The sequence below is a fragment of the Rhinatrema bivittatum genome, chromosome 2 (assembly GCF_901001135.1).
Source record: "Rhinatrema bivittatum chromosome 2, aRhiBiv1.1, whole genome shotgun sequence".
NCBI classification, from domain to species: Eukaryota; Metazoa; Chordata; class Amphibia; order Gymnophiona; family Rhinatrematidae; genus Rhinatrema; species Rhinatrema bivittatum.
This window is the reverse complement of record NC_042616.1, coordinates 341,823,018-341,895,106: the sequence shown is the minus strand read 5'-3', so window position 1 is coordinate 341,895,106 and position 72,089 is coordinate 341,823,018. Positions and strand designations below refer to the sequence as shown.

Here is a 72,089-nt window from a genome sequence, read left to right as displayed (position 1 = left end):
TTGCTTTAGTCAAAAAACTGACTGACAAATCATGTAATACCAGTCCTGATTTTTCTGGTTGTGATGCTCTGGCACATTTATTCAAGCAGAAAATAATTACAATTTGATCTAATCTTCCTGTCATTCCCACAGTCATGGAATCTGATAGTGAGATGGACATAGCATCTGGAAAATGATCAGAATTTAGCCATTTCTGTCAATGAATTGGGCCTATTGATAGCCCAGCTTAAGAGTATATACTCTTCTTTGGATCCTTCTCCATTCGTGAGAGTAAAAATCAAAAAGATTCTTCTGTAGATGTGCTTAATGTATTGATTAATAAATATTTGGATGAAGGAATAGTACTCCAATGACTCAAGATGGCTACAGTTAAACCTATTAGAAAAGGATCTTAGTGTTCCTGCAGCTGAGCTCTCTAATTTTCATCCAATATCAAATTTGCCCACCCCTAGCTAAAATTCTTGAAAACGTGTCTTGTTGCAACTGTCCAATGTTCTTTGTGATCACTGTGTGTACTGGATATCCAGCAGTTTGGTTTCCAAAAGGGCCATAGGACAGAGTTGCTGTTTCTCTCTCTATTAGATTCCCTTTACTGTAATTTAGAGAAGAGTGGCGGCAGTATCCTAGTTCATCTGGATATGATAGCCATATTTGATATGGTACAAGATCATTTCTTGATTCAATTTGGAATATTGGGTGTCGAAGGAAAGTTTTATCTTGGTTTGCATAGTTCTTATGGGAAAGAAAGCAACAAGTATTGTGATGAGTGTGACAAGTCACACTGTTTTCTCAGCAGGGAAAGCCTGCACTGGATTACTCCAGGTAGAGCCAGAAGCAGATCCAGACAGCAAAAGCCCAGGAGTAGTAAGGAAACTATATTTCCCATCTTCTTAGAGTCTCTTAAGAACCAATGGGAATGGGGTGAGAGGGCTGGCCACTCACCGAGGGGCGTGACTCTGGGTAATGGACACACACACAACTAAGATCCTGAAGATGAAGGAGGGAATACACAAAGATGTGGGGGAGATTAAATTGCCAACCAGTCCACTGGGAGAGACAGAAAGAGGATTACCTGGAAACAGAGATGGAACTGGACTAAGGATATAGTACTTTGATTGTAATTACAGGTATCTTGTGGGGTGGCTGGCCCACAGCTTGCTGACTAGCCAGAGATAGCCAAAGACAACCTGTTACTAAGTTTTTTGTTTTTTTTGAGGATGTTACCTAAAAGCACAATGGTGGGGAGTTGGGGTGAGTTATATTACAGCCCAAGAGGCCTTCTAAGGTGTTTAGGCGCAGAGACTCCTTGTTCTGAGGGTTTTTTCTCTTTCGTTCCCCCCTCCTCCCCCTTTTTTGCGTGTGGTAAATTTGAGTGGGAATAAATGCAAGATTGTGAGCACAGCTGCTGGCCTGTGGGCAAGGGGTCATTACCACAATGATGTGGCCGTTGCAATCTAGGAGAAACGTTGTTCTCCAATGAATGCTTGAAAAGCAGAAAATAATCAAACCTTTCTCGTGTTTCTGTTGTTTGTGTTCTTTTGCTCCTGTGAGCTGATCCTCAGGAGGACTGCTACAAGGGGAACTTTATCTGCGTAGACTACTTACTAATCAGCCTGGTTCTCCCCCCTCCTCCCCCCCCCCCTTGAACCCAAGGAACATTGCTTCTAACTCCCTGGTTGGGGAGTACTGCAGAGTGTCACCGCTTTCAAAAGTGTGGGATGCCTAGAGCTACGGCCTGGCTCTAGGGGACTACCCCCGGGACAGTATGTTATGGGGAAACATCCTCTTCATGGTACGATATCAGTTGTGGGGTCCCCCAGGCGTAAGCCCTTTCTTCAGTGCTTTTTAATGTTTACATGGCTCCTTTGGGTAGAGTTCATAGAGAAATGGGTTTATTAGATTGTTTTTTTATGCGGATCATATTCAGATTTTATTCCTTACATGCCTTCTGGCACCTTCCTTAATATTTTATTTATCAATGTTGAAACTTAAAATTTGGTTAGAAAAATATGGTTTGGCTTTGAAAATCCATAAAATATTTTTTTTTTTTTTTTGGAAGGACCTGTCGAAAGGCATATTTATTTTTACCTATTCAGATCTTAGAATTGCCTATATTAACTGAAACAAAAATACTTGATTCAGGTCTATCAATAGAACCGCATATTCAACAGCTTGCTAACATTGCCTTCTCTAAGCTAAAGCTTTTAAAGTCATTGCATTGTTTGCTGACCAGAGATTTGTTTTGTACTGTTATTTGCGAACCCTAGTGTTAGGCCACCTTGATTATTATAATGGTTTATGGGTGGGATTGCTTAACAACTTTCTTTCCATGTTGCAGTTAGAACATAAGAAATTGCCATGCTGGGTCAGACCAAGGTTCCATCAAGCCCAGCATCCTGTTTCCAACAGAGACCAAACCAGGCCACAAGAACCTGGCAATTACCCAAACACTAAGAAGATCCCATGTTACTGATACAATTAATAGCAGTGGCTATTCCCTAAGTAAACTTGATTAATAGCAGTTAATAGACTTCTTCTCCAAAAAACGTATCCAAACCTTTTTTTAACCCAGCTACACTAACTGCACTAACCACATCCTCTGGCAACAAATTCCAGAGCATGCAGCAGCTAGAATATTGCTAGGAGTGGGTCTCTCCAACCATAATGCACCAGTATTAGAACATTTGCATTGGCTCCCCATCAAGTGAGCAGCAAAATGTAAACTATTGGTTCTCACCCATAAGCTACTGTATGGAGAGCATTTGTTTTCTGTAGCTTGTAAATTGCACTTGTATACCTCGTCATGGTCGCTGCGATCAGTAGATTCATAGCTGCTGCTGCTGCTGATTCCTTTATTACGTGACTACAAAACCCAGCAACCTAGACACGGCATTTTCATTTGCTGCACCCTCTTTGTGGAATAGTCTTCCTGCTGATGTGTGGGAGCAAGTCGATTAGAAAGATTTCAGGAAGAGGGTGAAAGCTTCATTGTTTAAGGATGCTTTTAAGTACAAGGCTGGGCGGCCCTGTCCACCCTGCTGTCACTAACATGGTGGCGGGATGAGCATTACGGGGTCCCTCTCTTCCTTCTTTGTTTTTGCACGGGTCGGGGTTGCCAGGAGCCATGTGCTTTGGTGGTCATTGCCGAGTGGCAGAATTTTGAATCTGTTTTGGCACAGCTGATTGGACCTGGCAAGCGCTGTTGGGTGGAGGAGGGGGAGGCTGGTTTGGTGCATGCTTTGTTTTGGCACGGACATTGGTGCCGTCAGTCCTGTGTCGGTGGCTTTCAGGGTGGTTGTTTTCCCTCCCTCCCTTTTATTTTGGGTTTTGCCTTCATGTTTTGCTTCTTCTAGTATTATGTCACAGTGGTAAACCCGAGCACAAGTTATGGGATTAAACAAAGAGTAAAGCTGATGAACTAGGGGTAACAAGGCGGTGGGGGGGAGGGGGGGGCTCCTGCAGCTGGGGGTTCATGCTGCAGGTACTCCCCTGCTGGGATGAGGCAGGGTGAGCACCGGTAGGCGAATGAGTGCCACGAGGGGAGGGTGAGAGTGGTCATTTCGGTATGGGGGAAGGGCGTATCAGCGTGCCACTGGGAGTGTGGTGGGAAGCTGCATGAGGCGAGGGTGGATAAAGGGGGGAGTTGGTGTTTGTGTTTGCTGGGCTCAGGTTACATTTGTAGCTGTGAATAAACTGTGGCCTTTTGTAAATCCAAAAGTTGTGTGTTGTATTTTGTGGGAAGGGGAGAGGGGAGAATGCACAAAGTCCCACCATGCCCATGTTATTAAGAATGCTTTACTTATCATGTACATTTTTCTCTTTTAATGTTTGCGTAATGTGTATTTGAATTTATTTATGTCTTTTACTGTTATCTGCTCTGGACAAACTGTTTTAGAGGTGGTGGAATATAAGATTGTTAAATAAATATATAATACATTTTCCAGTGCCCACAGAATTGCAGGAGCCTATGTGCACTGCTTATAGTAAAGTCTCAAAAGCTCCACAACAGGACTTTTGTGTGTATGGCCTTCTACACCCACTATTGGACTCTGGCGAAAATGGGCTGAGCAGGAAGTCTTTCCTCCTCCCCTAAACTCCAAACTCCTGCAGAGAGATAGCAGACTGGACTTCTTTCTCTTTCAGCTCGAGACCCCCTCACAAGAATATTCTCGGACTTCTTTGACCGACATCCTGGGCTATACCATTGTGGCCACTCCTGGAGGGAAGTGCCATTATATATGTTCAGTCCATTCAGTATACAGACAACCACAATATCTTCTCTGCTAGGAATCGCATAGGCCTTAGTGAAGGGACCATAGGCCCCTTTACATGCACAAAACGTCTGTACCTTGCTTTGCATGAAAAAAGTATTGCACAAAAAGGAAGTGCAAGTATGTGCAGGTACTTTTTCCTTCAGCAATTTTCAAAGTAAAAGTACAAGCATACTTTTACTTAGAAAATGTGTGCAAATTCCGTGGGTAAAAACTACCCTCAGACTTTTCAAAAATGTGGGCAGTGGGAAAATTGCCCTTACGGAGGTACTTTTTACATATAGACTTTACATCACTTTTGAAAGCAAAACTTTGCTCTTTGAAAATTGCCTAATTTTCCTGTACAACTTTGCACCCCCTTTATGTGCAGATACTTTCTTTTTTTGAGTTAAACAAAGTGCATGACTTTGAAAATTCAGAAATGCATACATTGTGTCGATAGCCACCCCAACTCCGGTCATGGCAACCCCTCCCCTAATATAGGTAAAATCTCACACCTAGTGGCTCTACAGGCATACTTTCACCTGAACACAGGGTGGACAATTTTCTAGAGCCCATTTCCTCAGGTAATGAACTGCTTAAACCTGCAGAAAGGGATTTGAAAATTGCCCCTCCCATAATAATGGTGATGAAATAGAAGACAAAGAAACTCAGTGAGTTATCAAAATCATGTCTGCCCAATCTCATAGCAATCGTTCACACTTTTCATACCCTGTATGAGGGAGTTAATGGTACAACTTGAATTTTAGCTAAAACCTAGTCTTCAAAGAAGGATAGAACTGTTTTGTATTACTTTTTTTCATCTTGAACTTAAAGGACCGGGCAATTATTTCTGTTGAATTGTTGCCTGTTGATAAAGCATGCTTCATTTATCATCAGTGTACCATTTCCTATATTACACCGCAAGTACTGTGGCCAGTGTATCACAGGTTAGCATTGCACTATTCTTTCCTTAGCACCTGGATCATGCTGACACAAGTTGAAATTGAGTTCAAGAACTTCCTAAGTGGTAAAAATCTTTCAGGATGACATCTGGTATTAGGGGACTGCTACTTCCAGAATTATGTGAAAATCAATAGCTTTATCTTTAGAAAAATATCCCCATTGATTTAGAGTTATCATAGTACTGTACTTGCTTTAAAACAAGGCAAAATTCATTTCCCTAAAACGGAATGGTTTGATCCTGTTCAGTTCCATGATGCTACAAGAAAAGTTTTTATATATTTATTTTTATTTGTACTTTTTAAATATATGTTTAATTATATATTATTTTTTATTCTTTATATATTTTTGATGATTTAGAATGGTTCATATATTTTTTTTTCTTTAACTTAACTACAGAACCTTGGGTTCCTAATCTTGTGGCACTTTTGTGCCCCTTGTGAGGGGTTCAAGTGTTGTCTCCTTAGTAAGGTCCCTTGGCCTCACTTATAGGATTAATCATCGAATTGCATTAGGGCCCTATCGCACAATAAATGGGGTTTAACTCATGATAAATGTGAAATATTTATAGCGCCATGTATTAGTATGCTAATATGATAATGAGTATGCAAAACTAGAAAATTATACTAATTATGGTCTTTTACTGTATTTCGCTGTGAAATAACTAACAATAAAGTGGGTTTTAGCATTGGAAATAACACCTTTTTTTGCGGTAGAGGGGGAAAAAGTTTTCAGCGTGTGACTGAGCTGTATCACAGATTGCAGCTATTATTGTGGCTATTATGGCACAGAGATAAAATGAGGCCTTCTCTCAGACACACCTACAAAGCCCTCCTGGGCCAATAAAAACACCTTTTCTTACCTGCCCTGTCTTCCTAGAGCTGCAATGTTAGGGGGAAGTTTACTTGTAATGGGATATTGGCTGCTTCAGGCTGCTCTGCAACGACAACAACAAGAATAACAAGAACCACAATAACAGGCAAGGGAAGTTCAACCCCCTCCTAGGGAAGTCCCTGCACCGAAGCCAGAGCCTATAGCCCTGTCAGAAGAGCTTCCTGGCCTACAGTAGGGCTTGCCATCTAGGAGGGCATGGCAGAGATACAGGGAGCACATCTTTCATCCACGAACCACATTGCTAGTCATGACAGGGGAACATGTGGTTACCAAGTATTACGTCAGCTCTCAGGCTAACATGAATTATATAGGATGTGCATCATTTTTATGATGAAAGGAAATATTGTATGATATTTCCTATTTCGTCATATATCGGGGGTCCCCGAAAATGATAGGAAAACCCCACAAAATTTCATGTGGTTTTCTTATTGTTTTTTTTTTTTGGGGGGGGGGGGGGAGAAGGGGAGAAAGGGCAGCCCGAAAACAAAACAAAACATTTTTTAAGATGGTGCCGGCCGTCCATTGCTCCTACCATGTGACAGGGACCAGCCAATGGCACCGATGGCCCCTGTCACATGGTAAGGGCAAAAGGCCACCAGTGCCATTTTGTTTACTGGCAGCCGACGGCCCTAGAGCGGGAGATTGCTCCCGGGACCCCCGCTGGACCACCGAGTTTTGGGGGGGTCAGGAGGGTGGGGGATTGTAAATAATTAAATGTGAAGGATCGGGGTACGTGCTAACGGGTTTGTGCCCACGAAAACGATTCTATCCGAAAACAAAATGCAGATCCGCGGGAATACAAACTTTTCCCATGGCTACATGACACCGAAAGCGGAAACGATTGGGCACCCGATGCACATCTCTATGAAATTATATCAAGAACTCAGAGGGGATCTGGATCCGGTCTCAGAAAGGTCCCACACTATACTGGGCCTCACTAAACTTGTGCACTCTGCATTTCCTAGCATCTGGCTCTTTCCAGACAACAGGTTTCTCAGGGGAGTGTCACAAACCTCTTTTTTTCCCAATGTCTGGGCCAGGTCATAACAGCTGTATGTGGCCACATTAATTAATACATAACATTCCTTCATGAAGGCAGGACTTGATGGAATTGAAGAGAGGGTTTTATGCCATTGCCAATTTTCCCAATGTTCTGGGAGCGATTGACTGCACTCACATAGCCATCATCCCACCCTATTGCAGGAAGGAGTTCTACCACAACAGAAGGCTCTTCTACTCCATCAACGTTCAAGTGGTCTGTGACGCTTGAATGCACATCCTTGACTTAGTCGCCAGATACCTGGGAGCTATACACAATCCCTTTCTATTTAGGCAATCGGTCCTGTTTGAAAAGTTTGAAGATGGCCTCTATGATGACGGTTGGCTCAAAGGTAAGAGCCATGCTTCTTTCTCTAGTCTCTCTCTGGCTATGTGTTTCCAGCAAACAGCACTGACTTGGGGGGCTGTTGAGGATGTGACAGCATCAGTTACATGACAAGTGGTTTGTACAGTTAGGTCTACAAGTCTTTGAGCCAGGGCTCATCTTTCTCTCCCCATGCCAGAGAGGCCTGCTAATGTTGCTTGTCCAAACTATGCACTTGCCACAAAGCTCTGTGTGTGACCAGGCTCTACACACTTTCTACTGGTTTAATTTAGGCAAGTGGCTTTTCAAATTCTCTCATTTGGAGCTGTTGAAATGTCACTTGTTAATCAAAACCTTTTTGTGTGCACAGTGCAGGGACTCTCAGGTCAGGTGTGCCCTGTTAGTGATCTGTCAGCAAGAAATGTCAGCCACAGTTTGTCTTGACCATCACCTATGTTAAAGAGACACTGGGGCCTGTGCATTTTGGCCCTATGATAGTTGCTGTGTCATATCTGGAGGACATACTGCAGAACAGCTAGGGACAAGCACATTCCTACCAGGAGGTTGCTGTATTTCTGCAATGACATGTGTGCCAGATGTGATGTATAGCTTCAGTGTTAGAGGAGTGCCAGAAACAGGTAGCAATAGCTTGGTTGTGAATGACCTGAACACATGTGTTGGAACCCCAGAAGCGTTTCTCATTCAGGAAGATCTGACACAGCATAAACAAGCAGTATTGTGTTCATATTGTGTCACAGTAAAAGGCGGCATGGAGTTTGAGCTTGGCAATAGCCTTTTAAAGCTCATGTCAGGCTAGAGCCTAGCTTCTAGTGTGTTATAGCATGCTGGGTGTTGGCAGCAAGATCACAAAGTCATGGTGGAGTGAATGACACAGCCATTCTCTCTTTGCCACAGGAGATTCCAGATATTGCTGTAGGACGTGGCTTCTCATACCAGTCACTATTCCCAACATGCTAGTGGGGAAGAGGCACAAAGAGTCCTTATATTCTACCCACTGTGTTAAAGAAAGTACCTTCGGAGTTCTCAAAAGTAGATTTCACTGTTTGAACAAAATAGGGAGAGCTTTAATGTATGCCCCATCCAGAGTTGCTGAGATAGTTCTGCTCTGCTGTGTCTTCCATAATCTGGCTCTACGGCATGGTATCCAATGGACTGGCAGCCAGCCTGTTAGTCCTCATTTTCAGGGCCGGTGCAAGGGGATTAGGTGCCCTAGGCACCTCTGCCTTGTGCCCGCCCCCCCTCATCACGGGCCACCCCCTGGTCACATCGCCACACCCATTAGGGGGTGTGAGCCATGTGGGGGCTCGAACATCAGTGCTGCAGTGGCAAAGAGGATTGGAGATTGCCTAGTTGGCCCAGTAGTTCCGCCAGCCCTTTTTACTCCTTCCCTTTCCATGGAACAAAGCCCAGCAAAGTATTTTGAGCTGGTCTCATTTCTATCTTTATTTTACTCACAGATCTTCTGACTAGATCAGTTTGTCACAGAAAACACTTATGCCTAGTTAGGCCACATAGACATAAGGTACAATACACTATAATAGACAGAAGACAATGTGGGATGGTAAACGGAACTTTCTCTGAAGAGAGAGCGGTTTTAATTGGTGTACCGCAAGGATCGGTTTTGGGACCGGTCCTGTTCAATATCTTTGTGAGCGACATTGCGGACGGGATAGAAGGTAAGGTTTGTCTTTTTGCGGATGACACTAAGATCTGCAACAGAGTGGACACGCCGAAAGGAGTGGAGAGAATGAGACGGGATTTAAGGAAACTGGAAGAGTGGTCGAAGATATGGCAGCTGAGATTCAATGCCAAGAAGTGCAAAGTCATGCATATGGGGAGTGGAAATCCAAATGAACTGTATTCGATGGGGGGGGGGGGGGGGTGGGGGGGGGTAAAGGCTGATGTGCACGGAGCAGGAGAGGGACCTTGGGGTGAAAGTGTCTAATGATATGAAGTCTGCGAAACAATGCGACAAGGCGATAGCAAAAGCCAGAAGAATGCTGGGCTGCATAGAGAGAGGAATATCGAGTAAGAAAAGGGAAGTGATTAATCCCTTGTACAGGTCCTTGGTGAGGCCTCACCTGGAGTACTGTGTTCAGTTCTGGAGACCGTATCTACAAAGAGAGAAAGACAAGATGGAAGCGGTACAGAGAAGGGCGACCAAGAAGGTGGAGGATCTTCATCGATGACATACGAGGAGAGATTGAAGAATCTAAATATGTACCCCCTGGAGGAAAGGAGGAGCAGGGGTGATATGATTCAGACTTTCAGATACTTGAAAAACTTAATGATCCAAAGACAACGACAAACCTTTTCCGTCGGAAAAAAATCAGCAGAACCAGAGGTCACGAGCTGAGGCTTCAGGGAGGAAGACTAAGAACCAATGTCAGGAAGTATTTCTTCACGGTAAGGGTGGTGGATGCCTGGAATGCCCTTCCAGAGGAAATGGTGAAGTCTAAAACTGTGAAAGACTTCAAAGGGGCGTGGGATAAACACTGTGGATCCATCAAGTCTAGTGGGCGTAAATATAGAGGAGGCGGTAAAACACTGCACGGAGCGGCAGTAGCCACAGAGGCATTCATGGAGCAGGATGCCAGTGGCCAGTAGTTCGTGTTCCACCTTCAGGCAGCAAAACACTGCACGGAGCGGCAGTAGCCACAGAGGCATTCACGGAACGGGATGCCAGTGGCCAGTGGTTTGTGTTCCACCTTCACGGAGCGGAAGGATGGAGGGCTGCCATCTCCAAAAAAAATCCAAAAAAAAAAAACCAAATAAACAAAACAACAACAAAAAAAAACCCAAAAACCAAACAAACAAACAAACAAACAAAACAGAGGTGGGTAAGAGTATGGGGCAGGGGAGTGGCCGCTTGTTGCGGCGGTTGCTACCCCTGTTTGAGGTGCGGTCTCCAGAATTGTACACAGTATTCCAAATAAGGTCTTACGAGAGACCTATACAGCATTGCATTTCACGCTTGCAGAGGTCTCCTGTGAGCCATACTACTCACCCCGACATGACCAGACCTTTCCCGCTGATGCAGCAGCATGCCACCATCCACACTGGCATGGCAGAAAGTCACTGGCCCCCTATAGTGGCGCTCTTAGATTATGTCAACCAGTTGATCTTATTTAAGGGCTGTCCAGATGCCCTTCAAACACCTCAGCAACAGGTCTAGCTATGTTTGTAGTGCATGTTGCTTCCTGACTTCGCCTGCCCAAACTGTTCCTGCCTTTGTCTGCCCAGCCTGCTCCTGCCTTGCCTGCCTCCGCCCTATCTGTCCCTCCTCCTCTCCCTCGAATGGATATCTGGTTTTGATCACTGACTGTACTCTTTTGACTCACTTTAACGCTGCCTGTCTCGCCCCTTACCTGGACTCTCAACTTGCCTGAATGCTGCCTGCCTCTCTACCCCTGCCTGGATTCTCAGTACATCTAACCATAGCCTGCCCTTGAACCATGTCCTTATCTTCAGTGGAGACCTTCGCCTAGGTCCTTCTGGCATTGGCTGATAAAGATGAAGCTCCTGATTGGTCACTGCTTTGCCTGGGTCTGCCTCCTGGCAGAGAGAACCTATAGGGTTCCTCCCTGCAGGTAGAGCCAACTTCACCCCAGCCCAAGTATCCAAAGATACAACATAAAGGGGCAATATCAACTCCCTTTTCTGCTGACCATTTCTCTCCCTAAGCAGCCAAACATCTTTATGACTGTTGCCATCACTTTATTTACATGTTTGGCCACCTTAAGCTCATCAGATACAATCACCCCCAGATTCTGCTTTTCCTTTCTGCTTAGAAGAATTTCACCTCCAATACTGCTTTCTCTTGAGTTTTGCATCCTAAATGTATTACTCTTCATTCTTTAGCATTAAATTTTAGCTTCCAGACCTCACACCATTCCTTGAGGTTCGCTAGAGCCCTCCTCTTGTTTTCCACACCTTTCTGGTTATCCACCCTGTTACAAAAGTTTGCTGTTGGAATATATTGTCAGAGTGAGCCCCAATTTCCTGGAGTGATGAGATTTGAGCAAGGGAGATAGCAGTCAGAAGGGGTCATAGAGATGTTAAGCTTGAGATTCCTATCCAGCTCACACCTTCTGCACATCTCTTTACCTCTGGGCCCAGATCCACTACAACATCTGCTTGATCCCCTCTTCCTTTATGAATCCTCCTGAGAGACTTGAACGATCAATTAGGTGCCGGACCCTCTAGTATTTTATGTAGAGAGGTTAACAGTGGTAACAGGGAGGAGCTTGGTAACAGGGAGGAGCTTGAAAATTACAGGCTGGTTAGATTCACCATTGTGGTGGGAAAATTGATGGAATCTCTACTAAATGAAAGAAAAGTAAACTATTTACAATCCAATAGATTGCAGGATCAGAGGCATCATGGATTTACCAGGGTCTGATAATGTTAAAAGAATCTGAATGATTTCTTCAATTGAGTGACTAGAATATTTGATCATGGATGTGAGTTGGATATGGTTTGTTTCAGTTTCAGCAAAGTTTTTGATATCGTCCTATATATGTGGCTCATTAACAAACTGAGCAGAATGGGGGTAGATCCAAAGGTTGTGCACTGGATTAGAAACTGGTTTAGAGACAGAAAACTGAGAGTAGAAATAAATGGAATTCATAATGAGGAGAGAAAGTTGTAGTGAAATACCTCAAAGATTGGTTCTGGGACCAGTTTTGTTCAATATCTTTGTGAGTGATATAGCAGAGGAGTTAGAGGCAAAAGTTTGCCTTTTTGTGGATGACACAAAGATCTACAATAGAGTGGACAACCTTGAAGGAGCAGACAGAATGAGAAATGATCTAAGAAAGCTTGAAGAGTGATTGAATGCTTGGCAATATTAAATGCCTAAAAGTGCAGAGTCATGCATTTGAGATACATAAATCTATGGGAGCAGTGTGGTGAAGACTTAATGTGAACTAACCAAGAGAGAGATCTTGGATAATAATATCTGATGATCTCAAGCTAGCAAACCAATGTGATAAGGCGGTTGCCAGAAGCAGAGGGATACTGAGTTGCATAGTGAGAGCATAACCAGTAGAAAAAAGGAAGTGATAACACCTCTTACAGGTCATTGGTGAGACCTCACCAAGAGTATTGTGTTCAGTTTTGGAGTTCTTACCTAAGAAAGGATGTAGAAAGGCTAGAGATGGCCCAATGAAAAGCAGCCATAATTGTATGGGGTCTGCATCAGAAGTCATATGAGATGAGACTTGAGCATCTAAATGCTTATACTCTAGTGGAGACAAGAGATGGAAGGAATTGATACAGACATTTTAATACCTGAAATAACTTAATAATGCACAAGAAGTAAACCTTTTTCAATGGAAAAGAAGTTCTAAAACTAATGGAATTCAAATCAGTATTGGATAAGCACAAAGGATCCCTAGTGGCAAGAGGGTGGAACTGAAGCACTGAGGAACCTACACAGAATAGCAATGATAGCCCAAATCAGCAGTTGCTGACTAGATTGTGCTTTCTAGAAAGCATGAGGTAACCTGCATTGGCGTAGCAGTTAAAACCCAAAACAGCAGTGGTATGAACCCATTAAATCTTTGAGAAAGCATTGGGGGTAACCTGCACAGACCATCAAATAGAACCCTAAAAGGCAAGATATGCTCTTTGAATGGTTGGGTGAGGGCAATACCAGGAAGGGGGATTGGATGTTGGGTTCCATATGGGAATTTATATACAGTATACATTTACCCAAATTAGACAGATTGCTGCTGGTAGACTGAGTGGGCCATATTGTTCTATATCTGCCATTAGGGATGTGCAGCAGGGACGGATACGTTCGATTCGGTATTCATATTCATTGGGACCCAAATCTGTTTCATCCGTTTTTGGGGGACCCCAATTCGTCCATTAGTTACATATGGTATTCGTTTCCCATTAAAGTTAAAAAAACCCTCATCCAAACCCTTTAAATTTAATTAACTACAACCCCCCACCCTCCTGAGCCCCCCAAGACTTGCCAAAAGTTCCTGGTGGTCCAGCGGGGGTCCTGGAGCGATCTCTTGCACTCGGGCCATCGGCTGCCAGTATTCAAAATGGTGCCGACAGCCTTTGCCCTTACTATGACACAGGGCCCCTGTCACCTGGTAGCACAAGATGGCACCGGCCATCCATTGCTCCTACCATGTGACAGGGGCCGACCAATGGCACTGGTAGCCCCTGTGACAAAGTAAGATCAAAGGCTATCGGCGCCATTTTGAATACCGGCAGCCGATGGCCCGAGTGCAGGAGATCGCTCCAGGACCCCCGCTGGTTCACCAGGGACTTTTGGCAAGTCTTGGGGGGGTCAGGAGGGTGGGAGTTTTATTCATTAGTGATACGTTGCATTCGTGGGAGTTCGCCATACGTTTCGGAACCCCTCGAATGCAACAAATAGGGACCTATATGTTGCGGATTGCGCATTCATTCAAAACAAATGCACATCACTATCTGCCATCATGCCAGTATAATTTTCTTGTAACAAGGGTGGACTATTGCTGCTGTGGTGTGCTTGATGCAGCCAATGGGGTGATTCCCATAGGCCCACACCGACAGCTGGCAGAGGTTCTCTGGAGGGAGACTGGTCTAGGGCTTCACCTTTACCAGCCCCTTTCCCCACAGAATGAGCCCTTGAGTTCTGGGGGTTGGCAGGACTTAAGCGAGGGTCTCTCAGAGAAACAGTGACAGCAACAGTTTAGGGCCAGGCAAGCATCTGAGGCAGGCGGCAAGCAAGAAGTGTCCAGCTAAGGGGTCAGATCCAGAGGTCAGTTTGTAATGAAAACAGGGAAGAGGCAAGAGGGACTGACATAGCAGGGCGGGATGGAAGGCAGGCAGGGGTGGATCTGATAAGGAATGACAGGCTAGAGAGACAAGGCAGTGCTGGGCAAGCTGAGGAAGAGCAGGCTGAAGAGATGAGGCAAGGCAAGCTGGACTGATGAGGCAAAGAGGAACTAGCAACACGCACTACCAGGGGGTAGGAAGACTTGTTGTGAGACATCATTTGTTGTGCAGTTGAGGTTTAAATATCCAGACACATGATATCATCAGGCAATGATGCCCTCAGAGGTGCATGCGGTACACACGCCTATGGGGGAACCAGAGTCATCATGTTCCTGCCACTGCAAGGAGCAGCAACATGCTGGCGGGTCCCAGGGCTGATTGTGGCCGGTTGCAGAGCTGTCCCGTGACTAGCCAAACATAACATTGCTGTATTCCACATTTGGCGAAGTCCCTTTCAAAAAGGCGATTGATTCATCATAATACTAAATAATGAATAAGTAAATATTTAGACACAGTCGGGATAGCAAAGTTAGGGGGTCATACATGAAAGTGCATTATGGCATTATCGCATGTGAAAAAAGCTGTACCACACAGTGCGAATGCAAATGTTTGGGGTGGGCGGGATTGGGGAGGAGTAATGGCGGGAATTAATAAAATTGTACCATGTTCTCTCACCCATGATGGTACCTTGTTATTGAGTCCATCAAGCTAGGGTGAGAGAACATAGTAGAAATTTCATCTTTTTGAGCCTTTCCTCACTCCAAATGACGCCAAATCTTCACCAAGGTGTACTTTGCTGTTTGTATGTCTCACACCTCATGCGAACCTAGCCCCTAAACCCTATACCACCACTAATACCTCACCTCGACCTATCAGATGGCCCTCCTATAATATAAATACTTAACTAGTATGAGGGCCTTGTAGATAGGTTCTCTCTCTTCTGAGTTAGCTGGCTAAGACGGTAATTTTAAAAATGGCACCAGGATGCCCATAAACATGTGTACTTGGGCACATGGCCACGTGCACTGCTATTTTACATCTTTCGAGTAAAGCGCACAATTTATAAAAAAGGCCAGGTATGTGTATGTGTGCTCCCAGTTTTAAAACTGTATGTGCACAGTAGGGAAATGTTGGCTTTGAGATGCACAAGTGAGGGAATTTTATAACAGGTGCACATCCAGGGCATGACCAGTTTCACCAGTTTGTCCACCAGTTTGCCCAATCTATAGCTAGGTCCTCAAGACCCCCTGGTTCTTTAACCTGCACCCCCCCCCCCCCAGTTAACCAAGACCCTTCAAGCACTTCATAGATTCCTCGAAATACAGTAGTTTTATTCAGACTTACACCGCATCCATAGAAGAAGCAACTATCAGGCCGATACAGAAAAACGCTCGGGAGAGCCGGCGAGCACCCGTTCTCCCGGCGCGCGCACAGACCACTCTCTTGGGCACACAATTCAGGAGGGTGGCCTATGCAAATTAGGGCCTGCGGTAAAAAGAGGCGCTAGGGACAATAGGTCTCCCCTAGCGCCTCCTTTTTGACAGGAGCGGCAGCTGTCAGCAGGTTTGACAGCCAACGCTCAATTTTGCCGGCTTTGGTTCTGAAACCCGCTGACAGCCACGGGTTCAGAAAATGGACGCCGGCATAATTGAGCTTCCGTCTTCCGACCCGCAGGCTGATTTTACATTTTTTATTTTTTATTTATTTTTTTTTTTATTTTGGGGGCCTCCGACTTAATATCGCTATGATATTAAGTCAGAGGGTGTACAGAAAAGCAGTTTTTTCTGCTTTTCTGTACACTTCCCCGGCGCCGGCAGAAATTAACACCAGCCTTTGGGCAGGCGTTAGGGATGTGAATCGTTTTTTGACGATTTAAAATATTGTCCGATATATTTTCAATCATCAAAAACCGTTAGGGCCACGATACAATACCAATTCCCCCGATTTATCGTCAAAAAATTGTAAATCAGGGGAAGGGGGAGGGCAGGAAAACCGGCACACTAAAACCCCCTAAAACCCACCCCCGACCCTTTAAATTAAATCCCCCACCCTCCCGAAAACCCCCCCCAAATGCCTTAAATTACCCTGGGGTCCAGCGGCGGTCCATAGCTAAATCGGGGGAAGGGGGAGGGCAGGAAAACCGGCACACTAAAACCCCCTAAAACCCACCCCCGACCCTTTAAATTAAATACCCCACCCCTCCCGAACCCCCCCCCCCCATGCCTTAAATTACCCTGGGTAGAGCGGCGGTCCGAAACGGCCTCCTACTATTGAATCGTGTTGTCTTCAGCCGGCGCCATTTTGCAAAATGGCCGCCGCAAAATGGCGGCGGCCATAGACCAACACGATTCGACTGCAGGAGGTCGTTCCAGACCCCCGCTGGACTTTTGGCAAGTCTTGTGGGGGTCAGGAGGCCCCCCCAAGCTGGCCAAAAGTTCCTGGGGGTCCAGCGGGGGTCTGGGAGCGATTTCCTGCCGCAAATCGTTTTCCATACGGAAAATGGCGCCGGCAGATCGACTGCAGGAGGTCGTTCAGCGGGGGTCCCGAACCCTCGCTGAACGACCTCCTGCAGTCGATCTCCTGCCGGCGCCATTTTCCGTATGGCGATATGTGAGATATGTGAGATATGCACGCATCAGTACTTGTGCATGTATTTGGGCGGTTTATAAAATTGGTTGGACACACGCATGTGTTAGATGCGCGTCCATCACCCAGTTTTGCACGTCTTGCTTTTAAAATTCACCTTTTATTGCATTTGAATATGGACCTCAAAATGACTTGCCCAAGGTCACAAGTAGTGGTAGTAATTGAAAGTAGGATTTGAACCTGCTCTCACCTCTTATAAGAACATAATACATTACCAAACTGGGTCACGCCAAAGGTCCATCAAGCCTAGCATCCTGTTTCCAACAGTGACCAGTACCTGACAAGTACCCAACAAGTGCTCAAATACTAAGCAGATCCCATGTTATTGATGCCAGTAATAGCAATGGCTATTCTCTAAGTCAACTTGATTAATAACAGTTAATGGACATCTCCTCCAAGAATTTAACCAAACCTTTCTTAAACTCAACTACACTAACTGCACTAACCACATTCTCTGGCAACAAATTCCAGAGCTTAATTGTGCATTGAGTGAAAAAGAATTTTCTCCGATTAGTATTAAATGTGCTACTTGCTAACTTCATGGAGTGCCCCCTAGTCCTTCTATTATCTGAAAGACAAAATAACCAATTCACATTTACCCATCCTAGACCTCTCATAATTTTAAAGACCTCTATCATATTCCCCCTCAGCCGTCTCTTCTCCAAGCTGAATAGCCCTAACCTCTTTAGCTTTTCCTCATAGGGGAGCTGTTCTATACCCTTTATCATTTTGGTCACCCTTCTCTGTACCTTCTCCATTGCAAACAAATCTTTTTTGAGATGAGCTGACCACAATTGTGCACAGTACTGAAGTTGTGCTCTTATCATGGAGTGATACAGAGGCATTATGACATTTTATGTTTATTTACCATTCCCTTCCTAATAATTCCTGTTTGCTTTTTTGACTACCACGATACACTGAGCCAAAGATTTCAATGTATTATCCATTATGACACCTAGATCTTTTTCCTGGGTGGTAGCTCCTAATATGGAACCTAAGATCATGTAACTATAGCATGGGTTATTGTTTCCTTAATTTATCACCTTGCACTTGTCCACATTAAATTTCATCTGCCATTTGGATGCCCAATCTTCCAGTTTTGCAAGGTCCTCCTGCAATTTATCACAATCTGCTTGTGATTTAACTAATCTGAATAATTTAGTATCATCTGCAAATTTGATTACCTCACTCTTCGTATTCCTTTCCAGATCATTTATAAATATATTGAAAAGCACCGGTCCAAGTACAGATCCCTGAGGCACTCCACTGTTTACCCTTTTCCACTGAGAAAATTGACCATTTAATCCTACCCTCTGTTTCCTGTCTTTTAGCCAGTTTATAATCCATGAAAGGACATCGCCTCCTATCCCATGACTTTTTAGTTTTCTTAGAAGCCTCTCATACAGATAAATATTTATTTATATTCATCTTGTATTGTTAATAGGAAAAACAAGATATCTGTGTCATAGTGCAACTTTTCTCTCGTCTATTATCAAGGAGAAATTGAGTTTCTTGAAAAATATGTTCAATTTCATAAAATACAGTCCCTTAGGGCAGGGGTTCTCAATCCATTCCTTGGGAAGTACCTTGCCAGTCTGGTTTTTAAGATATCTGCAATGAATATGCCTGAGAGATTATTGCATAAAATGGAGCCAGTGCATGCAGATCTACCTCATTCATATTCATCGTGGATATCCTAAACAATCTGGCTGGTTAGGTGCGCATCATGAGGACTGGATTGAGAACCACTACCTTAAATGTAGATTTTAAGAGTCGCGCGCAAGTTTGCCAGTGCACACACATGGACATGCCGATTTTATAAACTGCGTGCATATATGCTCGTATTTTATAAAATCCACTATCTGTGAGCACATGCTTACACAATTTTATATCAACACACACTTGCGAGTGAATGCCATCTCACGTGCGTATGTGGGAGGGGATTTTAGTAGATGCGTGCAGCAACACATTAGGGCCTAAAAAAGTGCATTCATTTGCGACGAAATAGGAAATAGAGATGATATTTTCTATTTCATCGTGTTTCGAGGGGTGACAAAATGATAAAAAAACCCCACGAAATTTTGTGTGGTTTTTTTATCGTTTTTGGGGGGGGGGGGGGAGAAAGGGCACATTAAAAAACAAACAAACTCCAAACCCACCCCAACCCTTCAAATTTAATTAATTGCACCCCCCACCCTCCCGACCCCCCAAGACTTGTCCGACCCTCCCCAAGACTTACCGAAAGTCCCTGGTGGTCCAGTGGGGTCCCGGGAGCGATCTCCCCCTCTTGGGCCATCAGCTGCCACCAATCAAAATGGCGCCGATGACCCTTTGCCCTTACGGTGTGACAGGGGCTATCAGTGCCATTGGTCGGCCCCTGTCACATGGTAGGAGCCATGGATGGCCCGCGCCGGGTAGCGCGCGCACATGGACATGCTCACGCTGGTTTGAAAATATACCCCTTACTGTGTACTCTGATGCCTTGCCCACTTCCTGTGGCCTAGGCTACTGCCTACCCCGCTTAATGCTTCCACAGGCACTGTAAGTAAACTAAACTAATAAACTAAAAAGAAAGTAATTTTTCATGTGAAAAATGCAGAATACAAAATTCAGTGTTTATAAAATTTCAAATTCTACACTCAGTTGATTTCTGGATTTCTCCTCACTTATTCACAACTAAGGATCCTCTATGCTTATCCTGTCAATTCTGTTGCTTTGTCTCTACCACCTCCACTGGGAGGCTTTTCCATACATCAACCACCCTTATATGAAAAAATATTTTTGGATTTGGTTTCTGTGTCTACCACACCTTCTGGATCTTCACACCATATTCTACAGCATCATATTCCATAGGAAAGGTTTGCTTCCTGTGCATGATTTATACCTTTGAGGTATTTGTCTCTGTCTCTATCATAACCCTTCATCTCCCTTCTTTCGGGTATACAGTAGATAGATAGATAGATAGGTCCTTAAGTCTCATATGAATTTGATGTTGCACTATTTTGGTAGCTTTTTCCTGGATCACCTCTGGCCTGTCTATGTGGTCAATGTACTAAAATGCACTAATGATTTCACAAGCGTTATTGCAAGTTAAAAGTGTTGTTAGCACACACAATCTATTTTATGTCAGTTTATTTATACATTTATTTTTCACTATCCAAATTAGCTCAAGGTGAAATATAAGTTGTTATAATGATAAACAAAGCATAAAATATAGTAAAAACCAAACTAATACAACACAAAAATACATAATAACCAAATAATAATAAACAGATGATAAAAAACTGTTATGAAAAATCACTCAACCTACTCTACCTATACAGATATAGTAATAGCAAATCATCCAACTTATAAACAAATATTGATATACAAGCTCCTCACAAAATAGACAATGACCAATCCAATACAAAATATAAAATCAAAACTTAAACCACAATGCCAAGCAAGAAACTAAATCAAATCATGAACTGTCCTACCTTAGCCAAAAGCTTTCATAAAAAAAAATGTACTGCCCCTCCAGAACATCAATTAACTATATTTGCCCACATTAATAGATATTTTAATATGTAACAATTAGCTTGTGAGTGCATTAAAATGAAATCATATACTAATAAGATGCATATCAGGTCAATGTTTATGTAAATTTATATTCTGCTTTTAGAGGTATATTCCTGACACCAATGGGCTCACAATGTAAAGAGGTTATTTAATAAAGATTTTCTCCATTTTGTTTCTATGGGGAAAATGCTTGGTAAATAGAGCCCTAAATTTGTACCTGAAGCAATGGAGGGTGAAGTGATTTGCCCAAGGTCACAATGAATGTCAGTGGGTTTTGAATCCTGGCTTCCTGGTTTGCAGCTCACTACTCTATTTATTTATTTATTTAAGGGTTTCTTATATACCGAGGCACGTTTGCAAAACATCACCTCGGTTCACAATGTAACATAACTTAGCAACAAGCTTTACAATAATAATAATAATAATAATAATAACTTAGAACAAGCTTTACAATAATAACATTAACAGGTAGCGGTTTATAGGGCAGGGGATGATAATACGAGATATATATACAAATGTACATGTTAGTTTTAACAATAACGTTATATAAAGCAATCAGGAAAATCAGTAGGGTGAATTGAACGATGGGGGGGGGGAAGATGAGGAGAAGACCTAAAGAGGTTGGGAGGAGGGGGGAGAGGATAGCGAGGGTGAGGGTCAATTGGGTAGGGAGAGAAAAAGAAAGGGCGAGGGTCAGGTGGGCGGTCGGTTGGGCAGTCAAGTTGGGCAGTCAAGTCATATCTTACTCTAACTACTAGGCTACTCCTCTCCTCCAATGGGAATTACTTATTAGCACATAGAACAATATTAAAATTCACAAACGTGAACAATGACCCATTAGCAAAAAAACTTGAGGGGATGTAATGACTAATGAAGATTTTTGCAATAATGTCTACATTAATGTGCTATCTTTAATATTTAGTAAATTAACCTAAAACTCATTGGCATGCTATTAACACTGGCTATTAATGCAAGTTGATTAAAGCGTGCTAATGGCTGATGGAACATGCTTTAGTACACTGACCTCTGAATCTTTTCAGAGATATGACCTCCATTTCTAATAAGGATATGTCCAGTTGTCATTTACTCTTTTCAGTTCCATAGCCTAGTTTCTTACATTGTGAAAATTGTTTTGGTCGTAAACAGATTTAGTATTTATTTAGTCATAAATGTTTTCATGTCTTCTCCATGTAGCTCATCCTATGCATCTGGTTTTAATAGTTACTGCTGTCCTGAGCAGTCTTTCTTTTAAATATTTGTAAGTCCGCTTCAAATACAGTGTTATCCTAGCCTATGCTTTCTATTTCAAGAAAATATCAGACAGGTCTCTCATTAAAACTGCATCTGCATAATCAGCTCTCCTCATTAAAGTTCATCATAGATCTGTAGGCACGAGAACATACATTTTTTTCATAAATTATATATTTATCTGGAAACACCTAAGCTAATTTTGATCCATGCTTAAGTTTTCAGAAGGCTATAAGAAAGGTTGAACAAAAGCTGTGCCAGCTATTTTTAGATTTTCTGGAACAGGTAAACGTGAAAAACATCTCCTTTGTGTGCAGTGACTTAAATCAGACTTTACATTAAAATTAGCATAAAATGTTAATCTTTGGATTGATTCAGGGGAGCAGAACTTTTACCATGGAATTCAAACAATTCTATCACTTTATTTGGAATCAGTGCTATGGTTTTGCATATTAGATTTATTCTGAAAAAGTCATAATTTTTGCATGACTCCCTAAATAGCACAAGAGAGCTTCTTAATGTGCACGTTAAGGCCTTATTGCAGAGTGCACTATTTTTAGCACATGCATATTGAACTTTTTGGCATGCAGTTGACTTAGCAACTTCCAGCAGAAGCAGCAAACAGAGAGTACCCTGACACATTTCACATAAAAATATGCTTTCTGAAGATTTTACTTGTTACGCGTCCCGGCCGTGGTCGGCCCACACCCGGGCCTACTCACCCCAGCTCCGGTTCACCTTCACTTGCAGCGGTGGGCAGCCGCCTCCGTCCCCGAGTGCCTGCAGTCACTCCTGCTGCTTCTGACTCCTGTGCGGTTCCTTCCTGCGCCTGGCAGGTCGTGGAGTGAAGCCTCCACCCTGCTTCCTCTGGGCCCTGGCTTAGGAACGCGCGCGTGACTCACTCACTCTTAAAAGGGCCACAGCGGGAAAGAATCCCACGGCCCCGGATGATGACATAGCTGGGTCTCTGTATTTTAGGCAGGGCCCAGTCACTTGTTTCCTGCCTTGGCAACAGGTCTCCACGATTGCTTGTGTGCTTGTTGCTCGTTCCTGGTTCCTATTCCTGTCATTGTTCCTGTTTGTTCCTTCATCTGCTCCTTGGACTGATTCCCTGGTATTGACCCCTGCTTTGTCTGGACTACACTTGGAATGATTCTCTGGTATTGACCCCTGCTTTGTCTGGACTACACTTGATCTCCTGGCTCTGACCTCAGCTCTACTTCCGGTACTGGGCCTTCCAGCTGCCTGTCCTGGCTCCAGCTTGCCTTGGACTCTTCTTTGGTATTCCACAGACCTTTACCTGGACGCCACCTGCTCTCTCTGTTCCTGTTGGCATCTGAGTCTCTGGAATCCTGCCTCATCCAGCCCGTCCTCAGCCCTCCAATACCTCTGCTGGTTCCTGGAGTACCCTTGTCTACACCAACTGGGAGTCATCACACAGAGGCCCACCTAAGTCCAGCCGGCCTCGGCACCCAAGAGCTTAACCTAAGGGAAATGTGGGCTGGTATTGGCAAAGCTCCAGTTGGCCTCCGTCTCCTAGCCTTCTCCTTCTCCTGACGGTGGGGACCCATAGGGCTTGCCCTGCGGGGAGTGCCCATTGTGAGAAGGTGTAGTTCCGGAGATCCCGGGTCTGGGACCAGACCTCCTCTCCTGGAACCGGCGTTGGATCCCGCGGTCCACATGGCCCGCCAGATCAATGAGGTCATTCAAGTCGTCTGGGAAGTCTCTGGCTGCCAACTCATCCTGAAGTCTTGGGAAGAGACTTTCCAAGAAGATGCTGTGCAGGCTGTCACTTCCCCAGTTCAACTCGGCGGCAAGAGTCTGGAAATCTATGGCTGGACTTAGGTGGGCCTCTGTGTGATGACTCCCAGTTGGTGTAGACAAGGGTACTCCAGGAACCAGCAGAGGTATTGGAGGGCTGAGGACGGGCTGGATGAGGCAGGATTCCAGAGACTCAGATGCCAACAGGAACAGAGAGAGCAGGTGGCGTCCATGTAAAGGTCCGTGGAATACCAAAGAAGAGTCCAAGGCAAGCTGGAGCCAGGACAGGCAGCCGGAAGGCCCAGTACCGGAAGTAGAGCTGAGGTCAGAGCAAGGAGATCAAGTGAGGTCCAGACAAAGCAGGGGTCAATACCAGAGAATCATTCCAAGTGTAGTCCAGACAAAGCAGGGGTCAATACCAGGGAATCAGTCCAAGGAGCAGATGAAGGAACAAGCAGGAACAGGAACAATGACAGGAATAGGAAAGGTGGAAAGGAAAGGAAAGGTGGAAAGGATCAATGTGTGGAGAGAGACGAAGAAATGGCAGAAATATTAAACGAATACTTCTGTTCTGTGTTCACTAAAGAGGACCCTGGAGAAGGACCGTCCCTAGTTAACAAGATACTGGAGGGGAGGGGAGTAGATGTAACTCCATTTACAGAAGAAAATGTATGGGAAGAGCTGGGGAAACTGAAAGTAGACAAAGCCATGGGACCTGATGAGGTTCATCCCAGGATACTGAGGGAGCTCAGAGATGTGCTGGCGGGTCCGCTGTGTGACCTGTTCAATAGATCCCTTGAAACGGGAGTGGTGCCGAGTGATTGGAGAATAGCTGTGGTGGTTCCGCTTCACAAGAGTGGGAACAGAGAGGAGGCTGGTAACTACAGACCGGTTAGCCTCACCTCGGTGGTGGGAAAAGTAATGGAGTCACTGTTGAAAGAGAGAATAGTGAACTATCTACAGTCGGGAGAATTGCTGGACCAGAGGCAGCATGGATTCACCAGGGGAAGATCTTGTCAGACAAATCTGATTGACTATTTTGACTGGGTAACCAAGGAATTGGATCGAGGAAGAGCACTCGATGTCATCTACTTGGATTTCAGCAAAGCTTTTGATACGGTCCCGCACAGGAGACTGGTGAATAAAATGAGAAGCTTAGGAGTGAGTGCTGAGGTGGTGACCTGGATTGCAAACTGGTTGACGGACAGAAGACAATGTGTGATGGTAAATGGAGCTCTCTCTGAAGAGAGGGAGGTTTTAAGTGGTGTACCACAAGGATCGGTGTTGGGACCGGTCCTGTTCAATATATTTGTGAGCGACATTGCAGACGGGATAGAAGGTAAAGTTTGTCTTTTTGCGGATGACACTAAGATCTGCAACAGAGTGGACACGCTGGAAGGAGTGGAGAGAATGAGACGGGATTTAAGGAAGCTGGAAGAGTGGTCGAAGATATGGCAGCTGAGATTCAATGCCAAGAAGTGCAGAGTCATGCATATGGGGAGTGGAAATCCGAATGAACTGTATTCGATGGGGGGAGAAGGGCTGATGTGCACAGAGCAGGAGAGAGACCTTGGGGTGATAGTGTCTAACGATATGAAGTCTGCGAAACAATGCGACAAGGCGATAGCAAAAGCCAGAAGAATGTTGGGCTGCATAGAGAGAGGAATATCGAGTAAGAAAAGGGAAGTGATTATCCCCTTGTACAGGTCCTTGGTGAGGCCTCACCTGGAGTACTGTGTTCAGTTCTGGAGACCGTATCTACAAAGAGACAAGGACAAGATGGAGGCGGTACAGAGAAGGGCGACCAGGAAGGTGGAGGGTCTTCATCGGATGACATGCGAGGAGAGATTGAAGAATCTAAATATGTACTCCCTGGAGGAAAGGAGGAGCAGGGGTGATATGATTCAGACTTTCAGATACTTGAAAAACTTTAATGATCCAAAGACAACGACAAACCTTTTCCGTCAGAAAAAAATCAGCAGAACCAGAGGTCACGAGCTGAGGCTCCAGGGAGGAAGACTAAGAACCAATGTCAGGAAGTATTTCTTCACGGAAAGGGTGGTGGATGCCTGGAATGCCCTTCCGGAGGAAGTGGTAAAGTCTAAAACTGTGAACGACTTCAAAGGGGCGTGGGATAAACACTGTGGATCCATCAAGTCTAGAGGGCGTGAATAAAGAGGAGGCAGCAAAACACTGCACGGAGCGGCAGTAGCCACAGAGGCATTCAAACACTGCACGGAGCGGCAGTAGCCACAGAGGCATTCAAACACTGCACCGAGCGGCAGTTGCCACAGAGGCATTCAAACACTGCATGGAGCGGCAGTAGCCACAGAGGCATTCACAGAGCGGGATGCCAGTGGCCAGTAGTTGGTGTTCCACTTTCACGGAGCAGAAGGATGGAGGGCTGCTATCTCCAAAAAAACCCCAAAAAACAAAAAAAACAAACCAAAAAAATAAAAACAGGGGTGGGTAAGAGTATGGGGTAAGTGTGTGGCCTGCTTGTTGCAGCAGTTGCTACCCCTAATTGAGCTGGACGTTCACTTGGATGCAGATACGGCGCTGCTCTCTAAATTGGTGGTGGGGTGGAGGGGAATTAGGGCTGGAGGGTACTGGAAGCCAATAGTAACAGGTGGGAGAGAAAAAAAGGGGAAAAAAGTGGATAAAGTGCGTAGCTTGCTGGGCAGACTGGATGGGCCATTTGGTCTTCTTCTGCCGTCATTTCTATGTTTCTATGTTTCTATGGAATGTTCAGCCAAAGGCCGGTTACCCTGGTGCAGCTGGAGCAGTTCAGATGTGGCAGTGGGTCTGCGGGAGGCTTCATCGAAGACCCGCCGAAAGGCGGTGACAAACTGTACTAGATTGCCAGGCGGGAGTCTTGACGCTCCCACAGGTTGGAGGCCCACGCCAGGGGTCTCCCTTCCAGCAGGGAGATAATGTAACTCATCTTGACCCGGTCCATCGGGAACTGAGCTGGAAGGAGATCGAATCAAATATAGTACTGGTTCAGGAACCCTCGGCAAAGCTTCGTGTCCCCTGAAAACCGCGAGGGTGCTGGCATCTGTATGGGTGCCATTGATCCAGTCTTGGTTTCAGCTCCAGGTACCGGGGAACTGGAAGCAGTGGCTCTGCCAACGCGAGCAGCTAGTCCCTGCACCATTGCCATCAGGGAGAGTCGAGGCAAGTTTGCTGCTGTTGCAGCCTCTGTGCAATACCCGGGATGGCCTTCAAGCCTGCAAGATCCGCTGGTACCATGGCCTTGCAAACTGTTATGGTCGTGGACCCTTGGGCCGGCTGAGACAGTAGATGTTATACTGTGGGAACCCACAGGAGGCGTCACAGCCAGGAGGCGGCGCTGAAGAGACTCTGGAGGAGACTTCACCACTGGAAGCCCGAGGTCCCCCCAGGAGGAGCCCGTAGGTACCCGGGCCTCTTGGACTTAGGCGGGACCCTATTTGACCAAGGATCCGAACAGTGGCTGAAGAGGTGGATGGTGAGGACGGCTGGACCCAGGAAGCCGGAAGAGTCTTCATCCTCGGAAGCCCGTGGCTCCCCCGGGAGGAGCCCATGAGAGCCCGAGCCGCTGGGACTTAGGAGAATCCTCTGGGCCAGCGAGTACCGGATACCTGAGGCGGTGGAAGAAGCCGAATTCGGAGTCCAGGAATGAAGCCGGGTCAGAAGGCAGAAGTCGGAGATCCAAACCAAAGCCAGGGGTGGAAGCAGAAGACAGAGTCATGGGACGGAGCAGGGTCGGAAGCCAGGAATCAGAAGACCGAGTCAAAAGCCAAGGGTCAAGCTGAAATGGAGTCATGAATGGAGCCGGGGTCAGAAGCCAGGAATCAGAAGAGTGAAGATGCAGGTCAAGCAGAAACTTGAGACTCTAAGGCAGAGGAACCTCGTTGCAAGGTAGGGACTTGTCCCAGCTGCAGGGTTTAATTACCTTGCAGCATCTGGCGTCATCCGGAGGCCGTCCTCTAGATTTCCTGCGCTGGCCCCTTTAAGAGCTGAGCCCCCGTGCGCACGCGTGCCTAGGGGGCGGGGCCCAGCGCATCAGGTTGGCGGCGTCTCCCTCGCGAAGGGAGAGCCGCGGCGGCAGCCATGTCGGGCCTGGATGGCCGAAGATGAGTCCGCGCGGGCCGGGCCGGCCCTGAGGTAGGAGGAGGGACCGGGGCATGGCCCGGTCCCGTAACAGGTGATGTCCACATTGTAGCAATTTTAACAAATCCATTAAAGCCTCTACTAAAACTCAGTTGTGGGGATATTCCAACTATATTCTTCAAAACAATTACTATCTCTTCAAATACCCCAATACTGCTTTAAAATGATGTTGGTGGTTAAATCTTGTTACAAACTGAAGCCTCTTAGTCTTATTTCCCTTAGGTTTTTTTTGTGATAACTAGCTGTTGCTTTATCCAATTACATTCTAAGCTGTAAGGCAGAAACTCTCTCTCTCATGCACACTGCACAGTTGAAGCATCAGATTACTTCTGCAAAAATCAAACTCATAGTTGCTCGATTTGTTCCTGACATTTATTCTCACAATTGCATATCTTTCTAGGGAACAATTTTCAAACTGTCCACATGGGGACAAAATCTTCTGCTTTCTTTTAACCTGCAAACTTTGCAACAAATTTCAAAGCAAAAGTGCATAAGTATATTTTCATTTTGAAATGTACAATGGATATGATGCATCTGCAAATATTTGCATCGGCTTTTTATGCAGGTGAAATTTTGCTAAAATATGAGTTCAGAGTTGAAAATTCAACCTACATGTGTACTTACTTGCCCTCACTGATCTAATGTGGCTAAAAGTACATGAAGTAGATTGAGAGAGGGCAAATTTTAGATGGTTGATTTACATGGGTAAAATGCTATTTGCTGATGTAAATGTCTTTGAAAGTAGCTTTTTTAAAAGATAATTTTCAGCAGCCCATGTATAGTGCCATATAAAAACCTTTATATCCTTGTACTTTTTTCACATTCTGAAATCTAAAAAATACAAATCAAAATACTCTTTTGATTTCAGCTCTATTCAGCCTCACCATACCCTGACAAGAACACCTCCCTACCAGCAGAGGCCTCTAGTGAGATCTTCTCTGAACTTTGCTCACAATCTCATCCCTGGTTTCAAGACTCAGCCTGCCTTGCAGCCTCCCTTCTACTAGGGGACCTTGAAGATCATACTCTCCAGGCTGGTCAAGCTTCTCCTTCCTGCCTACACCACACCCAGACTCTAGCCCTACATAAACCTGCCTTGTCAATCCAAGATGCTTCCGCAATGAGTCACCCTTGGATCCTTGCCCTAGCCTCTTTTGCCTTGCAGCCTCCCCAGGCCTATATTTGTTTTGCCTCAAGGTCTGGAGGCTGGGTCCCAATGCCTAGGCCTCAGCCTAGACTGGAGCCTGGGCCAAGGCCCAATACTGTGGCCCAACCTGGAGGCCAGGTCCTGATGCCTGGGCCTCAACCCAGACCCAGGCCCAACTCTGGGTCCCAGCCCGGAGGATGGGTTCCAATGCTGGAGCTTCAGCCTAAAGCCCGGGCCTTGCAACAGTGATGATGGCGTCATCTTCTTTCTTTGTAAACTGACACCATCCTCTGGGATGAATGCAGCAGAGTTAGTTAGGCCTAGACCCGACAGAAGTTTTAAATGAACTAAACAAATAAAATTAATTTAATTTGGGGGGCCCCTCGACTTGTTTCATGGACCCCTGAATGAAATAAATTGACCCTTATTTGTGGCATTTTGCAAATGAATTTAAAACACGTACATTTCCCTAGAAAACCACTGATTCACGTTTACCTTTTCCATTCCACTCATTATTTTATAGACTATCCTATCACCCCTCAGTCATTTCATCTACAAACTGAAAAGCCCAAACCTCAAACCTTTTTTAATAGAGGAATTGTTCCATCCCCTTTAATTTTGATAGCCTTCTCTGTAACATTTCAATTTCCACAATGTCATTTTTGACATGCAGTGACCAGAACTGCACACAATACTCAAAGTGCTGTCACACCACAGAAAACTACAGAGGCATTATGATATTCTCAGTTTTATTCCCCTTGCCTTTCCTAATAATTCCTAGCATTCTATTTGCTTTTATGGCTTCTGCTGCACACCAAGCAGAAGCCTAGATCCTTTTCCTGGGTGGTGATTCCTAATGTGGAACCTTGCATTTCAGTTGCTCTTCCCTAAATGCATCACTTGTCCACATTAAGGGCCGTATTTTAAAAGCCCTATGCATGCCGGGCCTATTTTATAAAGGCACGGCGACATACGTAAAGCCCCAGGACGCGTCTAAGTCCCGGGGCTTTACAAAAGGGGTGGTCTGGAGGCGGGGCAGGTGCACGCAACCTGCGCCTGCCCCAAGGCAGGTGCAGCAGGTAAATTTAAATTTTGGGGGGATTAGGAGAGGGCTAGGGGGAGGATAGGTTAGGGGAAGGAGTAGGAAGGTTAGTTTAGGGGGAAGGGAAGTTCCCTCACAGGCCGCTCTGATTTCGGAGGGAACAGGGGAAAGCTGTGGGCATTGGTGTGTGCAAGATGCACTAGTGTGCGCCAACCCATGATTTTATAACATGCACGTGCTTGCGCGCGCATTAGAGATGTGAATCGTGTGATCGATCGTCTTAACGATCGATTTCGGCTGGGGGGGGAGGGAATCGGATCGTCGCGGTTTTGTTTTTGTAAATATCGTGTAAATCGTAAATCAGGGGAGGGCGGGAAAACCGGCACACTAAAACATCCCTAAAACCCACCCCGACCCTTTAAAATAAATCCCCCACCCTCCCGAACCCCCCCAAAATGCCTTAAATTACCTGGGGTCCAGAGCGGGGGTCCCGGTGTGATCTTTTACTCTCGGGCCTGCGGTGCGTTGTAGAAATGGCGCCGGCGCTACCTTTGCCCTGTCATATGACAGGGCAAAGGTAGCGCCACATTTATAAAGGTAGCGACACATTTATAAATATTTTAAAAAGTAGAAGTTCAAAGCATAGGTCATGGCCTAGGCCCAAGTGTGATGCCAGGGTCACAGCCTAGGCCCGGGCCGATCCGAGATCCGAACAAAAACCCAGAACCCCCGAAAAATTACTTATCTGATCCATCGGGTATCCGAAGAATGGCCTGGCTGGGTCCCAATGCCAGGACCTCAGCCTAGGTCGGAGTCCGGGCCCAGGCCCATTGCTGAGGACCAGACCAGAGACCAGGTCCTGATGCCTGGGCCTCGGCCTCAGCCTAGGCTGGAGTCTGTACCCAGACCCAGTGATGGGCCCTGGTCTGGAGGCCAGGCCCCCACATCTGAGCTTCAGCCCATGCTCGATGCCAAGGCCTAGCCGTCAAGTCCCAACACTAAGGCAGCCTAGGCTAGAGCCCAGACCTAGGCCCAATGTTGGGGCTTGTACCGAGGCTGGGTCCCGATGCTAGGGCATTTACATAGGCCAGAGTCTGGGTCCAGGCCCAAAGCTGAGGCCCAGCCTGGAGATGGGATCCTAATGCCAGAGCCTGGACTGGAGTCCAGGACCCGACACCTGGGCCTCAACCTAGGATCAAGCCCAGACCTTAGAGGTGCTCTTCTTAGGTCATCTATCTTCTTTCATCTAATGACAACATCCAATAGGGTTGCACCAGAGTTAATTAACTCTAGCACATCCTCCCCAATGAAGGCCACTATTTTGCTGTACAGCAATGATATACAGCAAAATGGCACCCTCTTAGGAGGAGGAAGCACTGAAGTTAATTTACTCCAATGTGAGCCCAATGGACAGCATCATCAGAAGAAAGAAGAAGGAAGAAAACCTTAGAAGAGTACCTCTGAGGCCTTGGCTTGACCATAGGTTGAGACCAGTTATTAAGACTTGACCTCCAAGGCAGGCTTTGGTATTGGGCCTGGATCTGGGCCCAGTCATCAGGATCCTGCCTCCAGACTGGGTCCCGGTGTCTGATCTGGGTCCAGGTTCCAGCTTAGGCTGAGGCCCTGGCATCAGGACCTGGCCTCTGGGCCGGGAACTGGAATTGGGCCTGGTTCAGGGATGAGGCCTAGGCATCATGTCCCAGCTCTTGGACTGGGCTCCAGCACAGGGCTGGTACCCAGGTTCTGGCCTGGGTACCAGCCCTGTGCTGGTACCCAGTCCAGAACTGGGTACCAGCACAGGGCACTGACATTGGGCCTGGATTCAATCTTTAGCTGAGGCCGAGGCCCCGGTATCCAGCTTAGGGTCTAGTGTTGGGCCTAAGCTGAGGTAGTGGGACCAGGTCTCCAAACCTCAGTCTTGCTTAGAGGTTGTGGCGACCTACCACGGCCTCGACCTACACAAAGCTGAGGCATCAGCCTAGGCCTAGGCCTCACCAGCAGATCCATACTGCACCAGTTAAATGGGGGCCAGGGGGATCTACCTGCCCTAGTAATTTTTCAGGTGGGAGGGATAAATGGTGGGGTTGGAAGGTCTTGGGAGGCCCCATGTCCTTTTTCGTTCATTTTGGGGGGGTTTTGTAATGTTTTATTCATAGTTTTTGAAAAGAAAGAAACAAATCAAACAATAAACAAATCAAAATTAGTGGGGAAAAAACCTCTAGAAAACAAAACAAAAAACAAAACAAATTTTTTACACTTGCACATCCGTATTATTTACTCTTTCAAAAACTATGACTGGGGACATTCAGTGAAGTTACTAGGTGTACATTTATTTTAAATAGAAGAAAATATTTTTTTACTCAGTGCATAATTACACTCTGGAATTCATTCCTGGAGGATGTGGTGAAAGCCGTTTAAGTAATTGGGTTTTAAACAGTAACCAATGGGACAGTGCTATACCGGGGTACAAATTATATCGCAATGACAGAGAGGAGCACCCGGGAGGAGGTGTGGCGCTTTATGTCCGGGATGGCATAGAGTCCAACAGGATAAACATCCTGCATGAGACTAAATACAAAATTGAATCTTTATGGGTAGATATCCCTTGTTTATCGGGGAAGACTATAGTGATAGGGGTATACTACCGTCCACCTGGTCAAGATGGGGAGACGGACAGTGAAATGGTAAGATAAATTAGGGAAGCTAACCAAATTGGTAGTGCAGTAATAATGGGAGACTTTAATTACCCCAATATTTATTTATTTATTTATTTGTTTATTTATTTATTTAACATTTTTATATACCGGAGTTCATGTAGCAAAATTACATATCACTTCGGTTTATATTATAACAGTAACAAGCATGTAAGAATGTGAATACATTAAACAAGGGAATTAACATGGATCAACGGAACAGGGGATAAGAATAGCTGAAGAAATAGAATAAACGATTATTTACATGGAGCCAAGGCTAATCCTGGCTCAGGGTCTTAAAGCATACTGGATAAACTTGGGGTAAAGGTGCGAGGTGCATCAGTATTAATGATCAACTATAGAGATGGAAAGCTAGTCAAAGGTAGTCTCTTAGGTGGTATGAAAAGCTTGTTCAAACAGCCAAGTTTTGAGTCTCTTTTTAAAGGTGTTTGGGCATATTGACTGGGTAAATGTATCATCGGGACACGCTAAAGAGATAATGTTCCTGGATGGAATAAATGATAGCTTTATGGAGCAATTGGTTCAGGAACCGATGAGAGAGGAAGGAATTTTAGATCTAATTCTCAGTGGAGCACAGGACCTGGTGAGAGAGGTAACGGTGGTGGGGCCGCTTGGCAATAGTGATCATAATATGATCAAATTTGATTTAATGACTGGAAGAGGAACAGTGTGCAAATCCAAGGCTCTCAATTTTCAAACTTTCAAAAGGGAAACTTTGATAAAATGAGAAAATTGTTAGAAAAAAACTGAAAGGACCAACTACAAAAGTAAAAAATGTCCAAGAGGCGTGGTCATTGTTAAAAAATACCATTCTAGAAGCACAGTCGATGTATTCTACACATTAAGAAAGGTAGAAGGAAGGCAAAACGATTACCGGCATGGTTAAAAGTTTCATCAGAACTGATAAGAAAACCCCAATTCTCCAGCCAAAAATAGGCTGCAAATACTTCCCCCATTGACTTTAAAGTCAAACAAAAAAATGAATGAAACTAATAAACTAATTGGTTTTTTTCCCATGAAATTAATAAAACAAATTTGGGTCCCAGCGAAATGAAAAACAAAATGAAACAAATGTTTTCATTCTGCAAATCCCTACCCACCAGTGCTAACACTGCATGTGAATGATGGCAGGTAATAAAAAGAAGATGAAATGACAGAGACAGAGGAGCTCCCTATGGACAAAAGGTTTTTGATTCACAGGATCCAGCCTTTGACAATGATAACGTGGTAGATTCTACAGATATGGAGCTGTACCAAGTTGCATTAGATGCTGAAGCAGATTATTTACTGGAAAAACTTGAAGGGATAGTGGTAAGAAAAAAATATTTCATTGTGATTAAGCTTTTTAGGGATTGGGAGATTGCTGTTATAGAGGCTAGGGATGTCCAGAGGGACCGTATACGTTACATTTGGTATTCGTATTCATCAGGGGGCAGATACGTTGCATTCAGCAAGGGGGGCCCCCGATCCATTCATGCATTCCATTTGTATTCGTTTCCCTGCTAAAATTTAATTAACTACAACCCCCACCCTCCTGACCCTCCCTCCCCCCCCCAAGACTTGCCAAAACTCCCTGGTGGTCCAGCGGGGGTCTGGAGCCATCTACTGCTCTCACGCTGTCAGCTACCGGTATTCAAAATGGCGTCGATAGCCTTTGACCTTACTATGTCATAGGGGCTTCCGGTGCCATTGGTCTGCCCCTGTGACATAGTAAGGGCAAAGGCTCTCTGCGCCATTTTGAATACTGGCAGCCGACGGCCCGAGTGCAGGAGATCGCTCCCGGACCCCCGCTGGACCACAAGGGACTTTTGGCAAGTCTTGGGGGACCCTCCTTTCCCCCACAAGATGGCACCGGCTGTCTATTGCTCCTACCAAGTGACAGGGGCTGACCAATGGCATCGGTAGCCCCTGTGACATAGTAAGGTCAAAGGCTATCGGCACCATTTTGAATACCGGCAGCCGATGGCCCGAGTGCAGTAGATGGCTCCTGGACCCCCGCTGGACCACCAGGGAGTTGGGGGGGGGGGGCAGGAGGGTGGGTTTTTTTTTTTTTTAATTCGCTCCTTTAGACGGCCGAATAATTCGGTGAAGATTCGTGTATTCGTGGGGAATCGCAATACGTTTCGCTTCCCCACGAATACAACGAATATGGCCCTATATGTTGCGGATTGTCAATACGTTGCAAACGAATGCACACCCCAATAGAGGCCTTGTTTAAAAGAGGTATTTAGGTTCATGTTCACACGATGTTTTATAGGTAAATGAAGGATTTTCACAGTCAGGAGAATATAGGGACACACTAGTTATCAACTTGTCCTGTCTGTGCTGCTTTTGTCGAAACATCAAGGATCCACCTGATACAGAAGATAAAACAACAATAAAAAAAAGTTTAGATAGCACTTAGCAGAGAGAGAAAAACCAGGGGTTAAGAATAAGAAAGGATATATAAAATGAGAACAATGAGGTTAGCTATATAGGAATTTGTGTAATAGAAATGCATTGAAGAAAGAAAAAAAGGGGGAGGGTGGAGTCTGGAAACAAGATTTTAAAAAAAGGGGAGGGTGGAGTTAGAATAATTGGAGGAAACATGATTATGTTGCACAGGGTTTGTAAAGCTTGGGGGAGGGGGGAGTTACGTGTGTCTCTTTTAAAGAGTGCTGAGGGATGTGAGGGAGGAATTCTGGGACAGGACGTGAGCACGTGAGAACGTGAAGAGCATGGAGAAGAACGGCTATGTGAAATGGAGATCAGTTGAAACAAAAAGTTTGTTTGCATTGTAGTATGAGATAATAGGGTGAATGTGATGTTTTTTGTGGCCATAGATTGGATATAAGTTCCCCTGAGGCAAGCAGCGGGTAGACTGCCAAAACGCTGCAGCATCGGGAAGAAAGAGTGTTTTTGCGGCGGATGTGGAGATCCAGCAACACAGCAGTGAAATGTCGCTGTGAAAGATACAGCCTCAGTTTTGGTTTAGATGTCATTCGGGCATTGTGTATGGTGAATGTGAAGTAAAAGAGAGCTATTTTGAGCTGACGCCATACACGGAGGACACGGGAATTCAGCATTGCGGAACGCTGTATGAAAAGATAAGGAAAAGCTCTGTTTAAATTTCAATTGGGCACTACACATAGTGGAAGTGGTGACAAAGGCAAAGTTTGAAAGTGTATTATTTGAAATTTGAAATGAAAAAATGTGGCTGGACTATTGAGGTGCTAAGCGATGCTGCAATATAAAAGTGAAGTTGAGAAAATTGAAGAAGAGGGACATTAATGTGAATTGTGTCTTACAAGTGTGAAGTTTTGTCACAACAAAAGTGATTTAAAATATGGGATTGAAGAATGAGTTTTAAATTAGATGAATCGATTGAATGGATGTGTATGTGTGAAGAAGTGTGAGTGGAAATATAGCGGGTTTAAACAATGTATCAAAAGAGCACATGTGAACTTTTTGTAATTTTTTTTATTATGTGGTGTGATAGATTATTGTTTTAATAAATTAAAGAATTGTGGATGCCAGTTTAATTAGTTGAAGAGTAATAAGGTAACTGTCCTCCATTCTGGGGGTTTATTAGAAAATGTGTTATAAATGACCCAAGTCAAAAAAACCCCACGATTGTCTGGTGTGGAATGCCTTTGACATACAGGAAAAATTAAGGACAGTATGTACCAAGTTGTGTCTAGAAAATATTTTGAATCTTATTGTATTAGCAGCATATAAAAGAGGTGTGTTAAATCTAAATAAGGATGATTTGAATCTGGTCATTTACCTTATACAGATGGGCTGATTTTAAAAGGGTTACGTGCGTAATGTACATGCGTAACCCTTTAAAACCCCTCCTGTGCGCACCCAGCCTATTTTGCATAGGCCCGGAGATACGCGCAAGCCCTGGGACCCGCGGGGGTGGGGCCAGAACCTCCAGGCACAGCGGCCATTTGCTGCTGTGCCCGTGATCGCGGGCCGTCGGGAGGTGCATGCAACCTACGCCTGCCCAGAGGTAGGTGCAACTTCTATGTTAAAGGTAAGGGGGGTACGTAGGGCTGGGGGGTGGGTTAGATAGGGGAAGGTGGGGGGGGGGGGGCGGAAGGAAAGTTCAGTGTGGCCTCGGAGGAAATGGACGAAGGCTGCGCGGCTCGGCGCGCGCAAGGTGCACAAGTGTGCAGCTGCACGCGCATGTTATAAAATCGGGCGTAGATTTGTGCACGCCGGGTTGCGCGCACAAATTTACGCCCGCGCCTAAATCTTAAAATCCAGCCCATAGTGTGAAAAGTGCTCTAAATCTTGTAGAAAAACTAAACGATATGCTTAGACCTATAGATGAGATTTTAATGATGAAATATATAAATGCCACCATCTCTGGGAGAAAGCACCAATCACTTTTTTAAACTGTATTATAACAATAAAACAACCGATGTGTGTTATCAATGTTTGTTTTATTGTCTGTATTTTGAGAAACACATAGGGGCAGATTTTCAAACGTGCGCCCGGGCGTACATGTGCGCATGCTACCCAGCGTGCACACATGTATGCCCAATTTTATAACATGTGCACGCAGGCAAATGCATGTTATAAAATTGGGGGTCAGCGCACGCAAGGGGTTGCACAGTTGTGCACCTTGTGTGCGCCGAGCCCACGCCAAGCCGTACTGCCTTCCCCCGTTCCTTCCCAGCCACTCTGAAATCGGAACGGCCTCAAAGGGAACTTCCCTACCCCCACCCTACCTTCCCTTCCCTTCCCCTACCTCCCCCGCACTACCTCCCCAGCCCTAGGACTGAAATAAGTTGCGCACGCCGGCGAACTGCCGGCGCATGATCTCCAGTACAGTGGCTGTGCGGAGGCCTCTGGCCACACCCTCACCCCACCCCTGGACTGCCCCATCCCAACGCCACCCCAGACCGCCCCTTTTTGCAAGCCCTGGGACTTACACGCGTCCTGGGGCTTTACGCGCATTGCCGGGCCTTTTGAAAATAGGCCCGCTGCACGTAACCCTTTGAAAATCCAGCCCATATTGAACATGAAATACCGAGTGAAGAGGAAAAAAAGTGTACATTGATATTTAATGAAATTTGCCATCTGTATATAAAGGAAACATATAAAAGCAATTAATAAACAAATGTATGCATGAAATAACAACTATGTCAAGTGGGTTTTAAGTGTCTATGGAATGTTTTGGGAGACAAAGGACATCCCCCTCACAAAGCATTTATAGCAAGCAATCCTTATGGCTTTATTAAGCCTCATTGTTGATCATGCTCAGACTATAAAATGGATGATGCAGCAACCATTTCATGAACTATGGGAATGGACATTGTATTGACCTGGGGTGGGGGCAGATGTCTGGACTCAAGATCTGTGAATAGATAATCTAATCAGGGAGAAACAATATGAAGTCTTTGAGGAAAACAAAGGGTCTGGTTGATAATGACAATCCACTCAAGAAAACTAACCTCACCATGGGGGGGGGGGGGGGGGGGGGGTTGCTGTAGGCATTACAGATGTTCTACACATGACAGTTTGGGCAGCCATTTTTGTGATACAATACACAAAACATTTGAGGATTGCTGCAGTTATGCCTCTGCAGGGATTGAAGGAACACACAGGGACCATTAAATCCACTCAAGAGAACTAACTTATCCAATGAGGCGCTGGGTGTATATACAATAGATGTCCATCACATGACAGAGGGGTCAGACGGTTTTGTGATACAATACACAATACGTTTGAGGATTGTTGTGGGTTATTCTCTTGAGGGGCAGGAATAGGTGGGCCCGATATTTAATCGGAGCCCACGGGTTACCTGGGGGAGTGCAGGACAGCCGGGCGCGTCGCATGACGTCATCGGGACGCGCCGCAAAGTGCGTCGCATCCCGATGACGTCGGGGCAGGGTCCAGCCCCAGTGGGGGTGTTCCGGGGCTAGCGTCGGCAAGGAGGGGCGGCACCGATGGGAAATGCCGCCCCTCCAGGGGGCGTTCCGGTTGCCGGCGTAATCGGCCCCGATGATGCCGGAGCCCGGATCTCCGCCCCTTTGGGGCGTTCCTGTGGCCGGCGTCATCTGAAGGGGCCGGCGCGGCCCAATGACGTCGGCCGGGGTTTGAAGGGCCGGTGCCTCGAGGCAGCCGGCCATTTTTCCCTGGAGAGCCGTTTCGCCGGACTGTACGGAGAAAAACCTCGTGGACCACGAGGCCTGCCGCCCCAATCGCCAGCCGGCAGCCCAGAATGTCACAAAAAAAAAATAAAATACAATATCAGAAAACCGATCGGTGGGCCAAGCCACACCAAACAAAAAAAAAAACTCCAGCTCCATCACAGCCCCAGGACCAGGGCCCAGCACCACTCAGGCAGCGGAGCTGCCCCAGGACCAGGACCCAATACCACACAAGCAGCGGAGCTGCCCCAGCCGGAACCGGAATGAGCCGAACCCAGCACAGGACCCCTTCCGGGCCCACCCCAGGACCTTCCAGCTCCTGCACAGGCCTCGGGCCCCCCACTGCAGGCGAACCCCCCCTTGGCCAGCCCCCGGGCTCACAGGACACCCCGCTGCCGGAACAAGAAACCGTGAGTAACCCATCCCGATGCACGATGGGAAAGGGAACAAAACCACGACCCGGGGGCCGAAACATAGAAACATATATAGAAACATAGAAATGACGGCAGAAGAAGACCAAATGGCCCATCTAGTCTGCCCAGCAAGCTTCACACATATTTTCTCTCATACTTATCTGTTTCTCTTAGCTCTTGGTTCTATTTCCCTTCCACCCCCACCTTTAATGTAGAGAGCAGTGATGGAGCTGCATCCAAGTGAAATATCTAGCTTGATTCGTTAGGGGTAGTAGCCGCCGCAATAAGCAAGCTGCACCCATGCTTATTTGTTTTACCCAGACTAAGTTATTAGCCCTTATTGGTTGTTTTTCTTCTCCCCTGCCGTTGAAGCAGGGAGCTATGCTGGATATGTGTGACGTATAAGTCTTCTCCCATGCCGTTGAAGCAGAGAGCCATGCTGGATGTGCATCGAAAGTGAAGTATCAGGCACATTTGGTTTGGGGTAGTAACCGCCGTAACAAGCCAGCTACTCCCCGCTTTGTGAGTGCGAACCCTCTTTTCTTCTCCCCTGCCGTTGAAGCAGAGAGCTCTGCTGGATGTGTGAAGTATCAGTTTTTCTTCTCCCCTGCCGTTGAATCAGAGAACTTTGCTGTATATGCATTGAAAGTGAAGTATCAGGCTTATTTGATTTGGGGTAGGCTTATTTGATTTGAACAAAACAAAGATCAGGGGGAACCACCTTCAAGCCAACGGGGGGGACGGGGACCCTACCCCCAGGTGCCGGCCCCCTCCACAGCGACTATTGCGGGCCTGGTTAGCCCCCCCCCCCTCCAACCCCAGATGCGCACCACCCAGCGGTCGTCGACCCAGCTTCTGCTGCTGCCATTCCCCCCGCCCAATGGCAGTGGACCCCCACAGATGGGATGGGGGAACTGGGCCCACCAGCCCCCCGTCTTGAGCCCCCTGGCTCCCCAAGACCCCCCCATGGGCGCTCCGCAAGCCTACAACCTTCACACCGCGGCAACCCCGATGCCCGGCCAGCCAACAAGCATGACTCCTACCTTCCCGGGGTTCCCCTTTCCATGGGGCATCCCCCCGTGGATGCCAGCCTCTAACCCCATCCCAGGCATAATCCCTCCTGGGGAGCCCACCGGGCAACACGCCCAACCACAATGGACCCCTCCAGCCTACCCGTACCAGTTCTACCTGTGGGGGCTCTGGCCCGGAAAACCAGGGAACCCTCCCACCCCAGCTCCAGCAGACCAACCGACTCCGGCAGAGACTCCCTCACCCATCGTCCCACGGGATGTTCCGACCGGCACTACGAGCTTACAGACGACCCATGCGGCCACTCCACAGCAGAATACCCAGGAACCACCACCAAACTACGAGCAGGGCACTCATCCCAAGACTGGGACAGCAGTGACGTCAGCGCGGGAAGACCATTCCCAAGATGACATGGGGCCAAATGCAACGCAGGACACAAGTAGAGGTGAATCTCCTGCACAGCCTATTCAGGGACCCTTAACCACGCAAGCGAGTAAAAAGAAAAGTAAAGCTAAGCGTAGGAGGAGGTACAGCTCCAGCTCCAGCGAAAGCAGCTCCTCCACGGATACGGACAGCGCGGATGACAATATTCAGAATCCGTCGATGACACTCCAAGGAGTGGAGGCAACAACGGCTGCGGCACAGGGCATCCCGCTATGGGAAAGCGTGCCTAGAAAGTTAAGAAAGTGCATAAAGCAGAAGAAATACATAGACATCTTCCGACTCATGGAAGGGAGGAGAGGCCAGCGAGACAGGAAGAGAGCGAAGACTGGCGACCCACTCCCAGACAGCAATGAGAAAATTGCGCGCAATATCGTGAACTGGACACGCGCATATCTCTGCATGATGAGCGTTATCACAAAGGACGATCCATCGCAATGTGGACCTATGCTAACCTACGGGGACACTATACTAGGAGCATACCGGGCGTACGAGGGATGGGCCTGGTTGAATTATGATGAGCGTTTCCGTGATCGAATGGAGAAGAATACGCAGCTATCCTGGGGAAGGTCGGATGTGGACCTCTGGCTCCAGCAAATGACCAACAGAGCCAGTGACGCCGGGGGACGGAGTCGTTCAGCTGCGAGGTCATCAGCGTCTGGACTCGGCTACCCAGGAACCAGAGGTGCATCTAACAGCGCGTGTTGGAGATACAACAAGGCTTCATGCAATTTCAAAGAATGTTCCGCACCGCACCCGGCGATGAAGTGCACGAAAAAAGCGGGGAGCGGGAGTTCTCCTAAAAAGGAAAAATGAAGCCCAGCATTACCAAAAAACCGCCTCGCCAATAAGATTAGACCTAATGATGCATTGGCTCGACAAATACCCGAGGAGAGAGGAAGCATAGCAGATTTCAGCAGGTTTCCAGGAAGGGTTCAGGATCCCCTATCAAGGCAACATTGACATGCACACAGCAGGCAATGCGTCATCCACAACGCGGCACCCTGACATCGTCCGAAACAAACTCGACAAGGAGATCGAGCTGGGCAGAATTGCCGGCCCTTTCCAGATGCCCCCCTTCCAGGAGATGATGATTTACCCACTAGCGGTCGTACCAAAGAAGGAACCGGGAAAATACACTCATCCAAAACCTGTCCTTCCCAATAGGAGCATCTGTGAACGACCACATACCACGAGAGGCATGCGCAGTGCAGTATGCATCATTTGACAGTGCTATATCATTGTTACGGAGGTGTGGGAGGGAGGTCAGCAGCAATGGCAAAAACGGACATAGAATTGGCATTTCGCCTGTTGCCCGTACATCCAGACAGCTTCCCTCTACTGGGTTTCAAGTTCCAAGGTCAATTCTACTTCAACAAGTGCATGCCCATGGGGTGCTCAGTTTCATGCGCCTACTTTGAGCTGCTCAGCACATTTCTCCATTGGGTAATGGCGGAGAAAGCTGGCTTGGACAACATCATACATTACCTCGACGACTTTTTGTTCATCGGCCCGGAAGGGACAGGCGCAGCGGCTCGCTTACTAGGGACTTTCCAAGGAGTGGCGAAGGATTTCGGCGTAACTTTGGCAATGGACAAGACTGAAGGGCCAGGGACAAACTTGTGTTTTTTGGGCATTGAACTGGATTCAGAAAGAATGATATCCAGGCTTCCAGAATTTGCGGAACCTCATTGAAACCGCAATGCTGGCGAAAAAATTAACACTGTGGGAGGTACAATCCATAGTGGGCGCTTTTAACTTTGCTTGTAAGGTGATCCCAATGGGCAGAGTCTTCTTGAGGAGACTAGCGGCCGCGACTATATCCGTACGGAAACCACATCACTACATAAGGATAACAAAGGCAATCAAAGACGACTTAGCGATATGGCGCCATTTTGAGACACGATCACTTGCGTCTCAAGACGCGATCACTTTGCGTCTCAAAATGGCTTCGATCACCTTGATGAAACCGGCAAACGAGGGTGTGAGAATGCAGGGATGGCTTCTGGATTCCCTGCTGGACCACCAGGGAGTTTTGGTAATTCTTGGGGGGGTCAGGAGGGTGGGGGGTTGTCATTAATTTTAATTTTAGCCGGGACACAAATTTAACTCACCGTATTAACGCATCGGGGCGCCATACGGCCGAATGTAATGCATTTGCGCCCCGACGAATCCGAATCAGGAATGCAACGAAAACTTTTTGGCTGCACATCCCTAGAAACAGGATGCTGGGCTTGATGGACCCTTGGTCTGACCCAGTATGGCGATTTCTTATGTTCTTATGTTCTTAAAAAAGTGTGACTGTTTTTTATTATCAGACCAAGAAAATGTATCAAAACTGGATACATCATTGAGCAAAGATCAACAGCCAGTATACAGTGAGACACCTAAAGAAAAAACAAAAAGGGCACACAGCTTTTCAAAGAGCAAACCAAATGAAGGTAAGTAAACATTTTTACATTTATATGAGCAAACCTCCAAATAGTTCTCAGGGCTGATATTGCCTTGTGTTTTTACAGGTCAGACCAAGAACTGAATATGCCAACAAAATTTGAAGAACCACCTTACAAAAAACCCAAAGATAAACAACATAGTAAGTATTTTTTTTTTAAAGTTCTACAAGGAAACAACATTCTTCTTAAAATATTGTAAATGGAATAAAATGTGTGACCTCATGTTATTTTTAATTTTTAGACCGAGAAAATATTACAAAACCGGCTACATTGTTGAACACAGACCAACAGCCAGGATGTAGCAAGACCTCAAAAGAAAATATTATAAGGTCACACAGCTTTTCTGAGAGCAAATCAAATGAAGGTAAGTAAATATAGTTTTACAAGGTTACAACATTTTCCTTCAAATATTGTAAAAAGAATAAAATGTGTGACTCCCTTTGTTGTTTTTATTTTTATTTTTTAGGGGCAAATTTCCAAAAGAAAAGACAACAAGGTAATTCCAGAAAGGGAGCCACTGCACAGTGACACAGTAGAGAAAGATTATGAAAGCATGGCTTTTGATAATTGTACTGATGATGACTGTGTTTCAGAGGGATTGGTAATTAACTGTATATCAGGCCCCTCTGCACATGCAGAAAATGAACCTGTGAATTTTGTGCAATTTGTGAGAAGGCAGGGCCATGAAACAGAGAAATGTATTAGTGTGCTTTATTCAGAGGAATTTTGTTTTATTCATATAGATAGAATAACCTCATTCATAGATGCAGAAGATGTTGTGCAGCAATGCATAGAGCACGTTCTAAATGAAATAAGCAACAGAATTTCACCTGGTGATTATGTGCAAGTCCATTTACATTCGACAGATTTTCATAATTGTATCTATTCAAGAAAGTTAAATCCTCAGGATCTGGATGCTGATGATTTCTTAGACCAAGTCAGTAAATTCATGCAGTGTTATAGAGAAAAACAGATTGGAGAGTCATTCTGTATTGTTATACTTATAATAAGGAACAGGGGAGGAGGTGCATGCAGGGTTTTAAGATCTGTTCTATCCAGCCAAATCATACATAAAAAGAGAATGCATTTAATACACTTGAATAAAACAGGTAACAATCTATGCTTTACAGAGAGCCTTGCAGCCCTCATGTCACTAATAAAGTTCACAGATGCAGAGCTGTTAGACCGTGCTAAAAAATTGCATGCAGAGCTGGGGTGATCAAAGCATAAAAAGTCATGCTTGATGGTGTCTCAACATTTGAACAATGTTTAGGTGTAAAAATAAGGGGGTGTTTTAGTGCTTGTCTAAAATACTATGGGGGTCATTTTCTATCCCTATCACACGCGAAAAGTCCCTTTTTTTGCATGCGATAGCTAGATAGGGGCGGAGTCAGCACCGGAAGAGAAGGAGTTGGGACGTCGTCGGAGTGGATGCAGCAAAAACTTTGCTGGTGGCGAAAAGGTAAAACCCCTTTTACAGACCCCTTTCGCAGACCCGCCCCCGCTTTGTCCCCCTGCCCCCCGTTACTGCGGGATTCAAAGAGCTCTGTGATATTAGAAAATCCAGGCCTATGTGAGAAATATGAAACCTATGTTGTCAAGCGGCATAAATGTGAGGGCAGACAATGTAAGCTGTGCTGTGAGTCCTTGACTGCTAGTGACAAACAATTGTGTTTTATGCCCAAATATCTGAAAAAGTATACTTTTTATGATTGTGAGACTATGCAGGAAACAAGTTGGCATGTTCCCAATTACATATGTGTGATAGATTTAAGAAACAAAAGAAAATGGGAATTTAAAGGTCTCGAGAGTCTTTCTGAGTTTGTTAAGTTTTTTTGTGACAGAAAGTTCAAAAGATACACCGTCATAGCACATAATTCTAAAAGCTGTGATGGTTATTTTGTAGTTAGTGAACTGCTAGAGGACAAGATGGACGTGTGCTTATTAGCTCAGGATGCTACGCTCTTACAAATCACTATCGAAGCCCTGGGTATAAAGACTCTACATTTTCTGCCCATGAAGCTCAGCAAGCTTCCACAAGCCATGGGGTTTCAAAGCTGTAAGGGCTATTTCCCTCATTTTTTTAATACTCGGATTAATCAAAATTATGTGGGTCCTATGCCTGGTGTTGAATACTATGGAGTTGGGAATATGATGCCTGGAGAAAGAGAGGAATTTTTTAAGTGGTACAGGGACAATCAATATAACCCCTTTGATTTACAAAAGGAGCTCACTTATTATTGCCAGCAGGATGTGAACATTTTGAGGCAGTCATGTATTCTGTACAGATCTGAAATTAAGAAAATGACAGAGAGAGAGAGAGAGAGAGAGAGAGTGAGTAGGGATGTGAATCGTGTCCTCGATCGTCTTAACGATCGATTTCGGCTGGGAGGGGGAGGGAATCGTATTGTTGCCGTTTGGGGGGGTAAAATATCGTGAAAAATCGTGAAAAATCTAAAAATCGAAAAATCGCAAAACCGGCACATTAAAACCCCCTAAAACCCACCCCCGACCCTTTAAATTAAATCCCCCACCCTCCCGAACCCCCCCCAAATGACTTAAATAACCTGCGGGTCCAGCGGCGGTCCGGAACGGCAGCGGTCCGGAACGGGCTCCTGCTCCTGAATCTTGTTGTCTTCAGCCGGCGCCATTTTCCAAAATGGCGCCGAAAAATGGCGGCGGCCATAGACGAACACGATTGGACGGCAGGAGGTCCTTCCAGACCCCCGCTGGACTTTTGGCAAGTCTCGTGGGGGTCAGGAGGCCCCCCACAAGCTGGCCAAAAGTTCCTGGAGGTCCAGCGGGGGTCAGGGAGCGATTTCCCGCCGCGAATCGTTTTCGTACGGAAAATGGCGCCGGCAGGAGATCGACTGCAGGAGGTTGTTCAGCGAGGCGCCGGAACCCTCGCTGAACGACCTCCTGCAGTCGATCTCCTGCCGGCGCCATTTTCCGTACGAAAACGATTCGCGGCGGGAAATCGCTCCCTGACCCCCGCTGGACCTCCAGGAACTTTTGGCCAGCTTGTGGGGGGCCTCCTGACCCCCACAAGACTTGCCAAAAGTCCAGCGGGGGTCCGGAAGGACCTCCTGCCGTCCAATCATGTTCGTCTATGGCCGCCGCCATTTTTCGGCGCCATTTTGGAAAATGGCGCCGGCTGAAGACAACAAGATTCAGGAGCAGGAGCCCGTTCCGGACCGCTGCCGTTCCGGACCGCCGCTGGACCCGCAGGTTATTTAAGTCATTTGGGGGGGGTTCGGGAGGGTGGGGGATTTAATTTAAAGGGTCGGGGGTGGGTTTTAGGGGGTTTTAGTGTGCCGGCTCACGATTCTAACGATTTATAACGATAAATCATTAGAATCTCTATTGTATTGTGTTCCATAACGGTTTAAGACGATATTAAAATTATCGGACGATAATTTTAATCGTCCTAAAACGATTCACATCCCTAAGAGTGAGACAGTTGTAGACGAGCAGGGTGGTGAATCTAAAACTGTGAAAAATTGCATAGATCCCTTCCAGTACATAACATTTGCATCCATGTGCATGGCTATGTATAGGTTTATGTTTTAAGAACTCAAGACTGTGGCACTTGTCCCTCCAGACAACTATCACAGGCAGACAACGAGATGTTCGTCTCCCTCTATCCAGTGGCTTATGTATATGGAGCCCATAAAACAAATACAGATTACACATGTTTTAAAGGAGGGTGCAAAGCAGATCGGTCCCCATTTTTTTGAAGGTTATGCACTTGTTGATGGGGTACAAACAGCTTTTGAATGTAATGGTTGCTTTTTCCATGGTTGTCCAAGCTATTATAATGATAAAGACCAGAACCCTTTAACAGCTACATTTGGTTTTCTCAATTACAAAACACAAATCAAAGCAGATTTCCTGAAAAGATAATGGTTTAAGGTCATAAGTTTGTGGGAACAAGAATGGAAGAGAACGTTGGAAGAAAATATAAGGGGTTATGCAGACTTTCTAAAACCTACTGGAGCCATTGATACCCAGAGATGCCCTTTTTGGTGGCAGAACCAATGCTGTTTGTATGTACTATAAAACTAGGCCTGGAGAAAAAATACATTACTATGATTTTACCAGCCTAAACCTATTTGTCAAAAAAAACAAGGAATATCCAATTGGTCACACACAAATCATTTATGACAAATTTGGCCTCCTCTCAGACTATTTTGGATTTGTTAAAGCCAAACTGTACCCTCCATGAAAGCTCTTTTTCCCTGTGTTACAAATCCAAATGGGTGGAAAGCTCATGTTCCCCTTGTGTCATACATGTTCTGACAACCAGCTGGAGGAAATGTTCATCCACAAGGATGAGGAGAGAGCCCTCAAAGAGACTTGGTACACTGTGGAGTTGAATGTGGCTATTGCAAAAGGATATGTGGTTGCAAAATATGTGAAATATGGCACTTTGACAGTCTGTTTTCTGAGTACATAAAAATACATCTCTGTCAAAAACAGAAAGCCTCTGGTTACCTTCAGTGATGTATCAATGTAGAAAAACAAAACCTGTATATATATGATTTTTACAAAAAGAAGGTGTGGTTTTATGTCTACTTCAATGATGGAGGAGATAGAAGAAACTGGTAATGTTAGTGAGGGAGAATGAATCAAAATGAAATTCTTGGGTTACACATCAAACAATCTTAACTTCCAGAACTGAGTGAGTGAAGTATCTTGCTACTGATGAAATATTCTTGATTTTGCTAAGGAATTTGTTTTGCAGCTAAAACAATTTTGCTAATGTCTTTCTGAACCTTTAATGTGGAAGTCTTGATGTGAATATCCTCATTTTGTTAAATATTATAGTTATTCTTGAAACTACCTAACCATAGTTGGATTGAACTCTTTGTTCCAGGTTTTGGGTTTATCGAAGGTGGACTGTTGTAGTGGACCGTTGCTGGGCTAACCAAGTCATTCACTTGAAAGAGGGGGAGAAGGGTGGGGGTTCTGTTAAGCCACAGACAGGAAATGTCTTCCCTGTCAAATAAAGAAATTGATTTTGGGATACCCTGGGTTTGGTTCACTGTGCCATCTGCTCGACCACATTTCAAACAACTCCAGTGACCAATTGAAGGGTTTGGGCTCCCAATCACTGGACATTTTTTTTGTATTATAACATTCAAACATTTTATGGCAATATACTAATACTGTATGTATCTTTTTCTTATCATGTAAATTGTCAAACTAAACAGGTGAATTCAAGCCAAAGCAGATTGTAAGCAAATGGCTTTTGAAAATTGTTCTCCAAGTTTACAAAAAATAAAGGGAGTCAGTAATAGACCTCACCATTAGTGCCTGTGGCTCACTCCTTAATATTTCTTCTGTTAAAATGGTGTCTGCACAATAGGCCAGCTGCACACAATTTGTTTCATTGTGATGACTGGATCAAATAAGAGAAGTATAAAGAATTAGGACAACCCCAGGTAGTTGTGAATGAAGGTTCTTGGCGCTGATGCCTCTCTAGAGGTTTGTTCTAACTGAGCTGGAAGTCCCCCACCACCATAAAACAGAAGGAAACAGTCAAGCACTCATCCCCTTTCCTGTCTCCCACCCCCATTTACACACACAATGAGGATATTTTTCAAAAGGATTTATATACATAAAAGTAGCATATAGGGGCAGATTTTAAAAGGTAACGCACATAACATACATGCATAACCTCCGAAAATCTGCCCCTGCGCGCGTCGAGCCTATCTTGCATAGGCTTGGTGGCGTGCGCAAGCCGCAGGACACGCGTATGTCTCGGGGCTTCGAAAAAGGGGTGTTCCGGGGCGGGGTTGTGGGTGAGGCGCCGGTCTGGGGGCAGGGCCGAGGCCTCCACCCTTGCGGCCTTGCTGAGGGATGGCGCGCCGTCAGCCGGCTGGCGCACGCAAGTTACGCCTGCCCAGAGGCAGGCGTAACTTCAACGATAAAGGTCAGGGGGGTTTAGATAGGGCTGTGGGGCAGGTTAGGTAGGGGAAGGGAGGGGAAGGTGGGGGGGAGGCAGAAGGAAAGTTCCCTCTGAGGCCGCTCCAATTTCAGAGCGGCCTCGGAGGGAACGGAGGAAGGCTACGCGGCTCGGCGTGCGCAAGTTGCACAATTGTGTACCCCCTTGCATGTGCCGACCCTGTATTTTAGAACATGTGCAGCTGTGTGCGCATGTTATAAAATTGGATGATTTGTTCGCACCAGGATGCATGAACAAATCTATGCCGACGCATATGTCTGAAAATCTACCCCATATTGAGCAATTTTCAAAAGTTCACTTAGGCGTGTAAAATGCATTTATGCATGTAAAACCCTATTTTAGCATGTACATCCTTTTGAAAATAATCCCCAAAAATATATAAAAGGGATTCAGATACTTCAATCAATTAAAAAAAATCTTCATATCAGGGAATACTAAGGACACTGAATAATGAATTCATACCCTCCAGAGAGAAATAGGTTCATGAGATAGAGGACTGTCCACATAGTGGTTGATTTAGTTACTATTTGTTTCTCTTTTCAGAGTCAAAACGCCTGCAGCCTCAATCACGAGTAAATTCTTTCAGCACAGGGTCGGAAAACAAAGCTGTGTGAGGCTAATTAGAAACTGGTAAAGCCTGCCTGTTGCTGTTTGATAAGAGAGACCTTCATACCCAGAGTGCCAGATAATGAGTGTGAAATACTGGATAAAAACAATGTATCTTTCTGCAGTCCCATCCCCAGGATAATAATAGACTATCTTTCTTGATGTTTTGCCATCCACGCTGTTATATATCGATTTGCATTTTCATAAAGATAAAAAGGTGCTGGCACACAGAGTAAATCCTTATTTACAACTAGAATTCACATTTTTCCCAAGATATGAATAAATAAATCAACAATAATCAAATAGGTCCAAGGGGACAAAAATTATTCTTCAAAGGTCATCAATCCAAAGAATACTTAAGCTCAAAGCAATTATTATAACCTCAATGAAAAACAATTTATTTAGTATACCTATATTTATATCTGTATATATATTATAGCAAAAAAGATACCCTTTTTAAAGACTTTTTTAATTCACTAAAATATTATTTCATACATGCACCCTTTAATGTGTCTTACAATATTGACTTTATTGGTATTTTAACCAAATTGATATAATCAAAAACAAAAACAAAACTGACAACAGTGAGTTATTAACAATATTTTATTCACACTACTCATGCACACCACTCACACATTATTATCCATACATAAAACATTAACCCCAACAATTAGGATCTCGTTATCAGTACTTCACCATAGAGAATGGTTTCTAAACCAAAATATCAAGTCTGCAGTACATAAGTAAACATCTTTACACACATCTAGAACATAAGAAATTGCCATGCTGGGTCAGACCAAGGGTCCATCAAGCCCAGCATCCTGTTTCCAACAGAGGCCAAACCAGGCCACAAGAACCTGGCAAGTATCCAAACACCAAGAAGATCCCATGCTACTGATGCAATTAATAGCAGTGGCTATTCCCTAAGGAGCAGATTTTAAAAGCCCTGCATGCCGGCATGCCTATGTTGCATAGGCCACCGGCGCACGCAGAGCCCCGGGACGCGCAAAGTCCTGGGGCTTTGCTTGGGGGGGGCATGTCGGGGGCGGTGCGGCATTTGGGGGCATTCTGGGGGGTGGGGCTGTGGGCATGCCGCCAGCCTGGGGGCATTTCAGGGGCGTGGCCGAGGCCTCAGAACCAGCTCCCAGGCTGGAGAATGGCGCAACAGCAGCCCGCCGGCGCGCGCAATTTACGCCTGCCTCGGGCAGTCATAACTTTCTTAAAGGTAGGGGAAGATTTAGTTAGGGCTGGGGGTGGGTTAGGTAGGGGAAGGGAGGGGAAGGTGGGGGGGGCCGGAAAAAAAGTTCCCTCCGAGGCCGCTCTGATTTCGGAGTGGCCTCGGAGGGAACGGAGGCAGGCTGCTTGGCTCGGCGCACGCAGGTTGCACAATTGTGCACCCCCCTGCGTGCGCAAACCCTAGATTTTATAACATGCGCGTGGCAGCGCGCGCATGTTATAAAATTGGGCGTAGATTTGTTTGCACCGGGTTGCGCAAATAAATCTACGCCCGCGCATTACTTTAAAAATCTACCCCTATGTCAACTTGATTAATAGCTTTGTGAACCCAGTTGAAACATCTAGTTGTTGAGATGTTTCTGTTGGGTTCAATGTAAAAAACAGTTTTCAATAGTTTTGTGGATTTGTGTAAATAAGTTTTCAGGAAGTCCTTGACTTAAGCTGTTATGAGTTACAATGATTCAGAGTTGCAATATTTTTAAATTGACTCTCATTATCCAACTTACAACACTTCATTCAATTTTAAGACACCTGAGTGTCTCCTGACAGGCACACACTGCTGTACTGATGACCATGAGGCCTGGCACAGAGATGTCAGTAGTAAGAATACCAGAGACTTCCTCTCCTCAAAACAGTGTCAGTGCAATGGCCTGTAGGAATGCCTAGGTACATTCTTCTAAAGATAAAAAATAAGTAATGCTTCTGAGGGGGCTCTGAGTACCACCCTCCTCAGTGTTGTCTCAATTGTTGATGGCGAAAAATTAATAAAAAAACATTTAAACATAAAGGGGCGGATTTTCAGAGCCCTGCTCGCCTAAATCCGCCCAAAACCGGGCGGATTTAGGCGAGCAGGGCCCTGCGCGCCGGTGAGCCTATTTTACATAGGCCTACCGGCGCGTGCAGAGCCCCGGGACTCGCGTAAGTCCCAGGGTTCTCCGAGGGGGGCGTGTCGGGGGCGGGCCCGGTCATCGCGGCGTTTCGGGGGCGTGTCGGCAGCATTTTGGGGGCGGGTACGGGGGCGTGGCTACGGCCCGGGGTGGTCCGGGGGCGTGGCCGTGCCCTCCGTACCCGCCCCCAGGTCGCGGCCCGGCGCGCAGGAGGCCCGCTGGCGCGCGGGGATTTACTTCTCCCTCCGGGAGGCGTAAATCCCCGGAGAAAGGTAAGGGGGGGGTGTAGACAGGGCCCGGCGGGTGGGTTAGATAGAGGAAGGGAAAGGAAGATGAGGGGAGGGCGTTAGAGGATTCCCTCCAAGGCCGCTCCGATTTCGGAGCGGCCTTGGAGGGAACGGGGGTAGGCAGCGCGACTCGGCGCGCGGTGCCTATACAGAATTCATAGCCTTGCGCGCGCCGATCCAGGATTTTAGTGGATACGCGCGGCTCCGCGCGTATCTACTAAAATCCCGCGTACTTTTGTTGGCACCTGGAGCGCCAACAAAAGTACGCCAACGCGCCTTGTTTGAAAATCTACCCCAAAATATCTATGCTTTTTACAGTACTATGTTATGAAATTCCAGGTTATTTTGTGAAAATAGGGTATTGGGCTCTGGTGCTGGAATCAATCCCCCATTTATAACATTATTTTTATGGAACAATTGGTTTGGACATACAGCATTTCAACTTAAGGTATGATTTTGAGGAACCAATTGGTTCATAAGTCTGAGGACTTCCTGTATAAATAATATACGGTATCTATATATATCTATATATATCTAGAAACACTGATACATTTTAGATATGCAGAAGACTAGAAGTTCAAAACTAAATAAAGAACACATTAAAAATATCACTATTATATTTTCCGAGCTCTGTCATTATTTAATGCTGGCCTGTGAGCATGCATGGCAAGCAGTGTGCACAATGGGGTAGATTTTATAAATTTGCGCGAGGGCGTACTTTTGTTTGCGCACCAGGCGCAAACAAAAGTACGCTGGATTTTATAAGATACGCGCGTAGCCGTGCACATCTTATAAAATCTGGGGTCGGCGCGTGTTGCCTGTTCCCTCACCCTCCCCCCACCTTCCCTTCCCTTCCCCTACCTAACCCACCCCCCCGGCCCTATCTAACCCCCCTCCTCACCTTTGTTGCCAGATTTACGCCTGCTGAAAGCAGGCGTAAATCTGTGTGCACCAGCGGGCTGCTGGCGCGCCATCACCCGACCCGGGGGCTGGTCCGGAGGCATCGACCACGCCCCCGGGCCGGCACCACGCCCCCGGTCCCGCCCCGAAACGCCCCCTGACCCCGCCCCGCCCCCGGACACGCCCCCTCCCCGCCCCTTTACAAAGCCCCGGGACTTACACACGTCCCGGGACTGTGCGCGCGCCGGCGGCCTATGCAAAATAGGCACGCCAGTGTGCGAGTGCCCTGCGCACGTAAAACCGGCCGGATTTACGCGCGCAGGGCATTTAAAATCCGGCCCATACTGTACATATACTTGCATGTGCACCCTATGACTTCGGTTCCTCAGGGGCTAAAAAGAGGCTCCTGTATGGCCAGAAAAAGTTGGGGATGGAATGGTATAGCACACACCAGCTGGATGGATACACAGGCATCAGTGAGAGGGGCAATGACACAGCAGTGCGGTTGGGCTGGAGGGTTGTGTGCTAAGGTTTGGGAAGGAACAATTTCTTATTCTCTGTATATTTTGTGGGTGTCAGCTAATGGATTTTGAAATTTTGGACATTTTGGCAGTTTCAGTGAGCTATTTTATATTGTATATATAATATATCTATACACAAAATGCATTGATGCAAAATAGCTCACTGAAACTGCCAAAATGTCCAAAATTTCAAAATCCATTAGTAGTCTTAAAAGTTCATGTTCGACAGTAAAAGGTATCATGATCTCATAGAATCATTAAAATCCAAAAAAAAAAAACCTGAGCAGTGTTTCTTCTTGGATATGAAATGATGAGGATACCCTACTTAACAACTATCAGAGTCTAAATATGTTTTTATTTTTCTCTCTTTTTATTCTAAAGATACATTAATTCTATCTGGTGCTTTAACTTGAATAGGCTCTCATTTACTGAAGTTTTCCTCCCATTTTGTTTCTATGGACAAAAACATCTTAGTGAATTAAGCTCACAATGTCCAAAAATATGGTTTATTTATGTCTTTCACACTTTTACTTGCCTTATCATAAAAGATCATGCACAAAGGGCCAGATTTTAGTACCTATGCGCAGGCATAGATTTGTGTGTGCAACCTGGTGCGCACAAATCTACACCAGATTTTATAACATGTGCATGCATGTTATAAAATCCGGGGTCGGCGCGCGCAAGGAGGTGCACACTTGCGCACCTTGTGCGCACCGAGCCCTAGGGGAGCCCCGATGGCTTTCCCTGTTCCCTCTGAGGCTGCTCCAAAATCGGAGGGAACTTTCCTTCCACCCCCCCCCCCCCCCCACCTTCCCTTCCGTTCACCTCCCTAACCCGCCCCCCAGCCCTACCTAAACCCCCCCCCCTAACCTTTGTTTGGCAAGTTGCACCTGCCTTTGGGCCAGCGTGCGATCCCCCGGCCTAGAGGCCCTACAGAGGCCTCTGGCCACACCCCTGCCCCGCCCCTGACCGCCCATGCCTCACCCCTTTTTTTAAGCCCCGGGACATAGGCGTAGCCCGGGGCTTGCGCACGTCGCCGGACCTTTGCAAAATAGGCTTGGCGCGTGTAGGGCTTTTAAAATCTGCCCCAAAGTGAGGTGGAACCAGGAGCTCTCCATATACAGTAAAACATAATGTCATCATAATTACATATCAAATTGGCAAAAGAACATAAAATCATCATAGAAGATAAAAACATTCATATATATTTTACTTATGAACACAAGCCTGCCTCTTACAATCCATAAATAACATAGTACATAAACAATAAAGCACAAATGCATCTGAAAATAGATCAATATCAGGCCAATGAACACCAAGGTACATCAAATTCAAAAAAGCCTGATCTAACACCACAGATAAATATTTTATATGGCAGAATTCTAAAAAAAAATTAAAGCTATGGATCATATGCAGAATGAAACAAGCAGATCATCAGCTGTGTATGAAACATGAGATACTCCTACACAGACTGTAATTCTCATGGCAGTTTGCAATGCAGGAGAAGACTTTATTCCTAATAGAAACCTGCCTGACCGTGTCCAAGGAGACCACAAGATGGAAGTTTTCCTGGCAGCTCACTACATAGGCAATAATGTAAGGATGCAACTGGGTCTTAAGATCCTGTGCCATTTATGGCCTTAAAGACCAGGAAAACAATCTTTAATTGTGTTGAAATCTGAATAGGAAGCTGCTGCAGCTCTCTTACGGTAGAAATGGTTTAATGTACTTGCAGAAATCATCCCTGGGCAAAAAGTGAGTAGTGACATTACTAAATGCAAATGCCTTAGGACTTTGACAGGAAGTCCCACATACAAGGTGATGCAGTAGTTCAGATGTGATATTACAGCAGCATCTATTAAGAGTCTGGTCCTTTTTCAAAACCAAGGCTTAATTTTTTAAAATCAGATGCAGGTGATAAAAGCACTGTTAGAAATCTTGGAAAGATATGAACTGATAGACTGTTCTTCAAACAAGCTTCCAAGTTTCTAATTTCTGTCTTACGTTCATAGTTACTAAATCATTTCAGGGTTTAGCTTTAACCTGTTAAATCATGCCCAGCTCCAAATTGCTGAAAGAAAGGAATTAATGTTTTCCGATTCTCAGTCTACCCCAAGGGTAATGGACAGCTGAACTTCATCAGTGTTCTGGTGGATCCCAAACCCAAACTGCCTGATAAGCAACAACAAAAAAAAAAAAATCACTAGTCAGAAATATCAGTTGTCCAACCACTTTTAGATTAAAAACATCATCCTCTGAAACCCTAAGAGATGAGTAGAAGCTCCTCCTGCTAATAACTTGACCTATTGATGTTTGTTTTGTTGAAGCACTACTGAGGTGATCCAAGATGGCGACATGCAGCGAGTAGAGATGTGTTGGAGCTCTGCTGCACTTTGGACTTACCTGATTTCCTAACCCAATGCCACCAAAAAGGAAGGGAAAGATAAGGGTTTACCCTTCAATCCCTCCTTCATCACCAATTATGCAGCAAGAAATCACACGATTCCTAAACTTGACAACTACAACTCCGCGAGTTGAGGAACCCATTGTGCCAGGAGTGGAGAGAGCCGTCCTGACACCGGAGGAAACTTTGCTGAGTCCAGACCTAAGACAGCTGCTGACGCAGAGACCAGAGCTGGTGTCGCAGCACAGATCGCTGAGTGAGGGCACTGTTTCTGGGGCAGCAGAGCAGACATCGCTGACGAGTGCTGTTAATACAGCATTTTTACCAGCGGGTGTCCCAGAGGACCTGACTGGCGAGAGAAGCTCGAGACCTGGGCTGGAAGAAGGGACTCTGGGGATAAGAACAGCTGGGAATAACCTGCATATACCCCAAGAATTCCCCCCAGAATTTAAACCCCTAGTGATTCCAAGCCGCCCTAAAAACATCACAATGGTTGAGCTATGGGACTTAATGGCAGGAATGGCTAATGCGATGAACAATTTAAGTGTAAAGGTTGAGAGTTTGGCGACCCCAAATACTCAATTTTCAACTACACTACAATCAAAAATTGAAGTGGTTACTACAAAAGTTGCAGTTCTAGAAGCTAAGGAAATAGAAAACTTTAATTTCAAGGCTTCTGTGGTAAAAGATTGAAATGCCATAGCTAGGAGAGTGGAAATGCTGGAAAATGCTTCACGGCACTTGATCATTAGAATTCTGAATTTCCCCAGAATTATTGGAGAAACCCCCTTTGCCACTTTAAAAAAAATTCTTACAAGAGATTTTAGGTTTTGAAGATGGGAATTCTCCAGCCATAAATACTGCTATTTCCTTCCCAATGCAAGGACAATGATAACGACAGATTAAACTTGCAAGAAAATCTTACAGAAATTATTGAGAACTCTTCTTTTGAAATATTGGATAGAAACACTTTGTTGGTTTCATTAATCTCAACCGCAGATGTCCAAAATGTAATGAAAAATAACTTCAGAAAATTTCCTATTTCAATGAAAATATAAAGATATTTCCAGACCTATCTTCAACCACACAATATAAGCGTAGAGATTTTTTAGCACTACGACAACAAGCAATTTCCTTGGGGTTTAACTTCAAATTAAAATTTCCCTGTAAATGTGTGTTGAGGAAGGGAGAGGAAGTGAATATATTTTTCGATGCAGAACAATTTGGGGCAGATTTTCAAAGGGGTACGCGCGTAAGATACGCGCATACCCCCCGAAAACCTGCCCCAAGTTCCCCCTGCGCGCGTTGAGCCTATGTTGAATAGGCTCGGCAGCGTGTGCAAGCCCCGGGACGTGTGTAAGTCCTGGAGCTTTCCTGGGGGGCATGTCGGGGGCGTGTCACGGCGGCGCGCCATTTGGGAACGAGGCCACGGCCATGGTTCCGGCCCAGGGGTGTTTAGGGGGCGTGGCCAAGGCCTACAAAACAGCTCCCGGGCCAGGGAATGGCAGGCGTAACTTTTAAAACAAAGATAGGGGGGGGTTTAGATAGGGCTGGGGGGGTGGGTTAGGGAGGGGAAGGGAGGGGAAGGTGCAGAGGGATGGAAGGGAATGGAGGCAGGCTGCACGGCTCGGCGCGTGCAGGCTGCCGATTTTGGGCAGCCTTGCGGGCGCCAACCCCGGAATTTAAAGGATATGTGCGGCTATGCGCGTATCTATTAAAATCCGCCGTACTTTTGTTTGTGCTTGGTGCACGAACAAAAGTACGCGCGGGCGTACTTTTAAAAATCTACCCCTTTGTGTTTATGGCAAAAACCTTTAAAGGTAGATTTTAAAAGCATTGCTCATGCAAAAACGGCCCCATAAATACACATTTTAAGAAGCACAGTGGGAACACTGAGAGGAGAGGATCACCTTGCTGGTGGACGAAAAGAATAATTAAGTACTGCTTGGGGAAATTTTACAATGTAAACGTTTTGGGGAGAAGTATACTATTGGGGTATATACTTTAGTGTGTTTGTATTAAATAGCTAGGACAATTATAAGGGAAATAACTAGTATACAATATACGTCAAAGAAATAAACTAGTTAGTAATAATTGGCACCCAATTGATTCTAAATTGTAAATGTTGCTGTATAAAATATAATTGTTTATTGAAGAAAATCTTTAAAAAAAAAAAAAATTTGTAAATTTTTTGTATGAATAAATTTTTTTGAAAGGAAATAGACCTCAGCACCGGCCCAATGATTCTGTTAAATAACAGAGATACATCCTTGAAAGACGTGTTGGTACAATCACTGGCCTATGATTTATCCTTTTTTTTATTAATTTTAATTCTTAAAATTGATACTAAATATAGAGTTTTATTAAAAGAATGTTTTGCTCAATAATGAAAACATTATTTGTTGTAGCTATACTGTAAATTGGCCGATTGCCCAACCACCCAGATTTGATGTTAATTTAAACTTAGCTTCTTTTTATAACAATGATTTTTCCAATTTCCTTCCTGGATTTGATATCGATTTCAACTCTATATCACAGATTAAACTAATTGTCATAGATTTTAACTTTAAAGTGAACTTCTAATATCGCATTTAAGGCGAACTTCCAATATCACAAAAACTTCTGATTATATCAAAATTCAGTTGTACGAATTTGAACATTGGGTCAAACTGGCTCTCAATGATAATATATGGTTGTATCTCAGACACTTCTGTGAAAAAGAGTTAGATTGTATAAAACAATTCCAATCAACAATAATTCAATTGTATAGATTTAGGCGCTGGGTCAAAACTAGCTCCCAATGGTAACGTTTCTTGTCAACCACAGTTCAAAATTGTGAATTCTGATGAGCAACAATTCAGTTTTAAAGGTTGCAACACAGAGCCAAACTGGCTTGCAGTAATGAAATTTCCAAATGTTGAATAATTTTAGTATTGGTGCCACCCGATAGTGATGATAACAGGAAAACCCGTTTATGTGATGGCAAAAGCCTTTCTTGCCCCGACAGTGACTTATCTTATCGTCTTTTAGCCCACATATCTTATGGCTGTGCGGTCCACTTCATTTCCTTTACTGAAGCTGCCACAATCGCTTCAATTTCTTTATAGAAGTCGCCAATTATATTTTATACAGCAACATTTACAATTTAGAATCAATTGGGCGCCAATTATTACTAACTAGTTTATTTCTTTGATGTATTAAATAGCTAGTCAGAGGGCAGGCAAAAACCAGGAGTTTTGTCTGTTTATATTTTCTTCCCTCTTAGTCCTCTCCCACCTACCCATAGTCCATCCTTAAATATATAGGCAGATGACACATTCACACTAAAAAAAAAAAAAAAAAAATCAGCCTTTTAACTTAATGCATGGGGAATTTCTGAATTTATCAAGAGTTTAATCATTTCCTTGTAGGTCACTACCAGATATACTAATACATCATTTAAAGGACCCTAATTGTACGCATTACTATTCCCATAGCAACCTAAACTTAACTAGGAACTGAACAAATTTAAGATGAAGGCAGCAGTCCAACAGCAAGAGGAGGGCTTCCCATATTTTGCATTGAGTGACACATGTATGATTTTTTACCCACTGCTGAGAAGTTGTATGTGTGCACCCAGTGCAAAGAGCTCCTGACTCTCAGAGAGCAAGTTTGATATATGCAAGCTAGTAGGGATGTACAGCAGGGACGGATTCATCCCATTCGGTATTCATATTCGTCGGGATCCAAATCTGTTGCATCCGTTCTCGGGGGACCCCGATCCATTCATTAGTTACATATGTATTCATTTCCCAAAAAATCCCCCATCCCAACCCTTGAAATTTAATTAACTACAACCCTCCACCCTCCTGACCCCCCCAAGATTTTCCAAAAGTCCCTGGTGGACCAGCGGGGATCCTGGAGCGATCTCCTGCACTCGGGCTGTCGGCTGCCGGTATTCAAAATGTCACGATAGCCTTTGCCCTTACTATGTCACAGGGGCCGACCAATGGCACCGGTAGCCCCTGTGACATAGTAAGGGCAAAGGCTATTGGCGCCATTTTGAATACCAGCAGCTGACGGCCAGAGTGCAAGAGATCGTTCCAGGACCCCCGCTGGACCACCAGGGACTTTTGGCAAGTCTTGGGGTGGGTCAGGAGGGTGGGGGTTTATTCGTTAGTGATACGTTGTATTTATGGGGGTTCGCAATACGTTTCGGGACCCTCACGAATACAACGAATATGGCACATACGTTGCAGATTGCCAATATGTTGCAAACAAATGCACACCTCTAAAGGCTAGAGTGGCAGAATTGGAAGAGCTGTGGCAGCCAGAGAAGTATATAGATGAGACCTTCAGGGACAGAGTAGCTAAGTCCCAGCTCCAGCCCTGGTGCTGCCTTGGAGGAGGAAGGTCTCTTGAACAGAGAGCATCAACCTGGTGCAGCAGGAAATGATCCTATAGTAAGGATCTGCTCTCCAGGTGGTGCACTGTCTTCTCACACCAAGGATGTGTCTCCCAGGGCTACTGCCCAGGAGGGAAGGGTTAGGTTGGCCATCATAGTTAGTGATTCGATTATTAGGAATATAGACAGCTGGGTGGCTGGTGAGTGCGAGGATCACCTGGTAAATTACCTACCAGCTGTGAAGGTGGCAGACCTCATACAACATCTAGATAGGATTTTAGACAGTGCTGGGGAGGAGCCAGCTGTCATAATACATGTGGGCACCAATGACATAAGAAAATATCAGAGGGAGGTTCTGGAAGCCAAATTTAGGCTCTCAGGTAGAAAGCTGAAATTCAGAACCTCCAGAGTAGCATTCTCTGAAATGCTCCCCGTTCCATGTTCAGGTCCCCAGAGGCAGGCAGCACTCCTGAGTCTCAATGCATGGATGACACAATGGTGCAAGGAAGAGTGATTCAGTTTTGTAAGGAACTGGGGAACCTTTTGGGGAAGGGGGAGTCTTTTCCAAAGGAATGGGCTCCACCTTAACAAGGATGGAACCAGGCTGCTGGCACTAGCCTCTAAAAAGGAGATAAAGCAGCTTTTAAACTAGAACAAAGGGGAAAGCTGACAGTCATTCAGCAGTGCATGGTTCAGAGAGAGGTATCTTCGAAGGTTACTATAAAGCATTGAAGTTAGGACATCCCAACAGAGGAAAGGCTGAAGAGGTTAGGGCTGTTCAGCTTGAAGAAGACACAGCTGAGGGGGGATATGATAGAGGTCTTTAAGATCATGAGAGGTCTTGAATGAGTAGATGTGACTCGGTTATTTTCACTTTTGAATAATAGAAGGACTAGGGGGCATTCCATGAAGTTAGCAAGTAGCACATTTAAGACTGATTGGAGAAAATTATTTTTCACTCAACGCACAATAAAGCTCTGGAATTTGTTGCCAGAGGATGTGGTTAGTGCAGTTAGTGTAGCTGGGTTCAAAAAAGTTTTGGATAAGTTCTTGGAGGAGAAGTCCATTAATGGCTATTAATCAATTTTACTTAGGGAATAGCCACTGCTATTAATTGCATCAGTAGCATGGGATCTTCTTAGTGTTTGGGTAATTGCCAGGTTCTTGTGGCCTGGTTTTGGCCTCTGTTGGAAACAGGATGCTGGGCTTGATGGACCCTTGGTCTGACCCAGCATGGCAATTTCTTATGTTCTTATGTAGTTGTCCCAATAGTAAGAAAAGTAGTCCAAGTGCCAATAATTAAGGATTCACTTGAGCTAAAAGAATCCAATTTATCCCTGTCAACTAAAAAGTAGAATGTTAATACAAACAAAAAACACACTTTGAAATATTTGTATGCTAATGCCAGAAGTCTAAGAAGTAAGATGGGAGAGAGAGTGTTTAGCAGTAAATGTTGACATAGACTTAATTGGCATCTTAGAGACATGATAGAAAGAGGATAACCAATGGGATAGTGCTGTACCAGGATACAAATTATATTGCAATTCCAGAGTGGAGGAGTAGCCTAGTGGTTAGAGCAGTGGACTATGAGCCAGGAGACCAGGGTTTGAGTCCTGCTGTCACTTCTTGTGATCTTCCATTGCTTCTGGTATAAACTTAGATTGTAAACCCTCTGGGGATAGGGAAATACCTACAGTACCTAACTAAAATCCACTTTGAAGCACTGAAAAAAAAAGTGCAAAGCAGATGAGTGGGTGGCACTTTACGTCCAGGATGGCATAGAGTCCAACAGGATAAAGATCCTGCAAGAGAGACTAAATGCACAATTGAATCTTTATGGGTAGAAATCCCTTGTGTGTTGGGGAAGAGTATAGCGAGGAGATGCCTGAGCATCAGCTTGGAACCAGGCCTGATGCTGGATCCCAACACCTGGGCCTCGACCGAGGCCTGGTGCTAGGACCCAGCCAGAATCTGGGCCCAGGTCTGACAATGACCCCCAGTCTGGAGGTTAGGTCCTTCTGACTAAAATGATGAGACAGACAATGACATGCTAAGAGAAATTAGGGAAGCTAACCAACAAATTAGCAATGCAGTAATAAAGGGAGATTTAAATTACCCCAATAAGTGAAAAGACAGGACATGCTAGAGAGAGAAAGTTTCTGGATGGAATAAATCAATCAAATCCATCAAACTTACTTCTACTATAAACAGAGCCTTTTCCCTTGCTGGTCCCACCTTATGGAATTCCCTACCCCCTGACTTACACACCGAGACCTCCACTCCTAAATTAAAAAAAAAACTAAAAACATGGTTGTTCCTTCAGGCTTACCCTCTACTCCCTCCCCCCTCCACGAATAATACCTGACAGCCAGTAAGTTATTTCTTAATCACTAGAAACCCCTCTCTCCCCCCCCTGTCATCTATACTCCCCTTATTGTTACCCTTATCTTTCCCACTCCCAACCTCTCTTTACCTTGTATTATAGTTTATGTATTATGTATTATACAGCGTATAATTTATGCCTAACATACCCGTTTTATTGCTCCTCCTTTCATGTTATATATAGTTTGTTTTGCTTCCTTTTTGCTATTGTTCTATGTAAGGGCCTTGCCCAATAGTTCTTAGTTGTATGTACACCGATACGATGTGCAAACGGTTATCGGTATAGAAGAAATTCGAAATAAATAAATAAATAAATAAATAAATTACAGTTTTATGGAGCAATTGGTTCAGTAACTGATGAGAGGGAGCATTTTTAGATCTAATTCTCAGTGGCGCACAAGATTTGGTGAGAGAGGTAATGGTGGTGGGGCTGCTTGGCAATAGTGATCATAATAATTTGAATTTATGACTATAAGGAGGACAGTAAGTAAATCCACAGCTCTAGCACTAAACTTTCAAAGGGAATCTCTGATAAAATTAGAAAAATAGTTTAAAAAAACCTGAAAGGTGCAGTTACAAAGGTTAAGAGTGTGCAACAGGTGTGGACATTGTTAAAAATACTATCTTAGAAGCACAGTCCAGATGTAGTCCATGCTTTAAAAAAGGTGGAAAGAAGGTCAAACAATTGCTGGCATGGCTAAGAAGTGAGGTGAAAGAGACTATTTTATCCAAAAGATCTTCATTTAAAAATTGGAAGAAGGATCCATTAAAAGAAAGTAAGATAAAGCATAAGCATTGGCAAGTTAAATGTAAGGCATTGATAAGATAGGCTAAGAGAGAATTTGTAAAAACGTTGGCCATAGAGGCAAAAACTCATAATGAAAACTTTCTAAAATATATCCAAGCAGAAAGCCTGTGGGGGAGCCAGTTGGACCGTTAGATGATCGAGGGGTTAAAGGGGCACTTAGGGAAAATAAGGCCATCGCGGAAAGATTAAACAAATTCTTTGCTTCAGTGAGTACTGCAGAGCATGCTGGGGAGATACCAGTTCCAGAGATGGTTTTCAAGGGTCGACGATTCAGATGAACTGAACCAAATCACGGTGAACCTGGAAGATGTGGTAGGCCAAACTGAAGAGTAGTAAATCACCTTGATCAGATGGTATTCACTCCGGAGCCCATACCCTGCCCCAATGCCAGGGCCCAGACCATAGGCAGGGTCCTAATGCCTGGACTTCAGCACAGGCCAGAGACTGGACCCGGTCCCAATGTCAGGGCTTGGCCAGGAGACCGGGTCTTGATGCCGGGCCTTGGCCTAGGCTAGAGCCGAGGCCTGGTAATAATGTCGTGGCATTGCTCCAGACTCAGACTTCTTGAACTGATGCTATATGCTGGAGTCATGCCTGAATTAATTAACTTTGGTGCAATGAGACCACAGAAGATGGCATCAGTTCAGGAACATAGAAGAAGAAAGAAGAGCATCCAATGGAGCTATAAGGACCTGGCCTCCAGACTGGGCCCCAGTGTTGGGCCTGTCCCCAGGCCTTGACCTAGGCCAAGACCCAGGTGTCGGGACCCAGCTTCCTGGCCAGGCCCCAGCATCAGTCCTGATTCCAAGCTGATGCTCAGGCATTGGGACCCAGGTTCCAAGATGGATCATGGCATCAGACATGGGCTCGGGCTCCAGCCTAGGCTGAGACCCACGTATTGGAATCCAGCCTCTGGGCCAAGGCCCAGGCATCAGCATCTACCCTCCAGACTGGGGGTCATTGTCAGACCTGGGCCCAGATTCTGGCCGGATCCTAGCGCCAGGCCTGGGTCGAGGCCCAGGCATTGGGGGCTGGCCGTCTGTGGCTACTGATACACGATGGATCAGATAAGTTGCTTGCATGGGTCTTGGCTGAGGCCCTGGCATTGGCCCAGGCTTAGGCCAAGATCCCTGCATTGCAATTGTCCCTAGGCTGCAGCCCCTGCTTTGGACCTTGGCTTATGCCCTATGTGAGGCCTCAGCTTTGTCCCTAGGCTGAGACCTTGGCATTGCATTAGGACCTAGGCTGTGGCCCCTTCTGTGGACCTCAGCCTATGCCCTAAGTGAGGCCCTGGCTTCGAGTCTAGGTTTATGCCTGATGGAAGTTTTAACTGAATTAAACAAATAAGATTTGTTTAATTTGGGGGGTACTCAATTCATTTTGGGGCCCATTGAATCAAACAAATTGACCCTTATTCATTGCATTTTGCAAATTCAGTTAAAATGAAGGCACATTCCTTATATCGAAAGTTTCCAGTCTTGCAAGGTCCTCCAGCATTTTTTGACAATCCGCTTGTAATTTAATAACTTAGAATAATGTTGCACCATCTGCAAATTTGATCTCTTCACTCATTGTGCCCTTTTCCAAGTCATTTATAAATATTTTAAAAAGCACTAGTCCCAGTAGAGTCCCTGGGGTACTCCACTGTTTATCCTTCTCTACTGAGAAAACTGACCATTTAGTCCTACTCTCTGTTTCCTATCTTTTAACCTGTTTGCAATCCATAATAAGACATTGCCTCCTATCCTACTATAAGATTTATGACGAGGTGAGAAAAAAGTGTAATCTTTACTGGAGGGATATTGTTCTCGTCAAACATCTTTAAGAACATATGAAGAGATCACATTTTTTGATAAATTGAAACACCCTTGATGTTTGATTGGTGTAGCTATGCCCCATGCATTTATGGAAACAATATGAACATCAAACACCATCTTGAGAAAGTTTAAGAGTTATAATAAAAATTATATACCATCAACTCCGAGTGAAAAATTGAACTATCACCTCCAAATAACATCCTGCATCTGTATCCCACTGTTTGATTTTAACATCAAAAACACCCTCCAACAATTCTCCCCAAGTGAAAACTAAAAAAACTTTTCTTTTAATAACTTGCAATTTCCCATCTTCCTCATAACACTCTCATCCCAACATACCAAAAATAGAAAAGTGCCAAAGCGATAAAATAAAGTGTCCTCTGTTTATCACAGAATTCAGGAACTCCTACATATTCAGGATGAACAAGGATGATAGAGCTATCCTCCCAAGGAAGATCCCCATGGCCCAGAAGCAAGCTCTCAATTGCTGTGCACAATTCAAAACATAACCTAAAAAATACACAGGCATAAAAACAGCTCATGTCCCACATCTCCTTCATGTAAGACCCCTCCCTCCTTATACCCCACTACCACCCCTCTATCTACCCACATTGACCCACTCCTCAACAAAAATAAAAAATGTAAATCCCCACAATAGCTACAGAGGGAACCAAATAATTTGTCCTGCATTTCAGCCTTGCCATCATTGCATCATCTACCAAAAAGAAAACAAAAAAACATCCTGGTATAGCTGTACTCACTGATGTCTTCCAAAACTATGATAAAGTCCCAGGCTTCTCTTAAAAGTTCCCAGATTACTGTCTGTGTATCTGTCATTTTGTACAAATGTATGACATTTGGTCTGCATTGCGTTCCTCTGGAGACCATTTCCGCATTAACACCCAATAATCAGGAACAAAAGATTGTCTGTTGAAACATAAATAAACCTGCAGCAGTAAAATTGGCATAGAAAATATATATTTATCCCTCCAGCAGTGTAAAAATAAACCCCATAAAGACTGCAGCCAGTGGGTTACCTTTAACCTTCCTACCCCCTATCCCTCTTACCCTCCCCCTCCTTCTGTTTTTCAAGAAAAGGGAAAAAACATCCCAATCGCAATATTTCAGACAAAAAAAGCAGTTCCTAAAAGAAAAAAGTCATAAATAAAGAGAAAAATAAAAATGAAACCAACGTAGAAGGAGACCACATGTGGGCCATTGCCATCCTGTGCCGATGGTACAGAACTCCCCAGAACCCCCAGCACTGGAGGACAACAGAAGAAAAGTAAAGTCATCAACTTATTCAAAACACATACTTTGTATGGATAGAGATGGAGCTGCATAATGACTGTATAGGGATGACCATTTGGGCCCAGTGAGTGGGCAGCTGTTTGATGTGCCCGTTCTATTTTCTGCTTTCCTCCTTTCAGAGGACTATCTAGCACTTCAGGAAACCAGTGAGAGAAAAACGCCACAGGTTCTGAGCCTTGTTCCCCCTCCAGGAGCCTTAGCAATCATATTTTTTTCCTGCGTCCCCTGTTTTCCATGTCATCAATTTTTAATTCCATATCTTTCACTTTTTTCCAGCATATCAATTTTACCATGCGTATGAGTCAGCGACATTCCCAGCTCCTCCACCCGAGCCTCCGTCATTTCAATTCTCGACATGTTTTCTTGCATGGAAGCTACTAGTGATGCCATTTTTTCAACAACCACAGCCAGCTGATTGTTAATCTTCGAGGTAAGCTTAGAAGAAAAATCTGAGGCCTGCTAATCCACCGAGTCCTCCTGGCCCAGCACCACTTGCTTTTTCTCACATTTCTTAGGCTTACCCAACTGCATAGCCCACATCGCTGGCAAGGATTTTGTAGATATTTCTTTAGACATCTCGCCAGCACAAAATAAAGTCAGTAAAACTCAGATGGTTTAGGATTATCAGCTGGAAGGCCTGGGTGCTCTCAGACCATGCATCTACTTCTCTCTAGCACATCGCATGACCAACCCTCTACTTTTAAGGAGAAACTGTTACCTTTATTAATTACTATCTCCTCAGAAGGTACTACGACATTAGTGGCAATTGGCACAAGTCAATTGTCAGCATTACGGATGAATTGGTACCACAAAAACTAGTAAAAATGAAGAAACCCAAATTCTCCCCTTGGTTCTCACAATCTTTAGTGAGAGAGAAGCAGCAGCTATCCAAATTAGAATTTCGCTGACGTAGAACATACAATGCCAATAATATGGGTTTATATAAACATTAATTGTCTGTGTACAGGCAAGCAATTGACGTTGCTAAATGAAGCTAATACAAAAATTGCATTCTAGCCTCTGTCAACAATGCTAATGAGCTGTTCCATATAGTAAAATCTTTGACGTTTATGACAACTCATTCTCACACTTATCATCAGATAATATATCAAAGCCATTATGTGAATCAATTTATTACTAGATATTTACTATAGATTTGATACAGAAGGAATTTAATTCAAAACAAGAGTCAGTAAGGTGGGTAACTAGGTAGTTATAAGTAGGTTAATTGTAGTGTTTTATGGGTAATTGACAGTCAAATATAAACTAAATCAATAAAATAAAAATACTTTAGATTAGCTTTACATCCCTACTCCCTAAGAAGTTTAAACTCAATAACAAATCATCAAAGCTATGATGCAGAGAGTAGTCCAGCAGTAAGAGGGAGGATATCTAGTCTTTTGCAATGACTGCCACATGTATGATTATCTCCCAATTGGCAAGAGGTTGTATTTGTGCACTAGGTGCAAAGGTTCCTAGCCCTCAGAAAATGAGTCTGATTTCTGGAGGCTAGAGTGGCAGACCTGGAGGAGCTAAGAGAGACAGTGAGGTATATACAAGAGACCTTCAGGGACATAGTAGAGAGGTCCCACCTCCAATCTGGCAGCCCCTGTGCTGCCTTGGAGAAGAAAGATCATCTGAGAGGAGAGCATCATCTTAGTGAGGCAGGAAGTAATCCTGTAGATAGGACTTGCCTTCAATATATGCCCCTGGTAATAGTCTTTCTATCCTGTTCCTGAGAAAATTCTTACTTTCTTGTCTAAACCCCCTAGGAAATCTCTCCTGGGAAATTCTTTCAAATACTCCTTCCCTTGTCACACACATTTTATAGCTTCCAGAAGTGTGCCAGAGAGCCATCCATGAAATTCCAGAACTGCGAGCCATTGTAAACCGGTACGATAAGACCTGGTCTTGAGCATCGGTATATTAAAAGAAAATAAATAAATCAATCAATCAATCAATCAATCAATCCATGCTTCAGATCCCACAGTCCCAGCTTTTACAGGCTCTGTATTCTTCCAGCAGGAGAAGACTAGAAGGTTCATCTGCATACTTCTCCCATCAGCCCTGCCAGAGGAATCCTGAGGACACCACGAGCTATCCACCTCCCACAGCCCTGGCTTCCACAGGCTCTGAAGTATTCCAGTAAGTGCAGAGCAACAGGCTCATCTGCATGCTTCTCCTAGCAGCTCTGACAGAGAACTCCAGAGAATACCATGGATTATCAGCTCCTAAAGCCCCAGGATCCACAGGCCCCGTTCACTTCCAGCAGGAGAGGACAGGAAAGCTCATCTGCATATTTCTCCCAGCAGTCCAGGAAGAGGACCCCAAAGGATACTGTGAGCCATCCAAACTTCAGCTCCCACAGCTCCCGCTTCTACAGGCCTTGCAGTCTTGCAGCAGGAGAGATCGCGAAGGCTCAAATGCAAACTTCTCCCAGAAGCCCTTGCAGAGGACAATGAGTGATGTGATCAAATTTGCAGATGTCACAAAATTATTCAATGCCATTAAATCACAAGAGGATTTTAACAAATTGTAAGAGGACCTTGCAAGACTGGGATAATTGGGCATACAAATGGCAAATGACATTTAATGTGGATAAGTGTAAAGTGATATATTGACAGAAGGGCAATCTAAATTATAGCTACATAATTAGGAGTCACCACTCAGGAAACAGATCTATGTGTCATTGTGGATAATATGTTGAAATCCTTTGCTCAGTGTACACAGCAGCCAAGAAAGCAAATAGAATGCAAGGAATGGAATGGAGAATTAAACAGAGAATATCATAATGTCTCTATATCGCTCTATGGTGTGACCACATCTTGAATACTATGTGCAATTCTGGTTAGTGTATCTAAATAAAATACAGCAGAATTAAAAAAGATACAGTGAAATTATAAATGGAATTGAGCAATTCCTTTAGGAGGAAAGGCTAAAGAGGTTAGTAGGGGTGTGCATTCGTTTGCGACATATTGGCAATCCGCAACATATAGGTCCATATTCATTGTATTCATGGGTTCATGAAATGTATTGTGATCCCCCATGAATAAAACATATCATACATTTTATTCTTTTGGCGCACTCGCAGTGATTGCTAAGCGGCCGTTTGAAATAGGAGAATGCCATTTGGGTGTATCCATAGCCAAAAACCAGCCCTTTCCTGTGAGTGATCAGTGACCTCACAGCCCTGTCATAGAGTGGGTCGGACAGGTTGGCAAGGAGACCAGAATGCAACGTATCACTGGTAGAATTTTGGCAATGCAGCCAATCGCGCTCTCACTCAGTGGTCGGTGAAGCATTTGCTGATGACCCAGCACTATATATACTTAAGCACGTGGCATGCCACGCACTTTCTTTGCAGGGGTGGTCTGGGGAGGTGGTCTGCAGAAGGTGGCTGCACTCAGAGCTAATCTGAGTTCTCAAATCTGTATTCAATTGCTAGCTAGGCTAGCTACTTCGATAGAAAAACATATTTGTTCTGCATTTAGCTGCATTTGGCTGCAGTGCCAGCAACTAGCCCTGGTTTTTTTTACTGCAAATATTCTTATTGATCTGAGACGGTTTCTCTCTGCCACTGAGAGAAGCTGCTAGCACTAGCAGTGGCATTTTGCTCCTTATTTTACCCCCTGGGGTTGGTTGTAAGCAGCATTTGAGTGTTGTGGGTGGGAGATATATTCAATTTCTAGCTAGTTTGACAGAATTGCTTTTGGAAAAGATATTTCATCGATTTTGTTGCTGTGCCAAACAAGGGAATTTTGTTAACTGCAGTAGTTTTTTTTTTATTGAACTCACTGTCTGTCTGTGCTCTTTTAATCAAAGAAGGCAGTGCACTGGGCATCAGCGATAGTGGGCACTGGGCAGTTTTACAGACTCACATATATTGGGACAGCAGTGCTCTGTGAAGCCAAATCCCCAGTGGGCCTCATTTGTAGTTACCACTTTGTTGTGTGCATATACATTACATTAGTGCACATCAATGCACTGTGCCTGGGGGCAGCCAGTTTTGCAGACTTACTTATAATCGTATATTGGGACAGCGGTGGTCTGTGAAGCCAAATCCCCAGCGGGCCTCTTTTGTAGTTACCACTTTGTTGTGTGCACAAACATTACATTAGTGCACATCAAGGCACTGTGTCTGTGGGTAGCCAGTTTTGCAGACTCACGTATATTGGGACTGCGGTGGTCTATGAAGCTAAATCCCCAGTGGGCCTCTTTTGTAGTTACCACTTTGTTGAATACACATACATTACATTAGTGCGCATCAAGGCACTGTGTCTGTGGGCAGCCAGTTTTGCAGACTCATGTATAATGGGACAGCAGTGCTTTGTGAAGACAAATCCCCAGTGGGCCTCTTTTGGAAATAATTCTTTTAATTAAAATCCCTAGTAGGCAGTGACATTAAATCCATAATGTCAGAGAAAGCTAGACGTGGTTGGGTGATTGGGACTGGGAGAGGAGACACCTCAAAAGGGAGTGCCAGTCCCCCATTAAAGTTAAAAAGGGACCTGTTGCAATCTAAAATCTTTGGAGGGGCAGGCAGTTCCATCAGGAAAAAAATAAAATCTAAACATGATGCATCACCACCACCTGTTTCTGACCCTGTAGTTTTGGAGGTGAGGGAAGGGGAGGCTGAGTCATGCAAGACAAAATGTCGACACCCAAAAGCAGCAATGGGACAGCAGTCTCGACTTAGCGTTGACAATGTAGTGCAGGCACTGTTTGCTTCTGATTCCGATGATGAATCATCTTGGGTGGGATTCTCATCGGAAGAAGTAATAGCTGACGAAGTTTTAGGAGGATTCATTAGTCCTGTCTTAGCCTCCACTTCAGTGCAGCAGGGGAGAGATGAAACTGATGATGATGAGGAGGAAGAGCAGTCAGCACAGGCACAGAGTGTGACTGAGGCCCCTGGCATAGCTTCTCAGGGTACACCCACTACTTCAGCGCCAGTGCCAGCATCCACCCCCAAGGCTATACAGAAGGGAGGATCACGAAAGACATCTGTGATCTGGAGCCACTTTAAAGTGACGGAGGACCTGCGTTTTGCTCGGTGTAATTACTATGGCAGAGCTGTTAGCAGAGGCAAGCAAATGGGACATCTATCTAATTTTGGCATGACACATCATATGAAGAGGCAACACCCAACAACAGTAATGCCATCTGGGGATGGTGGCAGTACCAGTCAGGGACCCCTTCCAAGCAGTGTAAAATGGTTGAAAACGAGCAGAGTCAACCCACACCCTCAGCCCCTTCTAGCAGTCAGGTGGCAGGCCAGCAACCCCCTGACATGTGGCATAAGCGACAACCCACCATGGAGGAAATGGGGTGGAGTGTGGTAACACTATATCGGGGTAGGAGGCAGGCAGGCTCAAAAGTTATAACCAGGATCATTGGGGAAATGATTGCCCTTGATGACCAGCCCTTGCAGATAGTGGAGAATGTGGATTTCAAGCATTTTCTGAAGGTCATACTTCCAAATTACAAAGTCCCCTCCAGAACCTCATTTAGCAGAAAGGTCATCCCCAGCCTGTAGAAGCAGTGTTGCAGTCGC

General features: G+C 45.1%; 1 long non-coding RNA gene across 1 annotated transcript; it reads left to right on the top strand.

Moving 5' to 3' along the window:
* Window positions 1–42,809: 42,809 nt before the first annotated feature.
* Window positions 42,810–69,264, top strand: LOC115084674. Its single transcript, XR_003854627.1, has 6 exons — window positions 42,810–43,012; window positions 43,091–43,164; window positions 43,266–43,388; window positions 43,491–43,520; window positions 66,812–66,965; window positions 68,558–69,264. It is a non-coding gene; the product is annotated as an uncharacterized LOC115084674 (long non-coding RNA).
* The last annotated feature ends 2,825 nt before the right edge of the window (window positions 69,265–72,089 follow it).